Consider the following 71,405-nt stretch of genomic DNA (forward strand, 5'->3'; position numbering starts at 1 on the left):
AATTTTTTTACAGTGACCCTGGCCTGGAACTTTTTGGCAGCCATCTGTTTATCCCCCAAGCGCTGTCCCCCCTTTTGTTTACACCTTAACTGATGTGTACCCTTGAGGGTGCCCCTTTTACCCAGGCCCCTTTCCACAAATAGTCATGCCTGCTCAGAGCCACCCTTTGGAAAAATAGAAGTATTTTTCTAAAAGACACCCACAAGAGTTTTTGCATTTTTGATGTAGTTTCCAGCTCTCCTTTCTTTTAGAACCCCTGAGGATACAGCGTCCACCAGTATTCTGAATGAAGCATCATATTTTCCCCAAATCTTTTTAGAATACCGTTCTTTTAGAACCCCCAAGGATACAGCGTCATCAGTTTTCTGAATGAAGCATCATACTTTTCCCAAACACTAGAATATGGGGGACCTGTGACGAGCTTATGGTGTTGGGAGAATGCTTTGTCGGTCCTTGGATTTTTATTCACAATCCTTAGAGCGCGTGCTCCAGGTTTGTGAATGGATGTGTTTTCACTCACATTCACAACTACTAGAGCGCGTGCTCCGGGTTTGTGAATGTGGGCGTTTTCACTCACAGTTTTCTCAGGGCTTGGTGTGGTGGTTGCCACTGAAGAACTGGAGTTATGTTTGCATAGTTGGTTTTTACCAGAGTCTTTTGTTTTGTCCTTGGGTTTGACGTATATGAGGTTTGGATTGTCCTGATGCTTCATCTGTGCTCTTGTGCTGTTTTGCTTTGGCATTGTTAAAGGTCTCAAAGCAGATTCCTGGGTCTTTGGCGGTTCTGGTGGAGATGTCCCTGTAGCCCTGACTACAGCATTGTCAGGAGAGCTGCCCATGCCTGATTAGGGGGGAAAAATCATTTTACAAAACTTAACTTTACCATCTTTCTCACCCACACCTATGTATTTCCTTAAAATACAAAACCTCAGAAAATAACCAAACCAATAAGCAAAATATATTTACTGGGCTTCATCCATCCATCAGCTATTGATGCGAGTGAATTTTCCTTCTCAGCTGTCTCTTTCCTTTTTCTTTTGAGCTTGTTTACCCTCTGGTCTAAGGATCTCTCATGTTTGGACCATACCGTGGAGCAGACAACATTATTATTATAAAACACATGAAACTGTCTTGTAAACTTAAAAAATAAAATATTCATTAGGGTGTGTCAAGGTTCCTTCCCCACTCTGAACTCTAGGGTATAGATGTGGGGACCTGCACGAAAACCTCCTAAGCTTACTTTTACCTGCTTAGGTTAAAACTTCCCCAAGGTACAAACTATTTTACCTTTTGCCCTTGGACTTTATCGCTGCCACCACCAAACATCTAACCGTAATTGGGAAAGAGTTCGTTTGGAAAAGTCTTTCCCCGCAAAATCCTCACCAAAACCTTACACCCCGCTTCCTGGGGAAGGTTTGATAAAAATCCTCACCAATTTGCATAGGTGAACACAGACCCAAATCCTTGGATCTTAAGAACAATGAAAAAACAATCAGGTTCTTAAAAGAAGAATTTTAATAGAAGAAAAAGTAAAAAGAATCACCTCTGTACAATCAGGATGATAAATACCTTACAGGGTAATTAGATTCAAAACACAGAGAATCCCTCAAGGCAAAACCTCAAGTTACAAAAGGACACAAAGACAGGAATATCCATTCCATTCAGCACAGCTTATTTTCTCAGCCATTTAAACAAACAGAATCTAACGCATATCTAGCTAGATTACTTACTAAGTTCTAAGACTCCATTCCTATTCTATCCCCAGCAAAAGCATCACATAGACAGACCCAGACCCTTTGTTTCTCCCCCCACTCCAGCTTTGAAAGTATCTTGTCTCCTCATTGGTCATTGTGGTCAGGTGCCAGCGAGATTATCCTAGCTTCTTAACCCTTTACAGTTGAAAGTGTTTTTCCTCTGGCCAGGAGGGATTTTAAAGGTGTTTACCCTTCCCTTTATATTCATGACACACGCCCCGCCCCCCACCCCACAAATCACAGATAGGGTGAAACACTGGCTGGGATTTCTTCCTGGAGCTCTAGGAAAAAACAGAGTTAAATAGACACATGCACCTCTAAATATACTACCAAGTATATAAAGACTAACAATATTTTCCATATCTCAAGGATGATTTTAACCAGTTGATTCTGGGAAACTTTCATGGGAGAGTGCATCAGCCACTTTGTTAGAAGCTCCTGAGATGTGTTGGATGTCGAAATCAAAATCTTGGAGAGCTAAACTCCACCGAATACGTTTTTTGTTATTTCCCGTGGTGGTATGAAGCCACTGTAGCGCAGCATGGTCAGTTTGCAGGTGGAAACACCATCCCCAAACATATGGGAGTGGCTTTTCCAGAGCGTAGACAATGGCGTAACATTCTTTTTCACTGACTGACCAGTTGCTTTCCTTCTCAGACAGCTTCTTGCTGAGAAACACTACAGGGTGGAATTCTTGATCCGGTCCTTCCTGCATTCAAACTGCTCCCACACCATGCTCAGACGCATCGGTGGTTACTAGGAACGGTTTGTCAAAGTCTAGGGCCCTTAGTACAGGGTCAGACATGAGTGTCGCTTTAAGCTGGTTAAAGGCCTTCTGACACTCTTCGATCCACTGAACAGCATTTGGCTGTTTCTTTTTGGTTAGGTCTGTCAGTGGGGCGGCGATTTGGCTGTATTGCGGTACAAATTGCCTGTAATAACTGGCCAGGCCTAAGAAGGATTGAACCTGTTTCTTTGACTTTGGGACAGGCCACTTTTGGATAGCATCCACTTTGGCCTGTAGGGGGTTGATAGTTCCTTGACCCACCTGGTGTCCAAGGTAAGTCACTCTGTTTAGGCCTATTTGATACTTCTTAGCCTTAACAGTTAGTCCTGCCTCCCTTATGCGCTCGAAGACTTTTTGTAGATGTTCCAGGTATTCTGCCCAGGAATCCAAAAATATGGCCACATCATCAAGGTAGGCGACTGCATATTCTCCTAATCCCGCTAGGAGACCATCTACAAGTCTTTGGAAGGTGGCAGGTGCATTCCGCAGCCCGAAAGGGATTACATTAAATTCATACAGCCCGGCATGTATGGCTGAGCTTTCCTTGGCGGATTCATCTAGCGGTACCTGCCAGTACCCCTTGGTTAAGTCCAAGGTAGAGATGAACTGGGCCCGTCCCAGTTTCTCTAATAGTTCATCTGTGCGTGGCATTGGATAGCTGTCTGGGTGAGTTACAGCATTTAGCTTACGGTAGTCCACGCAAAAACGTATCTCCCCATCTGGTTTCGGAGCTAGAACCACTGGAGATGCCCATGCACTGCCAGAGGGGGCGGATTACACCCATCTGTAACATATCCTGGATCTCCCGGTCTATAGCAGTTTTAGCTTGAGGAGACACCCGGTAAGGTTGGACTTTAATTGGATGAGCATTACCTGTGTCAATGGAGTGGTATGCCCATTCAGTCAGTCCTGGGGTGGCTGAGAATGTCGGCTCGTAGCTAGTGCACAGCTCCTTGATCTGCTGTCGCTGCATACGCCCAAGGGTCATGGAGAGGTTCACCTCTTCCACGCCACCAGCACTTTTCCCTTCGTAGTAGATACCTTCAGGCCACTCAGCGTCATCTCCTCCCTGGGCTGTAAACTGACAAACCTTTAATTCTCTGCAATAAAAGGGCTTTAGAGAATTAATATGGTATACCTTAGGCTTTCGGTTTGAGGTGGGGAATGCTATGAGATAATTAACAGCTCCCAGGCGCTCCTGGACCGTGAATGGCCCTTCCCACGATGCTTCCATTTTATGGGCCTGGAGCGCATTTAAGACCATGACCTGGTCCCCTACTTTGAAGGAATGCTGTCTGGCATGTTTATCATACCAGGCTTTTTGCTCTTTTTGAGCATCCTGTAGGTTTTCTTTAGCAAGCGCTAGAGAGTTTCGGAGGGTGTTTTGTAGGTTGGTTACAAAGTTCAGAATGTTAATTCCTGGAGAAGGTGTAAATCCCTCCCATTGCTGCTTCACCAACTGTAATGGCCCCTTAACCTCGCGGCCATATACAAGTTCAAATGGTGAAAACCCTAAACTGGGATGTGGTACAGCTCTGTAGGCAAAGAGCAACTGCTGCAACACCAGGTCCCAATCATTGGAATGCTCATTTACGAATTTATGTATCATGGCCCCCAAAGTCCCATTAAATTTCTCCACCAAGCCATTTGTTTGAAGATGGTAAGGGGTGGCAACCAAGTGATTCACCCCATGAGCTTCCCAAAGGCTTTCCACAGTTCCTGCCAGGAAATTAGTTCCTGCATCTGGGAGGATGTTGGAGGGCCAACCTACCCTGGCAAAAATGTCTGCTAGTGCCTGGCACACACTTTTAGCCCTGGTGTTGCTTAGAGCTACTGCTTCCAGCCATCGGGTGGCAAAATCCACGAAAGTCAGTATGTACTGCTTTCCTCTGGGTGTCTTTTTCGGAAAAGGACCCAGAATATCCACAGCTACTCGCTGGAATGGAGCTTCACTGATAGGGAGTGGCTGGAGAGGAGCTTTGACCTGGTCTTGGGGTTTTCCCACTCTTTGGCATACCTCACAAGACCGGACATAGGTAGAAACATCCTTGCCCATTCCCTCCCAGTGGAATGACCTCACCAACCAGTCTTTGGTCCTGTTCACCCCAGCATGGCCACTAGGATGATCATGGGCTAAGCTCAAGAGCTTGACCCGGTAGTTAGTTGGAACTACCAACTGTCTCTGAGGATGCCAGTCTTCCTGGTGTCCACCAGAAAGAGTTTCCTTGCATAAAAGTCCTCTTTGTACAACAAACCTGGATCGATTAGAAGAGCTGAGAGGTGGTGGGTTGCTCCGGGCCGCTGTCCAAGCTCTCTGGAGGCTTTCATCTGCTTCCTGTTCGGTCTGGAACTGTTCCCTTGATGCTGGAGACATCAGTTCCTCATTGGATTGTGGACCTAGGCTTGGTACCTCTGGAAGTGATGTTGGGGATGGGGCTGTTTCCGTGCACTGTGAACCGGTCTCCGCTGGTGCACTATGTTGGGGTTCAGGCTCTGGCTGAGCCTATTGTGTAGTGTTATCGGCTGCTGCCAGTTCCGGTTCTGGGACTGGCTCTGTCTGGGTCTCTGGGACTGGATCTACTACTGCTGTTGCAGACATTGGCCTGGGGTCAGGGCCGATCACCTCTGACCGGGTCCTGCTAGAAGTTTCCGGAACAGAGCTAGGCGTGACAGCTTGCTTAGCCTGGCTGCGGTTGACCATTCCCACCCTCTTGGCTAGCTTCACATTGATTGGCCAAGTCTTCCCCCAACAGCATGGGGATTTGATAATCATCATAGACTGCAAAAGTCCACGTTCCTGACTGGCCCTTGTACTGAACAGGCAACTTGGCTGTAGGCAAATTGAAAGAGTTTGACTTGAAGGGTTGAATGGTCACTTGGATCTCCGGGTCGATTAAACTGGGGTCCACTAAGGAAGCATGGATAGCCTACACTTGTGCTCTAGTGTCCCTCCACGTGGTGACCTTCTTCCCGCCCACTCTCACAGTTTCCCTCCGCTCCAAGGGTATCTGGGAGGTATCTGGGCCTGAGGACCTCTGGTGTGATTCCGGTGTAATGAACTGTAATCTGTTGAGGTTCTTGGGGCAGCTGGCCTTTACATGCCCTAGCTCGTTATATTTAAAACATCGTCCAGCTGACGGGTCACTGGGGCGAGGTGGGTTGCTGGAGAACAGTGTGGCAGGACGATAAGGTGTCTGGAGGGTTCCTTGGGGGGTAGTTGGGGCCTTGGGCTGCCCCCGGTAGTAGGGTGTGGTCTGAGGTTGTCCCTTCTGGTATCCACTCCAACTGCGACCAGTTTTTTTCTTCTCTGCCACCTCCACCCATTTGGCTCCAATTTCCCCTGCCTCGATTACAGTTTTGGGCTTCCCATCTAGGATGTATCTTTCTATTTCCTCAGGAACACCCTCTAGGAACTGCTCCATTTGCATTAGGAAGGGCAAATCTTCTGGAGATTTAACACTTGCTCCCGATATCCAGGCATCCCAATGTTTCACAATGTGGTAGGCATGTCAGGTAAATGACACATCTGGTTTCCATCTTAGGGCTCCGAACCGCCGATGGGAATGCTCGGGTGTTAGCCCCATTCTGACTCTCGCCTTGGTTTTAAACAGTTCATACTGGTTCATGTGTTCCTTAGGCATTTCAGCCGCCACCTCAGCTAAGGGTCCACTGAGCTGCGGCCTCAGCTCTACCATGTATTGGTCTGTAGAGATGCTGTATCCAAGGCAGGCCCTTTCAAAGTTTTCTAAGAAGGCCTCGGTATCATCACCTGCCTTGTAGGTGGGGAACTTTCTGGGATGGGAAGTGGTCCCTGGAGAAGGATTGCTAGGGTTTGTTGGTATATTCTGCTGAGCCTTTGCCTTCTCCATCTCCAGTGCATGCTTCCTCTCTTTTTCCTTCTCCTCCAGTTCTTAGTCCCTTGCCTCCATAGCTCTCCTGTGGGCAGCTTCTAGAGCTTTTTCTGCCTCTTTCGCTGCCTCCAGTCTGATTAACTCCAATTTGTGTTGTGTCTTGGTTTCTGTCATCTTTGCCTCTCTGTTTTTAACTAACTTTACACCCGAGAGGTAGAAATAAAACAAACAAAAAACTGGCTTGTAAAATTTTTCTGTGCTGTAATATGATACCTATAGTCTCTGATAGTGATTGTCAGCCTACAGAAAAATGCTTAAAAAACAACACCAACAACAACAACAAAAAAGCCTAACACCTTTGTCTCCAGGCAAATAGAGAGAAAACCCCTCCAGTTGCTCTTAGGTAAAAAAAACTTCTTCAGGTCTGTGAAAACTTGTGAATTTCCCTGTTCTGGCCCCCAAGCAGAGACAAAAAAAAAAAAAAAAAAACCTTCTAACTGCTTTCAGCTTAAAACCTGCTTTCCAGCAGCCCAAACTAAAAAAAAATATTTCCCTATAAAATCTGTGCTTCTGGTTCAAAAAATCTCAAATTGATCTCAAAATGATTTCAAATTAATCCCACCGCTCTGCCACCATGTCAAGGTTCCTTCCCCACTGTGAACTCTAGAGTACAGATGTGGGGACCTGCATGAAAACCCCCTTAGGTTATTTTTACCAGCTTAGGTTAAAACTTCCCCAAGGTACAGGGTACAAACTATTTTACCTTTTGTTCTTGGAATCTATTGCTGCCACCACCAAGCATCTAACAGATATATAACCGGGAAAGAGCCCGCTTGGAAACGTCTTTCCCCCCCAAATCCTCCCCAAACCCTACACCTCTTTTTCTGGGAAGGCTTGATAAAAATCCTCACCAATTTGCATAGGTGAACACAGACCCAAACCCTTGGATCTTAAGAATAATGAAAAAGCAATCAGGTACTTAAAAGAAGAATTTTAACTGAAGAAAAATAAAAGAATCACCTCTGTAAAATCAGGATGGTAAATACCATACAGGGTAACCAGATTCAAAACATAGAGAATCCCTCTAGGCAAAACCTTAAGTTACAAAAAGACAGAAAAACAGGAATATACATTCCATTCAGCACAGCTTATTTTCTCAGCCATTTAAACAAAACACACTCTAACGCATATCTAGCTAGATTACTTACTAAGTTCTAAGACTCCATTCCTTTTCTGTTCCTGGCAAAAGCATCACACAGACAGAGAGAGCCTTTGTTTCTCCCCCCCGCCAGCTTTGAAAGTATCTTGTCTCCTCGTTGGTCATTTTGGTCAGCTGCCAGGGAGGTTATCCTAGCTTCTTAACCCTTTACAGGTGAAAGTGTTTTTCCTCTGGCCAGGAGGGATTTTAAAGGTGTTTACTCTTCCCTTTATATTTATGACAAGGGTGGTCATCTTATTTGTGCACATATACTCCAGAACAGCCTTTGGAGTTGATCCTGCTGAAATGTATCTTGAAAGGGCTTTCAGTTCATCACCTAAATCACTGGCATCAATATCGTGCATGTCATCATGTGTCAACACTGTCTCTAGTGCCCTGCATTGCTGGTGTAGGTCTTCTTCAGGTATAGTGAGGAGTTTTGGAATATCATACAACATCCCAAATATACTGCTGTGTTCCTTGAGCTGCATGAAACTTTCTTCAACTGACTGTATTGCACAATCGAGCACATGGTTAAAGAATTCAACTTTGAATTGTTGTTTGGGGTCTCTTATGGGATTATCCCGTGCCTCCTAATCAAAATGTCTTCTTCTTTGGTGACTCTTGCATTCTTGAATGGGTGGGAAAAGAGCTTCAGTGTGAAGTTCCTCTGCCAACTTCTGTGCACTTTTCAGAACGTTTTGAAATCCCTCATCTGTCTGGTAAGACTGCAGGTATGACTTTGCTTTGTCCAGTTGTTCCATTGCTCCAGATATATCAAGGTCAACACCTTGGAGTCTCTTGCTTACAACATTTATTTCAAACAGTATTTATTTCAAATAGTAGGTCATGCCGCAACATTAAGCCAGACAGAAATTTGAACTTATGTACATTTCTGGTGATTCCATTTCCCTCTGCCACTGTTCTCACATGAACAGTTCCTGTCATAGCATCATCCTTCATAATAGCAACTATAGCATCATCTATCTTCCCAGTTTGGTGTTTGATAGGCTTTATCGCCTCCACTTGACCTTCCCATCATGTGGCACTCAGTGGTTTCAGTGTCAGAGAGGATGTTCCCAGATGTTGCTTCAAAATTTGCCATCGATGAGTTGATGCAGAGAAAACTACATAGATGCTTTGAATTACATTAAAAAATTCAGCAGCCTCACTAGAAGCTGATGCTGCATCACTGACCACCAAGTTCAAAGAATGAGAACTGCATGGGATAAAAAAAGCTCGAGGGTTTAACTCTCAGATCCGTGTCTGCACTCCTCTGTTCTTTCCTCTCATGTTGGCACCATTATCATAGTAGCCCTGACCTCTCATGTCAGCTATCGCAATTCCTATATCTTCCAGCTTTTTAAGAAGCACATTTGTCATACCAGCTCCTATAGTATCATCAATGTCAATACATTCTAGAAAATGCTCTCTGACTGTCACCATTGCAGGGACACTTTCACTAGGTTCTGTTGTTGTTACAAAACGCACCATTAAAGTCATTTGTTCCATATGGCTGATGTCAGGTGTGCAGTCCAGAATAACAGAGTAATATCTTGCGGACTTCAGATCTGCCACAATCTTCTGTTTGACTTTTGTTGCCAGTAACTGTATGATCTCATTTTGAATTGTTTTTCCAAGGTTGTGGTATGTGTACATTTCTTGGGTGGTGACTCTTTTTAGATGCTCCTGGAGTACAGCATCAAACTCAGCCATCAGCTCCACAAGTTTAAGGAAGTTTCCATTGTTTGGCACATACAGCTGATCTGAAGTGCCACGCAGTGCTAGGTTTTGGGTAGCAAGCATTCTCACAATGGCAATGAGCCTTTTCAGAACATTTTGCCAGTAAAGAGACTCTGATGCAATCTTCTCTTGATGCTGATCATCTATGGTGGCCTTTAACCTTAGTCTTATCTCAAGCTCTTTCCACCTATGGAATGTTCTCTGGTGATTTTCTGCCTTTTCATGGCATGCCAGATTTCTAGCCAGATTTTTTCAGTCCTTTGTTCCTGTAGAACTCAATGTGGCTGGAACATTAGACTGGAAGAGTTTGCAACAAAAACAGTATGCAGCATTCTGAGTTTTTGAGTACATAAGCCATGGCCTCTCCACTTTTGTCACATTGGGGATTTCATGCCAGTAATGTGTTGGATGGAAACTTCTATTTTCATTGTCTTTGGGGAACATGAAGTTTTTCACTTGCTGTGGCCCATGCAGTACAAGGAAGTCCCTCGGGCTACTGCTCAAGTGAGTCCACAGTCCTGGATCATCTAGACTTAAGGAACTAAACTCAGAAGCAGCTGTTTCTTGTGCCTCCACCACACTCTTCTTTGATCTACACTTTTCTTCAGCAATGTGCATGGTTACATCTATTTGAGATGTAGATATGGATGCTGCAATAGCTTCCAGGTCACCTGCACTCTAACTGGAAGATCAGGCATCTCCTCACCATTCACATCCTCACTGGGGCCAGGAAGGCTCACCGTGAACATTTGTGTCTATGTATCTCAGGAGAGCTCCTTCCTGCTTAGATAGAAAAGCTTCCTTTGCTTTCTTTCCTTTTCTGAATGCTGCCCCAGAGGGGCGTTTTCTTCTTTCACTCATGACTGCTGTTCTGTGCCAGCTATAGTGGCTCTCAACACTCAGTTGAAGGGGACAAATAAGCAGGCTGGTAGGAGTGCCTGAGTGAGGGAAGATATCAGCGTCTTAAGGGCCTGACTGGCTCCTGCTACTTCAGTTGACTGCCTGTTCTCCTCAAGTGGGTTCAGGGTAGCAGCAGGAAACAGGAAGCTCCCTGAGAAGCTGGTGTTAATCAGTCCAGGCTCCTGGGGATGCCAGAGACATACATAAGAGGCTCCTCCTCCTCTCTCTCCCTGCAGCCCCTGCTGCTTTCTGTTATTCCTTCTCACCTTTTCTCCTGCCTGCCTGTTATGTCTCTTGTGCCCTCCTTCCCCCAGCACAGCACTCCACCATCTCTGTGCAGCTAGAGCAGAGAGAATACATATGCACCAGCAACAGACACAATTTCCTACACTCTAGGTCCTCGTGGCGCCCCCCCATAGTCTGGCACCTGAGGCAGCCACCTCAGTTCGCCTCATGGTAAGGCCAGCCCTGCAGAGGAACTACACTTTCCTTCATCTTTCTCTTGCTCCTAATGTATTTAATGAACCTCTTCCTATTGCCTTTTTTGTCCTTTGCTAGGTGTAACTCATTTTGTGCCTTAGCCTCTCTGATTTTGTCCCTATGTGCTTGTGCAATGCTTTTGTACTAATCCTTAGCAATTTGTCCATGTTTCCAATTTTTGAAGGATTCCTTTTAGATTTTTAAGGCAATAAAGAGCTCCTGATGGGATGTGTGGTGGGGCTAGTGCCCAACCCCCCTGTGAGAGTGGGCAAAGACAGGCCAGAGAGGCTGCACAAAGCAGCAGCCAATCAGGGAGGGCCTGTTAGAGAGCCAATCAGGGTTGGGCAAGAGGTGGCCAATCAGGGCTGGGCTCAGCCCTATATGAAGGCTGCCCAGGAAGGAGCAGTTAGTCTCTCCCAGACTTTCAGCAGGGAAGGTTGGTCTCCTGAGCAAGGAGACCAGCACCTGGACTGTGTAGGAGAGCTCCAGCCTGTTACCTGCCAAGCTGTGGGCCCTGTGCAGAAGGGCCTAGAGGGTGCAAAGGGGTCAGAGGGGAAGTGACCCAGGGAGAGCAGACAGACAAGGGGAGAGAAGGAGGGCAGGGAGGCTGTCTCTAGAGGGTCCCTGGGTTGGGACCCAGAGTAGTGGGTGGGCCTTGGTCCCTCCCCTTATCTTGCACCTGGCTGTGGGAAGTGGCTGTAATGGACTGCACCAGACCCTTGAGGGAAGGGGTTAGACTTTGGGGTGTGGTTGCCCACTGCAGCAGGGGCAAACTAGGAGACTGCTGTTAAACACCCCCCTGCCCCCCTGGAAGGGGGTGAGTGTGGACTAAGGGACACTGCTAGAGGGCAGTGTACTGAAGAGGATGCTGCCGAGCGGAGCAATGTGGGTCCAGATACCAATGGAGGGTGAGAGACAGATGGGACACCACCGGTGGAGGGCGCTCCACATGGATTGAGCTAATTCCTAGAGTCACCAGCGGGAAGCACCGCAGTGGTGAGTCCCAATCCCGTCATAGGGTGATATTGGCCTTTTGATATTCTTCCCATTGCATCATATACAGTTGTTCCTTTAATATTGTCTCCTTGAGAAACTGCCAGCAATCCTGAACTCCTTTTTCCCTTAGATTTTCTTCTCGTGGGACCTTTCCTACCAGTTCTGAGTTTGTCTGCATTTTTGAAGTCCATTGTCTTTATTCTGCTGCTCTGACTCCTTCCTTTCCTTAGAATCATGAAATCTATCACTTAAAAAAACCCAATGTGGGTTACACCTGGAGTGTACAAAATGTTCAAGATAGGTCAAAGGCATGATGATCAACAGCGGCTGTGGGAAGGACTCTGGCAATTTTCGACAGTTGTTCTTACTGCTGTTGTCAAAACTAAGGTCACTTCTGAACGAGAGCATCCACTCAGAGGTTAAAGGTGCTGTAACTTATGTACATTAACTTCACACTTTTATTGTCATACCATGTAGACAAGCACTTAATAAGTAGAGATGGACATAAGGAAAATTGAAGGAAGGGGGAAGCCTCTGTATATTCCTTTAATTTAAAATGTTTGAATGGTTTCCCATGACACCCGCTCCAAAGCGGGCTGCGGACATTTAGAGGCAAATCTTTCTGATGATAAAAGAACAGTGTGAGCCCAACAATCCATTTCAGAGTCATCAGACCATGAACAATAAATGTTCATTTAACATCAGAGTCAGCCTTATAGACTGTGTCCTCAGTGCTAAGAAAACGTGTATGTTTTTAATGCAGGGTAACTAACATGCATTAATGATCTCACTGTAAAAGCAGAGTGGCAAGAAGGCACATTAGTTTAATCAAAAGGCAAACTAGGTGAAGTTAGCACTATGCCCTCCCACCTGACCCGTGCAAAGAATAATTCACTGTAAAAAAAAATCTTTGATTTGGGCAGTACAGAACAAGAAACCTGTCAGAATGAAGAACATCCTTCAAATGTATCAAACAAAATATGTAGCATACATAAAAGGCTATGAACCTAAAATATGCTATTAGAAGTATAAACTATGCAGCAGAAAAATCAACTCCTATGCATGCCACAGGTGATGTAACAGAATCATAAAGTGTGTAGTTCAGAGATTGCAGGATGGGGGTTTTCTTGCAGAATCAAGGATTTTTAATACATTTTCAATTACAAATGAGAGAAGGAGAACCACTTTACTGGAAGTCCAAAATGGTATTGAATGTTGTAGGAATGTAAAACCATTTTAGGAATATGGATTCTTTGGGAGAGGTAACACAAAAGTACAAAGCTAATTCACCTTAAAGACTCAGAAACAAAAATGCAAATAAAAAATAACCCATAATGCATTTTGTTTCAGTGTTATGACTTTTGGGTACATAGCTCCATGATTTTTTTTAATTCTTGGGGTTGTCAATCTGTTTTGGGGTTGCATATATAAATGTTCAGAAAAATAACAGGACGAATTTTGGCTTTGAGAAAAATTTCACAGAAAACAGTATAGTGCCTTTAGGGCCAGGTTTTTAAAAGTATTGAGGCAACTAATGAGATTTTCAAAAGCACCTAGGGACTTTCAACCTTTAAAAATGTGACCTAAAGTGAATATTGGGAACCAAGCTCTCTTAGTATATAGGCCTGTTTGTTAGCCTGAGAGAGAATTTTGGGTTTGACTCTTGATACTCTTACATCCTTACTAATATGTGTGAACAAAGACACTGCATGTTGTTTCCCACAAACAGATGGGGCTTACAGCACAATGAGAGAAGATAAGGAATAGAGTTAAAAGTGTTACTGGGTTTGGTGGGAGTGTAATATATGAGCATACACTGGAAGGCTGCCTGGCTCCTATCTCAAGCCAAGGTCAAGCAACCAGTTAGGAGGGGCAAGTTGGGATGTTTGGGGCAGCGGCTGGAGGGGAGGAAGGGGAGGGAAGGCATAAGACACACTAAAAGCGAAAGAAAGGCCTGGCCTTGGGCAGAGCACAACTTCACTCCTTACCCCTCCCATGGGATACAAAAGAGGTGGTACCAAGCCCCCAGACTCATGACCCTCCAAAACAAATATGACCATAAATGGTAAGGGGTGGGACGAGGGGTGTGCACTACTAAGAAGGAATAGGTGGGAATAGGGACATGGGTAAAGGCTCTGTGGCATCAGAGCTATGGATATGTTTGCTTGAAACTAACCCCAATAAACATCACATTGCCTGCACTTCAGACTTCCGGTCTTCTGCTTTCTGCCTGTGTGACCAGAACAAGGGGAGGGGTGAAGGGAAATCCCCTAACAAGCTCCAACACAAGTGGTGATGCTTTTTGAAAAAGTAGGGTGCTAGCTAAAGAGGAAGTCTATGGACTGGAGTGAATGGGACACATCCTCAGCTGGTGTAAATTGTCCATAGTTGAATTGGAATCAGTAGAGCCAGCCTGATTTACACCAGGTGAATGTCTCTCCATTGGCCTTTTTAAACAGTCCCTGCACCAGAAAGAAAAGGAGTACTTGTGGCACCTTAGAGACTAACCAATTTATTTGAGCATGAGCTTTCGTGAGCTACAGCTCACTTCATCGGATGCCGATGGAGAGTTGCGCACTTCTTTGCATTGAAGTGGAGCCCCATCCAGTCAGCAGCTCGACTGGTGGCATCTAGCATACCGTGGAGGCTCTCTGGGTTGTCTGCGGTCAGGACTGGGTCATCCGTGTAAGCCAGGATGCTCACCCTCTCACGGTGGAGGTTGAAGCCACCTGTACCATTGGAGATCGCTCACAGCAACGGCTCCATGTGAGGTTAAAGATGATGGGGCTGAGGGGACAGCCGTGCTTAACTCCGCTCCGGATCAGGATCTCGGTGATCTCCCCTTCGACTGAGCAAATGGTGGTGCTGCATCCCTCGTACAGCTCTCGGATCACACGAAGGACGTTCTCTGGCATCCCAAACTCCTGGAGTGTGGCAAAGATGTGATGGTGGGGCATGGACCCAAAGGCGTTAGCCAGGTCAAGCCACTCTACCGCGCACTGCCTCCGCGCCCTTCTGGCCGTTTGGATGGTAGTTTGGAGGATGAAGTTGTGTTCATAGCAGCCCTCGCAGGACGTGAAGGCTTTCTGGATGGAGCTGATGGGTCCCCTGCCCACCGACCACTCCATGATCCTCGATGCCAGGCAACTGGCATACAGCTTGTACATTGTGGAGCAGAGGGAGATGGGCCCCCAGTTGCTGGGGTCATCCGGCTCGCCCTTCTTGTACACCAGCACCATCATGGCCTTCTTCCAGGTGCTGGGAGTCCGGCAGAATTGCTTGCACTGATTGAAGAGCGTGGCGAGGACCAGGCAGCCAGAATCTTGCTTTTTTTGTAGGGGATGCCGTCTTTCCCAGGAGTTGTGTATTTTGTTTTTGAGTCTGGCCATCACTTCCTTGGGTGTATAGTCAGTTTGCAGGACACCTGCTTCGTCGACACGGGGCAGGGGGCGGAAGCACTCTGGGTGCTGCGTATCATTCCGGGCTATGCAGTCGAATACATCATTGAAGTAGCTGTAGAGACGCTCAGATGAGATCGTGCAGTAGGGCGAGGGTCCATCTAGGATCTCCCTCATGGCCTTGGAGTGGTTCGCCTGGTACAGCTTTTGGATCCTGGAAGCCGCTTCTGGATCGTAGCGGCAGCTGGTGTCTCTACTTCTGGCTCCCCTGGTGGTGGTGTTGTGGTTCACAGCTGGCATTCTGTGGGCAGGCGAGGCGTTCTCCTGGTTCATACTCCTCCTGGGACCAATTTCCAAAGACAGTTCTCAGGTGAGCCTGTCTACAAGGAGGTCAAAGCAGCTGCTTCCTTTGACAGCTTGTAGCTCCTCGGTCCAGGTGGTCTGCCACAGCGTGGCAGCCCTCACCATTGACCGCTGGTCCTCAGGGTCCTCGACCTCGTCTGGTGCAGGCTTTGAGCCTGCTGCATGGTTGGCCTGCGGTCTCTCTTGTGGGTCAGGATTCCCATCGGTTGGGTGCTGGGGCAGGATCCCTGGCGGGATGCTGGTGTTGCTAGTGGTCAGAGACGCGGTCCGGCTTGGGGGTTGCTGGGACATCGCCGGTCCTTCTATGAGTGGCTGCTGCCTGGGAGGTTGCTGCTGGAGCATGAGATCTCTTGTAGGCCGTGTCCTGCAGAATAGACTTGGGGCCGTGCTGGTCCGTCTGGCAATGAAGACCTGGTAATTGGTGTGGCGGTGGGGCTGGTTCCTCCAGTGATGTCTGGAGTTTGTAGGGCAATCTGGGGCATGGCACTGGCTCCTCCAGTGGCTGGAGTTCAAAGGGTGGTCTTAGGCATGGCGCTGGCTCCTCTGATGGCTAGAGTTGGCAGGGCGGTCTGGGGGGGGTGCTGGCTCCTCTGCCTGCTGGAGCTCAGGGCAGTCTGAGGCGTGGCTCTGGCTCCTCCGGTGGTTGGAATTCACAGCGTGGTCCGAGGGGTGGCACTGGCTCTTCCAGCGACAAGATCTCAAGCAGCTATGCGTGGTGGGGCGCTGATCCTTCTGGGGACAGACATACTGGACAGGTGGCGAGGCAGCACTGAGTCGTCTTAGCATAGAGATCTGCTTGGAAATATGCGAAGGTGAGACAGGCCTCCTGCTGGTGAGGACCTGGGTGATGTTCCCCGAGGCAGCAGGTACTTTCTCAATCACAGCATCCTGTTCTGTGGGCCTGGCGATGGGGCTTCTTGATGGCAGCTTATGAGGTTGGCTTTCTTTGAGGCTCAGGAGTAGCGGGTCAGCAGGCAACAGGAGGGCTGGGAGCCGGGGCAGGAGACTGTGTTCCCTTGAGGTGTTTCCTGCAGGTGACTTGGTGCGTCTTGCATTGCTTCTGCGTCTCTCAAAGGGCAGGCTGCAGAGGGTACAGCTGAAGGCTACCCGCTTGCTGTGGCATCTCTTCAGGTACCTGGTGACGCCACCAAGGACGTGGAAGCTTCAGAGCAGAGAGCAGATGGGGCAGATGAGCATGTCCGCAGCGAGGGGGTACAACAGGTAGATGGTGTGCTCAAAGTAGCAGCAGCGGAATACATCTTCACAGCAGCATCAATTTTTTCAAAAATGGCAGCAGCAGAATCCATCTTCAGAGCACGTGTTGTAGACATCCATCAAATAAAAAATTAAACTGATGAGAGCAGGTACTACACTTGATCTGAGCTCCGAGGAGGCAGGCGGCCTGCCAGTGTATGCTCATATATTACACTCCCACCATACCCTGTAAAACTTTAGTTTTTATCTCTTGTCTCTTTCCATTATACTGACAAACCCATCTGGCCAGGCAGAAGCAACACACACAAGTGTCTTCTCCTTTGGTCAAACATATTAGTATAATATATAAGAATATCTAGATAAGAGTATCTAAAATCAAATGGGCAAACAAGATGCAAAATTCTATCTCAGGCAGGGCTGGCCTTACCATGAGGCGAACTGAGGTGGCCACCTCAGGTGCCAGACTATGGGGGGGGGGGGGGCGCGCCACAAGGACCCAGAGTGTAGAAAATTGTCTGCTGTTGGTGCATCTGTATTCTCTCTGCTCTAGCTGCACAGAGATGGTGGAGTGCTGTGCTGGGGGAAGGAGGGCACAAGAGACATAACAGGCAGGCAGGAGAAAAGGTGAGAAGGATAACAGAAGCAGCAGGGGCTGCAGGGAGAGAGAGGAGGAGGAGCCTCCTATGTATGTCTCTAGCATCCCCAGGAGCCTGGACTGATTAACACCAGCTTCTCAGGAAGCTTCCTGTTTCCTGCTGCTTCCGTGAACCCACTTGAGGAGAACAGGCAGTCAACTGAAGAAGTAGGAGCCAGTTAGGCCCTTAAGATGCTGATATCTTCTCTCACTCAGGCCCTGCTACCAGCCTGCTTATTTGTCCCCTTCAATTGAGTGTTGAGAGCCACTATAGTGGCACAGAACAGCAGTCATGAGTGAAAGAAGAAAACGCCCCTCTGGGGCAGCATTCAGAAAAGGAAGGAAAGCAAAGGAAGCTTTTCTATCTAAGCAGGAAGGAGCTCTCCTGAGATACATAGACACAAATGTTCACGGTGAGCCTTCCTGGTCCCAGTGAGGATGAGAGTGGTGAGGAGATGCCTTACCTCTGCAGAGTGGGGCGGCCCGTTGCCTGCACCGGCCCAGCGCCTGGAGCAACAGCTTGGATGTACTTCCGTCACTACCTAATCCTGCACCGCAACCAGCACTATGGGGAAACTTTGGTTCCTGAGTTCCTACTAGCGCTATATTGCCTTCAAAATCAACTACACACGGGTTACAATTTAGCTGCATTTCAACTTTTTTATTTAACTGCATCAGTTTAATTAAGCATCACTCAATCTAATCTGAATCCCGAATAATCTAGAGCAATTCATTTGTGTATCTAGCCGGTGGTCTTATCACTCTGTCTTCAGAGGCAGTCCCGTGGCCCCATGCTATTGTTTTCCTGTATTCAGACTAAAAGAAAAGGAGTACTTGTGGCACCTTAGAGACTAACCAATTTATTTGAGCGTGAGCTTTCGTGAGCTACAGCTCACTTCATCGGATGCATACTGTGGAAACTGCAGAAGACATTAGATACACAGAGACCATGAAACAATACCTCCTCCCACCCCACTCTCCTGCTGGTAATAGCTTATCTAAAGTGATCATCAAGTTGGGCCATTTCCAGCACAAATCCAGGTTTTCTCACCCTCTGCCCCCCCCCCCCCCACACACACAAGAACTCACTCTCCTGCTGGCAATAGCTCATCCAAATTGACCACTCTCCTTACAATGTGTATGATAATCAAGGTGGGCCATTTCCAGCATAAATCCAAGTTTATCCAGAACGTCTGGGGCGGGGGGGGGGAGGAAAAAACAAGGGGAAATAGGCTACCTTGCATAATGACTTAGCCACTCCCAGTCTCTATTAAAGCCTAAATTAATAGTATCCAATTTGCAAATGAATTCCAATTCAGCAGTTTCTCGCTGGAGTCTGGATTTGAAGTTTTTTTGTTGTAAGATAGCGACCTTCATGTCTGTGATTGCGTGACCAGAGAGATTGAAGTGTTCTCCGACTGGTTTATGAGTGTTATAATTCTTGACATCTGATTTGTGTCCATTTATTCTTTTACGTAGAGACTGTCCGGTTTGGCCAATGTACATGGCAGAGGGGCATTGCTGGCGCATGATGGCATATATCACATTGGTGGATGTGCAGGTGAACGAGCCTCTGATAGTGTGGCTGATGTTATTAGGCCCTGTGATGGTGTCCCCTGAATAGATATGTGGGCACAGTTGGCAACGGGCTTTGTTGCAAGGATAGGTTCCTGGGTTAGTGGTTCTGTTGTGTGGTATGTGGTTGCTGGTGAGTATTTGCTTCAGGTTGGGGGGCTGTCTGTAGGCAAGGACTGGCCTGTCTCCCAAGATTTGTGAGAGTGTTGGGTCATCCTTCAGGATAGGTTGTAGATCCTTAATAATGCGTTGGAGGGGTTTTAGTTGGGGGCTGAAGGTGACGGCTAGTGGCGTTCTGTTATTTTCTTTGTTAGGCCTGTCCTGTAGTAGGTGACTTCTGGGAACTCTTCTGGCTCTATCAATCTGTTTCTTCACTTCCACAGGTGGGTATTGTAGTTGTAAGAATGCTTGATCGAGATCTTGTAGGTGTTTGTCTCTGTCTGAGGGGTTGGAGCAAATGCGGTTGTATCGCAGAGCTTGGCTGTAGACGATGGATCGTGTGGTGTGGTCAGGGTGAAAGCTGGAGGCATGTAGGTAGGAATAGTGGTCAGTAGGTTTCCGGTATAGGGTGGTGTTTATGTGACCATCGTTTATTAGCACTGTAGTGTCCAGGAAGTGGATCTCTTGTGTGGACTGGACCAGGCTGAGGTTGAAGGTGGGATGGAAATTGTTGAAATCATGGTGGAATTCCTCAAGGGCTTCTTTTCCATGGGTCCAGATGATGATGTCATCAATATAGCGCAAGTAGAGTAGGGGCGTTAGGGGACGAGAGCTGAAGAAGCGTTGCTCTAAATCAGCCATAAAAATGTTGGCATACTGTGGGGCCATGCGGGTACCCATAGCAGCGCCGCTGATCTGAAGGTATACATTGTCCCCAAATGTGAAATAGTTATGGGTAAGGACAAAGTCACAAAGTTCAGCCACCAGGTTAGCCGTGACATTATCGGGGTTAGTGTTCTTGACGGCTTGTAGTTCATCTTTGTGTGGAATGTTGGTATAGAGGGCTTCTACATCCATAGTGGCCAGGATGGTGTTATCAGGAAGATCACCGATGGATTGTAGTTTCCTCAGGAAGTCAGTGGTGTCTCGAAGATAGCTGGGAGTGCTGGTAGCATAGGGCCTGAGGAGGGAGTCTACATAGCCAGACAATCCTGCTGTCAGGGTGCCAATGTCTGAGATGATGGAGCGCCCAGGATTTCCAGGTTTATGGATGTTGGGTAGTAGATAGAATATCCCAGGTTGGGGTTCCAGGGGTGTGTCTGTGCGGATTTGATCTTGTGCCTTTTCAGGAAGTTTCTTGAGCAAATGCTGTAGTTGCTTTTGGTAACTCTCAGTGGGATCATAGGGTAATGGCTTGTAGAAAGTGGTTTTGGAGAGCTGCCGAGCAGCCTCTTGTTCATATTCCGACCTATTCATGATGACGACAGCACCTCCTTTGTCAGCCTTTTTGATTATGATGTCAGAGTTGTTTCTGAGGCTGTGGATGATGGTGTTCCGCACGGCTGAGGTTATGGGGCAAGTGATGCTGCTTTTCCACAATTTCAGCCCGTGCACGTCGGCGGAAGCACTCTATGTAGAAGTCCAGTCTGCTGTTTCGACCTTCAGGAGGAGTCCACCTAGAATCCTTCTTTTTGTAATGTTGGTAGGGAGGCCTCTGTGGATTAGTATGTTGTTCAGAGGTATTTTGGAAATATTCCTTGAGTGGGAGACGTCGAAAATAGGATTCTAGGTCACCACAGAACTGTATCATGTTCGTGGGGGTGGAGGGGCAGAAGGAGAGGCCCCGAGATAGGACAGCTGCTTCTGCTGGGCTGAGAGTATAGTTGGATAGGTTAACAATATTGCTGGGTGGGTTGAGGGAACCATTGCTGTGGCCCCTTGTAGCCTGTAGTAGTTTAGAAAGTTTAGTGTCCTTTTTCTTTTGTAGAGAAGCCAAGTGTGCGTTGTAAATGGCTTGTCTAGTTTTAGTAAAATCCAGCCACGAGGAAGTTTGTGTGGAAGGTTGGTTTTTTATGAGTATCCATTTTTGAGAGCTCATTCTTAATCTTTCCCTGTTTGCTGTAGAGGATGTTGATCAGGTGATTCCGCAGTTTCTTTGAGAGCGTATGGCACAAGCTGTCAGCACAGTCTGTGTGGTATGTAGGTTGTAATGGATTTTTTACCTTCAGTCCTTTTGGTACGATGTCCATTTGTTTGCATTTGGAAAGGAAGATGTCTGTCTGTATCTGTACAAGTTTTTTCATGCAGTTGATAGATTTCCACTCCATACGGCTAAATGCAGTGCCTTGCATAATGACAGGTTTCAGAGTAACAGCCGTGTTAGTCTGTATTCGCAAAAAGAAAAGGAGTACTTGTGGCACCTTAGAGACTGACCAATTTATTTGAGCATGAGCTTTCATGAGCTACAGCTCACTTCATCGGATGCATACTGTGGAAGCTGCAGAAGACATTATATACACACAGAGACCATGAAACAATACCTCCTCCCACCCCACTCTCCTGCTGGTAATAGCTTATCTAAAGTGATCATCAAGTTGGGCCATTTCCAGCACAAATCCAGGTTCTCACCCTCCTCACCCCACACACAGACTCACTCTCCTGCTGGTAATAGCCCATCCAAAGTGATCACTCTCTTCACAATGTGTATGATGATCAAGGTGGGCCATTTCCTGCACAAATCCAGGTTCTCTCACCCCCTCCAAAAAACCCCACACACAAACTCTCTCCTCTGCTGGTAATAGCTTATCCAAAGTGACCACTCTCCCTACAATGTGCATGATAATCAAGGTGGGCCATTTCCAGCACAAATCCAGGTTTTCTCACCACCACCATCCCCCCGCAAACACACACAGAAACCCATTTCCAGCATAAATCCAAGTTTAACCAGAACGTCTGGGGGGGGTTAGGAAAAAACAAGGGGAAATAGGCTACCTTGCATAATGACTTAGCCACTCCCAGTCTCTATTTAAGCCTAAATTAATAGTATCCAATTTGCAAATGAATTCCAATTCAGCAGTTTCTCGCTGGAGTCTGGATTTGAAGTATTTTTGTTGTAAGATAGTGACCTTCATGTCTCTGATTGCGTGACCAGAGAGATTGAAGTGTTCTCCGACTGGTTTATGAGTGTTATAATTCTTGACATCTGATTTGTGTCCATTTATTCTTTTACATAGAGACTGTCCGGTTTGGCCAATGTACATGGCAGAGGGGCATTGCTGGCACATGATGGCATATATCACATTGGTGGATGTGCAGGTGAACGAGCCTCTGATAGTGTGGCTGATGTTATTAGGCCCTGTGATGGTGTCCCCTGAATAGATATGTGGACACAGTTGGCAACGGGCTTTGTTGCAAGGATAGGTTCCTGGGTTAGTGGTGGTGAGAACCTGGATTTGTGCAGGAAATGGCCCACCTTGATTATCATACACATTGTGAAGAGAGTGGTCACTTTGGATGGGCTATTACCAGCAGGAGAGTGAGTCTGTGTGTGGGGGTGAGGAGGGTGAGAACCTGGATTTGTGCTGGAAATGGCCCAACTTGATGATCACTTTAGATAAGCTATTACCAGCAGGAGAGTGGGGTGGGAGGAGGTATTGTTTCATGGTCTCTGTGTGTATATAATGTCTTCTGCAGCTTCCACAGTATGCATCCGATGAAGTGAGCTGTAGCTCACAAAAGCTCATGCTCAAATAAATTGGTTAGTCTCTAAGGTGCCACAAGTACTCCTTTTCTTTTTGCGAATACAGACTAACACGGCTGTTACTCTGAAACCTGTCACTTTTTCAAATGGTGTGACCAGGACTGCAGATGCTACTCTAGGTCGGTGGTTTTCAAACTTTTTTTCTGGCGAAAATTGTTGATGCCCATGACCCGACAGAGCTAGGAATGAGCGGTTTGGGATGTAGGAGGGGCTCAGGGCTGGGGGAGGGTTGAGGTGCGGGGGTGAGGGCTGTGGGTTGGGGCCGGGAATGCGGGGTTCAGGATGTAGGAGGGGGCTCTGAGCTGGGGCAGTGGGTTGGGGTGCAGGGGGGGTCAGGGCTCTGGGCTGGGGGTTCAGGCTCTGGGATGGGGCCAGGGATGAAGGGTTTGGGGTGCAGGAGGGGGCTCCAGATTTGGGGGGGCTTAGGGCTGGGGCAGAGGATTGGGGCACAGGGTTGGGGCGTGCCTCAGGCTTACCTCCGGTGGCTCCCGGTCAGCGGCATAGTCGGAGTGGGGAGGCAGGCTTCCCGCCTGTCCTGGCACCTCAGACCATGCTGTGCCCCAGAAGCGGCCCGCAGCAGGTTCAGCTCCAAGGCGGAGGTACGCACGCGGCTCCGCACGGTTCTTGCCCACAGGCATTGCCCTCCCCAGCTCCCATTGGCCGGGAACCAGCCAATGGGAGTGTGGAGCCGGTGCTCAGGGCAGGGCGGTGCATGGAGCCCCCTGGCGCCGCCCCCCCGCCCAACGGAGGAGCCGGACCTACTGCTGGTCTCTTCCAGGGCGGTCTCGGAACAGGGAGGGACGAGCCTGCCTTCGCCGGGCAGCACCGCCGACGGGACTTTTAACAGCCTGGTTGGCGGTGCTGACCAGAGCCACCGTGACCCAGTCCTTTCCATTCCGTGACTCAGTTCTGGGTCACGACCCACGGTTTGATAACCACTGCTCTACATGTGAGCTAGGTGCTAACTCTGTGGGTGCTCCCTCTGGGGCTGGATCAGCTCCTCCCCCTACCTCCCAGCGCCTGCCACGATCAGCTGTTCCACAGTGCACAGGGAGGGAGAGGGCAGAGCGAGGGTGGCAAGTGCTCAGGGGAGGAGGCAGAATGGGGCAAGGGCGAGCCCCCTGCTGGAAATGACAGCGTTGGCGCTGTGCATGTGAGCTCACGAGTGTAGCGCCTATCAAGTCGTTGCTCAAGTACCTATGTCAAACAACCTCGCTATCACACGTGCTGGGATTTCAGAGGTTAGGGTCTGTACATTGAACCTTGAGAAATCCTGTTTTCACCTATGTTTGCACTGAACAGTCCTACGACCACCAGCCTTATTGGAACTTACTGTGTGACGTGGGAGATTACCTAATCAGCCATCATTTGGGCAGGCTGCCTTCATGGAACCGACGGCTCTAATGGCGATATTCACTTCAATCAGGGTGCGATCTGACCCTCCCTCTATCAGCTCTTGGGCTGGAACCAAAACACGTCACTTAGTATTTAAGGTTAAGGATGCCCTATTACGGCGGTATTGCTGGCTACACAGTTCCACCACCTTCCTGGAGTGTTATGTAGCACTGAGAAGGTGCTGTTAATTTATCTGGAGTGGTTTAAATCACCAGTTACTGTACTCAGCCAGGTTATTAACGTTCTTTCATTTTTCCGTGTTTCGGTTATTGAGCTGGTTAAATACGTACCGTGGGCAGTTCGGCTGTTTGTTACCCCAGACGTCAGGGGGCTGGAGGAGACTCCAAGCCCCACCGAAGGCTGGTCTCTAGAACTGCCCCAGAGTCCTCCAGGGACGGGCACCAGACCTGGAACCTGCTGGCTTTCGAGGGAAAGATGACCTATGCGTTGACCATTTATTTCCATCAGTGTTGGGGGGGCCTGGGATGGTCAAGCCAAAGCCAACTAGTCCCCCCTTAATAAATCTGTACTCCTCACACCTCCGACCCCCTCAGTTAGTCACTGGCTCATGCCCTGATGCTAGGGGATTTAAATCTGTTATATCTTTGAATCCCTGTGTATAGCTACTTGTCCCAAGTATCCCTGTAGAGTGAAAGGGTGGGTCCGGGGGGTAGCGTGCTAGCCCAGGAGACCTGGATCTGCCGCACACTTCCTGGGTAATCCTAGGTTCCTCTGGTTATTTGTAGGGCTGAATTAACCCACCTAGGCAACTCCCCCTCATATCCACCATCCCCCTTGTCATGAGGGCTGCCTGCTGCCCCACTCCTGGCCAATGTAACATTACAAACTGCTGCTTGCACAATGTGCTACCTGTCCCCTTTCCCCATCTCCTGGCCCAGGAGTAGCAAATTGTGATGACAGGTTCACCTAGCCCAGTTGTTGTCCTACCTCTCTACCTTTCCTCATGCTCTGGTCCAGGGGCAGCACATTATGACAGATGGGGGCATTCCTGTCGCCATTTGCTAGGAGTGTAACATTTCTCTTTTAAATTTGGACACAAATAAAGAACGTACCTTTGTGATCGGGGAAAGCGTCTTTAAACCTCAGGGGTAGGGTATGTAAACCCCAGAATGAAGGCAGCGTTATTTCTTTCTTCGTCTCGTTCCATTGTAGATTAGGCCACAGAGTTTAATCTGATCAGGGTTTAAATTCCTGTTGATTATTTCCTGGAGCCTCCCACGGCCCCCTCCAACATGCTATAAAACCTCCAGGGCAGTTGAAAATTTTGACTAGAGCTCCGCTCCAGACAGCTCCAGCTGAATTTAAACCCTGAATCCAACAATGGATCCCCGCTCGCTTGTCTCCCATTCTCATCTGCCTCTTCCTCGGCCCATGACTCAGACCCCTCTGATGTCTCCATGGGGTGGGAGGGAGGCGTGCTGCAGAGGATAGCGTGCAGCTCCTCGTAAAAGTGGCACGTCCGTGGCACAGTGTCAGAGTGACTGCTTGCCTCCCTGGCCTCCTGGTACGCCTGTCGCAGCTCCGGGGCATTTGCGAACAAAGTGAGCATCATAGCCCTGGGGGTTGGGGTCAAGTAAAGATGCTTCTCTCCGGCTGGTCTGTTTCAGTTTAATAACCCACATCCTGTCCATGGGGCCAGTGGCTGAAGTTCCATTGGGCGACTGTTCTGGGGCCTGTGTGGAATGTGCTGGGATCTCACCCTGGTTCCTGGGGCGTAGGCATCTCCATCACACACCGAGGTAACCAGCAAAGTCTGCACTGGTCGTCCCCCTCCACGTGAGGCTCAGCAGAGAGGCCAGGAGTTCAATGGAGCGTGCAGATGGAGCTTCTCTCTCCCCTTTAGAGAGATTCATCCCAGGTCAGGGCAGAGGGCCAGTGGCCCAGGACAGCGTGAGGGGAGCTGGCACTGGGGTCCCCTGCCCTGTTCAGGGTAAAGGGTAGGGTGACCAGATAGCAAGTGAAAAATCAGGACAGGGGGTGGAGGGTAATAGGTGCCTATATAAGAAAAAGGCCCAAATATCAGGACTGTCCTTATAAAATCAGGACATCTGGTCACCGTAGTAAAGGGTTACAGAGTCTCCAAGGCCCTTGTCTATCCTGGCTGCAGGAGGGTGATCTGGGCACAGACTGAGGGAGAAGCGGCCACCTGGGTCCAGAACAGGGAACTTAACCATGGTGGGAAAAGCACAGAGACTGGAACTCTGCTGGGGATGTGGCTGGTTACGAGGCCGGCTTTGCAGCAGGATACAATGTTCCAACACAACTTCATTTCCCTTCCTCGCCTCCATGGAATCAAGGCCCCATGAAGATCAGCCAAAATTCATCTCGCCAAGCACAACCCTCCAGTGTCCTCCTTTCTGATGCACCTCACAGCGTCTGCCCCTCGCGGGGGGCAGTTGTGGAACCCCTGCCAGAGCCCTGTACAGGACGAACTTATTTATTGACCTCCAAGCAAGCCAAAGGTAGGTTGGCTCTACCCTAGAAGAGCCCACATAGTTTAGATGGGGAAACCAAGGCACAATCTGTGTCATGCACTGAGCCTGCCAATTCTCATCAGACGCCCCAATCTCACCTGATTCTCCTTTTGCCAGCGCTGTGTGTCTGTGCCATGCGCAGTGTGCCAGCTCCCATCCCAGTCCCCACACTGCTGTATACTAGACATGTTTGCATCTCCTCAGCCCCAGTCAGTGCTACCTCCGTGTCATGCCCCAGCTGTGTGCACGCTCAGCTGGCCTGCTGTCAGCTTTCCCTGCCTGCTCGCAGTGCTGTGTGCCTGTGACACACACAGAGCCGACCTATTCTCAGCTACTTCCCCTGCCACCAGTCTCAGGGCTGTGCTTGTTCCATGCACTGAACTCACCTGCTCTCAGCGGTCAAGCCAGTCTCAGGGCTGGGTGTCTATGCCATGCTCCAAGCTTGAATCAACTCACCCTTATAACAGTGTTGTGCGGCTCGGCCATGCACCAAGCCTAAAATTCTAGCAGGTGTAGCTAACTGATCGGGTAGGTTCGTTTCAAAAGGCCATGGGGTTCAGTGATTGAGAAATACAGACATATTAACAGGGGTCAGCCGCAACAGAACAGATTAATTTGTGGTTTCAGAGTAGCAGCCGTGTTAGTCTGTATTCGCAAAAGAAAAGGAGTACTTGTGGCACCTTAGACTAACAAATTTATTTGAGCATAAGCTTTCGTGAGCTACAGCTCACTACTGTAGCTCACGAAAGCTTATGCTCAAATAAATTTGTTAGATTAACTTGTGTTTTTCTGCCTCCCAGCCCAGGGCAGTCTCCAGGGTGTGTTGGACGAGTCTCATAGACTTTAGGGTCAGAAGGGACCATTATGATCATCTAGTCTGACCTCCTGCACAACGCAGGCCACAGAATCTCACCCACTCACTCCTGCAATAAACCTCTAACCTGTGACTGAGCTATCGAAGTCCTCAAACCCTCAACCGGCCAGGGACAAGATTTTGCTGGTATTCCACACCTAGTTCACAGTGTTTTAGAAACAGCTCGTGTTGAGAGGGGCTGTATGTCACACACCCGCAGAGGGTAGGGTCAGGGGCACAAATCTGGAGTCATTTGGTCAAGGGGTGTAACAGATTTCTAGCCATTCAGACTGTGAATGTGAACTTAAAGAAAAAGGGATAATTTGGTTTGGGAAAGAAACGCTGCTGCAGCACCATGGTGCGGCCAGGTGCCAGCCCATAATATTACTGCAGTTGATGATGTGAGCTGGCTACCTTCGGGCACATTTCTCTCTCTTCCCTGGCAGCTGGAGGTTGCTAACAGATTTCTTTCGGAAGGAGAATAGTGTGGCCAGGGGAAAGCATCGCTTGATGCTTTGATTTTATTTACTCATTCCTCAAGCTTTGCCTTTAGAGATTTCGCTTAGAGTTACCCAGCTGCTTTTCTTCAAGCCCCCTCAAGGCATTTGCTGGTGGGTCTGTCTAGCCTTTCAGGGCAGAGCTATACAGATCTAGTACCCTTGTGACAAAGTCCAAGACCAGAAGATAGAAATAAACTTTATTCTGTGAATTTACTCATCTGACTCTACAGCATCCAAATAACTAAACAGAGCAAAATAGGAGCATTGAGCTGGGGACAGAAGTGCTATGGGGGTTGGGGGGCAGAATTAACAGCTAGGCTGGGGACAGGCAGATGTGGGGTGGCAGGGACACAATTAATTAATTAGTGTTTGGGGAGAAGCTGGAGGCTCTGCACCAGCAGGGAGCCTGGGGGACGGAGACCCAGGGACTGGGGAGTTGGGGGTGGGGAGATGTCAGCTGGATGAAGAAGAGGTGGCTGTGTGGAGGGGAGAGTCAGGTACTGGGCAGGTTTCACCAGAAGGGAGAGAAGAAACGAAGTGGGAAAAGGTGAAGATAAAGTAAAATGGGAGTAAGGAGAGAAGCCCGGGGAAAGAGTGGGGAGACTGAAATGAGAAGAGTGAAGGTGAAACAATCCTGAGAAGGGAAAATCTCATGAGGCACCGAGAGGGGAGGGGATACATTCAGCAGAGAGAACTGGGCACCTGCGTTGGAATGATCTGTGACACGGATTAGACAAGAGTTAGGGAGACTCAGGCCTGGTCTACACTTGAGGGGGGATCGATCTAAGATACACAACTTCAGCTACGAGAATAACGTAGCTGAAGTCGACGTACTTAGATCCACTTACTGCGGCATCTTCACGGTGGTGAGTTGATTGCTGCCACTCCCCCGTCGACTCCGCCCGCGACTCTCGCGGGATTGGAGTACAGGAGTCGACGGGAGAGCGCTGGGGGTCGATTTATCGCTTCTACACTAAATGCGATAAATCGACCCTTGCTGGATTGATCGCTGCCCACCGATCCGGCGGGTAGTGTAGACATACCCTCAGAGAACTAAACCGATGGAGAATGAGTGCTAGAGAAAACGCTGTGGAAAACTGGATGAAATGAAAGAAAAGTGAACAGGAAAGGGAAAGTGAGAGGGAGATGGAGATAGAGATGTATAAAATGTTTCTGAAAGTGAGACTGTAATTCCACCCCTTAATTCATGGACAGTGTCTCCACTTTAGTCCGTTTCAGAACAACACTTCAAATTTGTGGATGTTTTTGCCGTGTGGTCTGGTTATGAAAGTTCCCTCTCTGCTCCTTGTAAGCTTGCATTTACTTAAGGTCAATGAAACATATAAAACATGCTTCTTGTCTATATCCCTTTAATTTCCCACCTGTGACTTTTGAGGGCAGACATGGGATTCCCCCCCCCCACACATCCCGCCCCAAATTGGTTGTGTCAATGCAGCACTGTAAGCTGCCTTGTGTTGACCTAACTCTGTGGTGTAGACCAGACCTTCATTTCAAATGATATCTCACAAGGCAGACTTTGTACAACCTTTATCATAATCCTGCAAAAGGGGAGAACATAGAGGTACAGCCCATCACACAGACATGGCGGGAACCAAGGAACACAATGAGACAGCCCTGGGCAGCATGATCAGCCGTGCTCTCAGCACACCAGCTGCCTCACCACTGCAAAGGTTTTTTGTAGGCATCCTGGCAGAGGAGTGTTTCAAGCAAGGATCTGAAGGAGGTGTCAGAATGCCCACGCATTGTGGGCGAGCAGCAGAATCCAGCAATCTGTGTATCAACGGGGGATGGAGACAAGATCTTGTCTCTGAGGGCAGGTTTACATCACAAGGAAAAGTCAACCTAAGCTACGCAAGTTGTTAAGTTGAAGTAGCTTCGATCTACTTGCCGTGGGGTCCACACCGCACTGGGTTGACAGGAGAAACTCTCCGGTCGACTCCCCTGACTCATCTCATTCTGGTAGAGTGACCGGGGGTTGATTTCGTGGGTCCCCCGGTGGATCAATCACTGCAGCATCAATCCTGAAAAGCTCCATGCAGAGTTGTGGTTCTATGTAGCTATTTCAATATATTGATTGATGTTGCGGTGAAATTTTAGTGACAAGTCCCACAGCTGGGCTCCAGTTTTGTGGACATGTAAAAATCCACCTGATTAAAGAAGCTAAATAAAGAGTAACATTTCACCTAGACTTTGTATTAATCTTTAGCCTGCATTTGTGGAGTGACATAAGATCTGACAGCCATCAACAGAGCCACCATTTACTCAGAAAGGTGCAAAGGGGCCATCCCCAACTGCCTATCTCAGGGCAGCTCTACGCTACAAATTTACAAAATTACACCACGCTGCTGTGGCACTTCTCTAACCAGCTGGGTACTCTGCATCCTACAGTCAGAGGAGTTATATATTGTATCCTGCCATTTGTGATTTTTTTTATTACTATTATAACTCTGCTCTGCTTTTAAATATGGAGAGAAAGACCCAGGTACCTGACTCAGCAGCAGGGTGAACGTGTTTGATGGCTCATTACACCGCTGAAGAAATACATTCAGCAGCAACAGAGCAGCAGTGATTTCCTTCCCCTTAAAGAAAATCCTTCAGCCAACAGCAGCCAGAGAACAGCTGGGCTGGGGTAGTCACAGGTGTGGCTCTGCTTTATTCACCTCAGTTGCTACACGATCTCTGTGAGCCACGTTGTTCAGTTCCTGCCACATCGTTTCCAGGGAACTGGCTACATCCCTAGAAGCTTCAGTAGCTATCACGGCTTCTCCACCACACTTGAATTTCCTCTTCTCAGGTGGCTTCTTCCAGGCTCCCAGACGCACCCCGCCCTCCCCTGCAGCTGCAGTGGACAAGTGGCCTGAGCCCCTTGGTGTCTGCAGTTCTCTGTTTACCTGGGCAACGCAGGAGACCCAATGCCAGCTGCCCTCACATATGCTGCCCTCAGCCAAAAGGCCCCAGCCTGGCCTTGGGGCGGGGGGGCGAGTTATTGGGGCCCGTGGTGCCCGGGCTCCAGCAAATTCAAAGCCGGGGCGGGGTGGCTTCACCCTCATTCGGGGCCAGGTCTCTCCCCTGGCCCTGCCTGCCATCCCTGCGCACTTCCCCCGAGCGTCACTGCCTGCCCCGGGCAGCGGGTGCTTGCCCCCTGCAGCTCCAGGCTGCGCTCCCTGGCCGGCCACTGCTGCTGCTGGCTACAAGGGAGCAGCGCCAGGGCCAGGCTGAGATGGCTGCTACACCTGCGGAGGGAGAAGGCACATGGCAGCTCCACCCGCCCGGCAGGTGATTCCAAGTTGACTCTGGGTGGGGGGCTTATCCTGGCTGGACCTCCTGAGCAGCAGTCTGGGGGCCTTGGGTGAGTGTTGTGCCAGGATGGGAGAGGAGGGGGACCGCTCCCCAGAGCTTGCTGCTGCTGGTGGGAAGAGAGCTGTGGGGAGTCCTCTCTGGCCCCCAGCCCTGGGGCAGCCTGCCTGCTGCACCCCAAACTCCTCATCCATGGCCCAGCCCCACGCCCCCTCCCACACCCCAACTCTTTATCCCAGCCCCATGCCCACACCGAGTACCCAAACTCCCTCCCAGAGCCTTAGGCGGGTGGGGGCGGGGAAGGAAACTGGACCCGTTCTGGGCCTCACCAAAAATTATACAACCCTGCCACCCCTGGCTGGGGGCGAGAGGAGCTCCTCACTCCATTGAGCCCTTGGCTTCTCCCCTGACACTGCTGACAAAGGGGCCAATCAGCGCAGAAGTTGCTGGTTACGTTTATGTGTGACAGGGAGACCTGCCCTGCTAGGGACCAGGCCGAGATCCCGGCACATTCCCCACAGGGCTCTGAACAGCCACACATGGACTTTCAGCCACTGTCCACATAGGTGGGGTTTCGGTTATTAAACTTGAGCCAACCAGCTGGGGGAGCTGCTGGGGAGGAAGCAATGTCACCAGCTTAGAATCCAAACAGACTCTTTTTTACTGTATTTCCCCACCAGATGAGGAGCAGGGACTGGCAGAGATTGTGGGCGAGGGAGAGATGTTTGTTTCTCTGTTTCTCATCTCGTCCTCCCAAGGGATCTGATTAGAAGCAGTGGTCACAGGTGGAGAAGTTTCTCTTGGGAACACAAACAGACCAGGAGAGGGGAAGGGCTGTGGTCAGCTGGGCCCTGAACACAGACTGTGACTGCATTCAGAGGCAGCCTGAGCATTGTAGAGCAGGCCTGAGAAAATCATCTATTTTCAATCTCACCATGTACTCGATTCCTGTCCACTGTGATCCCCTGACTCTGCACAGGGCTGGCCCAGTGATTGTGGGAGGGTCAGTGAGAGGTTTATTAGACAAACTTTGTTGATGTATTTTCCCTGCGTGTATCTTTGTCTTTATCCTCCTGTGATGGGGTGTGCATACCCCACACTAGCCAAGAAAGAGTTAACCCAACAGTATGGATGGTGGAAGTCTCACCCCTCAGACCATGCTGGGCATGTGCCAAGTGCTGCCTCAGTATAAAAGGGAGCAGCCCAGCTCATCCAAGGCTGACCACCGAGGAGGGAGGACATGTGGCTGAGGATCCTGCCCAGGAGTGGACTCGGAAGCCTAGGGAGCTATCCTCACTGAAGAGCTCAGAGACCCTGATGACATACGGACGCCGGCTTCAGGGGACACGGTAGGAAGTGGCCCAGGGAGGTGGTGCGAGTGGTATCTCCCACCCGAGGAAGGTCAGCATGTTGCGGTGGGACCCCTGCTGACTGGGGGGTGACCGCACTCACTGCTGACTGGGCCCTGGGCCAGGACCCAGGGGAGCAGGGAGGGCTCAGGGCCCCCCATCCCGGCAGTCACCTCCCCCGGCCACTGGGTCATGCAGCTCTCAGCCTAGGGATAGTTGGGTAGATTGTAACAGTGGTAGCATCACAACCACACCCTGCCCCAAAAGGGGGTTTCCATACACGACACCTCCTTTCCCAGGCTCCTAATGCAGACAGAAAGTCTGGTCCGGTGGTTTAACTCTTCACTTGGAAGACCCAGGTTCAATTCCCTGCTCTGTAACAGTCTTCCTGCACGGCTTCAGGCAGTCACTTCTCTGCTCTGTGCCGGGTGTTCCTCTCTTTGAAATGGGGTCACAGCACTTCCCCACCTCACAGCAGTCTTGTGAGGCTAAACATATGGTACAGGGATGGGAGGCAGAGAAGGACCTTCAATAGTCAGAAATAGAGCCATTTCTTTTCCACATCAAATCACCCTGGGGTTGTCACAAATTCTCATGATTTCAACTCGAGTCTTTCAGTACCCGGTGCGATTCCTAAATCCCCAGCTCCTAGAATCCTATGATACCATGAGAATCTCAGCTCCCGTTTGAATAAAATGGGAAGCTTCTTGGTCACATGGCAGAGTAGAAAAGGTCAAGAATGTGACCAGAGTGAAACCTCGTCACTCAGAAACAAAAGGAACAGTTTGTTTTCTGGCCTGAGTTCTCCAGCTAAGGTCTAAGAACCTAAATATGAAAACAAACATTCTCCTTTATCTTTTTTGATAAAGAGTAAGATCTTTTCCCCTGCTTCTGCAGGCTCAACATCACGGATGCCCCTGTCAAGTCCCACACAAGCTAAAGGACTGATTGCAGGACCAAAGCCCTAGTGGCACATTTTTCACTAAAGCCTCCAGGGCTGAAATTCACAATGGGCTCATTCCTGCTTAGCCAACAGCACGAGTCAGTTCCAGGAAGGGAAACACGCAGTTGTTGCTGCAGGTGAGGCATAGTGTGAACTCAGGAAATTGAAACATAAGTTACCGTTACGCTGCCCAGAGGGAGCCATGGCTGCAGAGAACCCCGTGGAAAGTCTCCAGGAGGAAGCAACATGTCCCGTCTGTCTGGAGTATTTCAGAGAACCTGTCACTCTGGAGTGTGGGCACAATTTCTGCCGAGCCTGCATCGCCCAGTGCTGGGTGGGATCCGATACAGCCGCCTCCTGCCCTCAGTGCAGAGAAACTGTGCAACAGAGAAACCTCAGGCCCAACAGGCAGCTGGCAAATGTCGTAGAAATCGCCAAACGGCTGAGTTTACAGGCAGCGAAAGGAGCAAGAGGGGACGGGGTGTGTGGGGAACACCAGGAGGCTCTGAAACTGTTCTGTGAAGAGGATCAAACCCCCATCTGTGTGATCTGCAGAGAGTCCCGGGCTCACTGCGCTCACACAGTGGTTCCCATACAGGAAGCTGCCCAGGAGTACAAGGTACCGAGTTGCTGTCCAGTCTAATGGGTAATAACTTAGGCTTTTAATTACAGATTACTGGCATCACAAGTTGCCCGAAACAGGTGTAACTGTGTTATTCAGCTGTGTGTAGCCTTCACTGCATGAAAGAGGCTGTACAAATTAATGAGACTCCAGCCTGATGAGAAAGGCAACAGAGGAGGATTTTAAATTTGTCTGATGTGGGAAAGTTTTCTTTAAGCAGCTGAATCTTTTCAAACCCGGCTCCCACCAGTGAACTAAGGGAACTTTCTGTAGCCTGGAAGCTGTTAAATGATCAGTGAGGTTTGACTCACAAGAGCTGCCGGTCGGTCTATGTGACAGTGCTGCATTCAGGCTGGAGAAGCGGGAGTTACAAGCTGTGGCTGTTATTACTGATTTATCACAGAGTTTATTATTGTTATTTGCATCCCATCAGCCCCTACAGACCCCAGATGAGCGCTGACCTCGATTGTGCGAGTCCCTGCACAAACCCCAGTGCGGGACAATCCCTGCCCTGAGCCATTTACAGTCTAGCTGGACAAGAGAAACAAAGGGTGGGAGGGGAAACCGAGGCAGAGAGAGAGGAAGTGCCTTGTCCAAGATCACTCAGTGGGTCAGTGGCAGAGCTGGGTATAAATCCCGCTTTTCCAAGGCCCAGTCCAGCGCCCTAACCACTAGGCTACAGTGCCCCCCTCAGCAGCACTGAGCAGTGATGAAGTGTGCCCATTAGCAGGGAAAGACTCCTTGATAAAGGCCCCAGGCCCAGCAGCGAGAGGAGGTTTCTCACTGGGATTCTGAACTTCCATGTTGCTCCATGAGGGGTTAAACTCAGATGCTGCCAGCCTGCACTAAAGCAGATCACTGGGCTAAACACCGTGTGGACCCTGAGCACTTTCAGTCCACACACAAAAGGGCTCCAAACAGCTCAGGTCCATGCCAGGTACCATTGGGATTACACTGGGTTGCAGCAAAACTAACCGCAGGCTGGAGCTGACCGGTGTCAGTCTGACCTGTTCTGTTGTGTATGTGGGCAAGGACTAGCCAGAGTGGTTCTGTTAGTCCCATGCTGCAGCTTATGCAAATCTCTCAGAATCCACCGCTTCCGGGACCTTTGCTGGGGACGGTGGGGTCGCTACCCAGAGGCCATTGTCAGGGAAAGGGGCTAGGACAGCACTAGAGCAAACCCCAGCTGTTCCTAACACAAATCAACACATCTAATGGGGTTTGCCCTAGGCCTTAGATGAGTGCTGTCCAACCAGTCCAATCCCCAGGCTTCAGGGCTGAAAGCCAATGGAGTTGGGTTCCTTTGAGCATCCCAGCTTATATGGCTGCCCCGAAGGCTTCTGGGATTGATATCACTGTTTCTTAAATCTGCTCAAAAACAGCTTTATAGATTTACCACCATGTGACACCAGTTTCCTGCCGGTCTAAATCGATGGCAAAAGTGGACATAACTCAACTCTGAATATAAAACACTCCCACTTTCCACAAATAAAGTTTCATTTCCTTGGTGTTGCTGATGTTCTACATCTAGAAGAACCCACTGTTGTACACAGTGTTGTTGTAACCATGTTGGTCCCGGGATATTAGAAAGACAAGGTAGGTGAAGTAATATCCGCTCATGGCCAGCTTCTGTGGGTGAATGACAAGCCTTCGAGCTTGCACAGAGCTCAGGTCTAGGAAAGAGTATGTTCCCCAGAGCTGAGCTCTGTGTAAGCTTGAAGGCTTGCCTCTCTCACCAACAGGAGTGGGGCCAATAGAAGATGTTACCTTCCCCACCTAGTCTAGCTAGGAAGACTGACATATCTTGCGTTTTAGGTGGAAAAACGGCCCCTACAAATGGACAGTCAGCCTCAAAATGAACCCACCAAATCATTTCTGTTTGTCAGGACAAAATCCAGGCCCATTTGCAGACTCTGAGGGAAGAGAGAGAAAAGCTGCTGGGATTTAAAGAGGCTGGAGAGAAGAGAGGCCAGGAGTATCTGGTAGGTGCCAGTTATTCTTCACCTGCCGGGACACGGAGATGGGAGGGTTGTTTGTTGGTCGATTTCTCTGTGGCCTTGGTGAATGTGGTCTTGTGTGTGTTTCTCCATGATCATGGGATACTCTAAGTGTGTGTGTGTTTGTGTGTGTGTGTGTACACAAGTGTGTGTATCACAAATGTTCTCTCCCCGGAGAAAGACAATAGCATCTTCTGCAGCATCTAAGATGTGTTTTAATTAATGAGGTAATTACTGTTCCTTGTGACGTTTACAAAACTTCTCCCACGCTGCACTCCAGCCGGAGGCCCAATGTCTACACAGCTGTTGTTGGTGCGGTAGCGTGAGCTGCAAGAGCCTGAGTGTTGCCCTGGGCTTGGAGGCTGGCTGCTGTGTAGATGTACCCTCTGAGGCCATCGGACACAGTGTCCAAACCACATCAGATATGGAGACATCCCTTTAAGAGACATTGGGGCCAAATGGGAAGCTGTAAGAAAATCCTCTTCCGTGTGATGAGAATGTAGAGTCCAGTGCCACGATGTGAAAGATTTTGAACACCCGATTTTGAACCCCAGTCCACAGGTCCCAGATGGTCACCACAACCCGACCGCTCTCCAGAGCCATCAGGGGAGGGGCTAGTGGAACTCTGGCCCACCAGAAGATCTGCCTACGAAGCTCCTGATTGGAGCAGACGTTTGGATGCATGAATTACGTCAGCAGGAGTCATGGAAAGTTGTCCAAACAACTGACTGAACTCCTGATCTGCTGCTGGACTGGCCCCTGACTCTGGCTTGGCCCTGGCATTGTTCCTGACTCAGGTCTGACCTGCAGTACTGCTATCTGACTCCAGCTTGACCCTTCGCGAGAGTGCCTGACTGTGACTCCAGACACTGATTCTGGCTCAGACTTTGGCATGACTCCGGTCTTGACTCCATCCTCAGCCCTTGGTGAGATCCTGACTTTGACTCAGGTCTGACTTTGGCTGTAGTTCCTGACTTCCAACTGCAGCTCTGAGCAATAGGCCTGATGGCTCATGTCCTGGTCCCTACACCGATGTCTTAGTGATTGTAAAGAAACTCTCTCTTGTAAGACTGTATGAAAGGCCCTCAGGCTTCATCCATGTTCCTGACCAGCCCTTTCCTTATTTATTCTAGAAACAGACAGAAACAAAGAGGCAGAAGATTGTGTCTGAATTTCAGAAACTGCGGTGGTTCCTGGAGGAATAAGAACGACTCCTGCTGGCCCAGCTGGACAGGCTGGATGAGGAGATTGTGAAGATACAGAATGAAAATGTCAGTAAGCTTTCCAAGCAGATTTCCCATCTCAGTGATCTGATCAGTGAGATGGAGGGGAAGGGTCAGAAGCCAGCGAGTGAATTCCTGCAGGTGAGACTGAATGAGAAACATCCCAGATCCCCACACAGGGGAGGGAGGGCTCCTGAATCATAAGCGATGGGGTCCAGCAGTCAGAGATCTCGGTGTAACTTGGTGTGTGCATTCCTGATGTGTGAATGACTATTGTTCTTTACAGAGTTACAGACACAGAGATATTAGAGATGGAAAAGCCCGATTAGCTCAGCTAATTCATGGCTCTGGGTCAGGGCAGGGGCTCTTTTCCCCGTACTTGCTAAATCCCTTCCCTAGGATCCCCTGTGTGTGTCAGATGGGACTGAGATTCTTTTCTCTCTCTCCTCTAGGATGTCAGAAGCATCTTGAGCAGGCACGTGGCTCTCCCTCACTCCCCCTCACACTTCACAATACTGAGAATAACCAGCTCTAAGCTCTGAGCCACATCTCCACAGGGCTCTGCAGCCAAATGTGTGAGGAAAGGTCATATTTTGAATACAAATCTCTCTGACCAACTTCATCCTCAGGTTCTCACCCTTTTATAGAAGACTCGGGAGTTCTCCATTCAGTGGGAAAGTCTGACCTCAAGTATTTCTTAGCGATGTCACATCCCTGGGGGACTGGCCGCCTCAGGATTGTGGGGATGGAATATGGGCCTGTCACTGCTGGGGCACTGGTCACCATTCAGCCCAGGGCAGTAGTGGTCATGAGACTTTCCCTCCTGATATCTGTATGGAATGAGCTGGGAAAGGGGGACTTGGTGTCTCAGTGTAGTTCCTAGTGGACAGATTTCTACAGCGCTTTGCATGGCAACCTCCTGTCCCTCAGAGCATGGAGGCCAAGGAGTGAATTGGCCATAGAGACTCAATTCCCTTCTTATCTCCAGAGCTGGTCTCTCCAGGCGAGAGCTGAAGAATATTAATGGCACCTTAAGTGGGAATGTTTCATGGCCATGGGCTGTGTTGCACCTGCTCCAAGGCTGGGAGATGTAGATGAATTGTAACTCCAGGCCCATTAGAGCAGCAACTCAATAGTCAGAACTTATGAGTCACTACATGAAATAAAACCATGTGACAATGTTTCTGTCTAGATGTGAGAAGGGGAAGTTCCAGCAGGCAGTGGAGATTTCTACTGAACTGGAAGTGAGACTCAGTGGTTTCTCCCAGAAAACTATTGCTGTAATGGAGACTTTGAGGAAGTTCAAAGGTACCGAGAAGGGATCTAGGAGGGGAAATTGGGATGAGCCTCTGAGACTGGGGGAGGAGAATGGCTCTGGCCAATTGGTTCATAATTAGATGATGGATCTATTTAATTGTTGGGTGAGAATGCCACACACTTTGGGTGCAAGACACTCAGGTTGATTAATTCATACCTTTATTTCTACGAAAAGCCTGCCTTGCAATGATAATTACTGTTAAAGTAAGAAATTACTCATAGACTTTAAGGCCAGAAGGGACCATCATGATCATCTAATCTGACCTCCTGCTCATTGCAGGCCACAGAACTTCGCCCACCCACTCCTACACTTGACCCCTAACCTTTGGCTGAGTTACTGAAGTCCTCAAATCATGGTTTAACAACTTCAAGATACAGAGAATGCACCATTTATTCTAGTTTAATATCTGCTAACGATCCATGCCCCACACCGCAGAGGAAGGTGAAAAACCCCCATGCTCTCTGCCAATCTGACATCAGGGAAAATTCCTTCCCGACCCCAAATATGGTGGTCAGTTGGACACTGAGCATTTTGGCAAGACCCAACAGCCAGACACACCCGGCAAAGAATTCTCTATAACTCAGAGCCCTCCCAATCTACTGCCCCATCACCAGCCCTTGGGATATTTGCTACTTGCCATCGCATATAGAAAGAAGTGTTGTCCAGTTCCCTTCTCCTGGGGCATAGGCGGGTCACAGGGGATTTCTCCTATGAAGCTCTGACTATCCCTTACAATATCTGACATATTATACACATCCAAATTACATATTTATTAGTTCTTTTCCAATCACCTTTGAGTGTTATTTAATATTCATATTTTATATAACTCACACAATTCTCATGAGCTTTTTTATTGGCAGGACTTTGCGCTCCAAGATATATTCATGTTAGTCTCTTTTCTCATTGGTTTATTACCGCTAATTATGCATAGCTCACTTTGACCCTTTCCTCCACATAGGGATTTTTGGACTTTGCTTACCGCTCCGGGCAGTACATTTTGGGTGTATGTTCTCCTTAAGCATATTGTGTGGTCCAAATTCCTCTTTGTCCCACATAGTAACTTAGGAACACATCACTTGATAAGAAGGTCACTTAAGGCAACAATTCCCTTATGTCAAGCAAACTGCTAATCAGGCCAAAGCCAAGTCAGTCAGTATAAATGCTGAGTAAACAGACCCAACAGCTCACAATTAGAACCAGGATTTTGCAAACTCTCAACATCCTGTTAGTGTCAAAGGGACCAAAGTGGATAAAGTTACTTTTATGCCAAAGTCTTTGCATGATCTGGGTCTAGGTTACGACAAAAGGCAGCAAGCAAACCAGCTGGAATCTGAAGGGTGGGAGGGGTTGATGAGGAGAAAGTAAATCTATTTTATGGATTATGTGTCTTGGGATGTTGTGAGGCTGCAAGGATGTTGGTTCCATTGCTGAGAGATACCTGAATGAGAGAGGAAAGAGAAGGTTTCAGATTAGTTTATATTAAATATGTGAGTGTGTCTCTGGGCCTCTCTGTCTGTTTCTCTGTCATGATGAAAACTGTCTAGGAGTTCAGAGTGGGGATGCTGTTATTAATATGAAAGCCTGAAATCTCGTCTCTTTTCTCCTTTCCACCACCAGACACTCTGCTGTCTGCACTGGAGACACCAAGAGGGGAACCCCTCGGAACACACGGACAGGGTGAGTTTGCAGGTAGAGATTGTCTTTAAATTATGAGAAAATTCCAGTGAAAACATCTTCATGGGATTGTAGCTAAAGTTACCAATCAAACCGACACCGCCCACGACACACACAGCCCCATAAATAAACACATTAAACAGGGAGGAGATCCCATGCTGAAGTCACACAAACACTTGTGACACTGACTTTGATGCTGCGTTCATGCCCAAACAGATGAATAGAAACAGTGGCACGGAGCAGCACCTGAAAAGAGCTCTTTGCCCTGAGGGCTGACACATCCCTCTGCTCTACCCTGGTGCAAGAGGTCTCCCCATCGCTCTTCTCCAACATCCTGCCTTTCCTCTGGGCAGGGCAGGGCTCTCCCATTGGAGCTGCTCACTGCTTCCTGGATTGGGGAGATGCTCTCCCTCCGAGGCTGTCAGCTCCTCCCTTCTCTCTGGGCTGGGGATGGGGCTCCCCCACCCAATGCCACCTCCTACTCACTGGTGTTAAGTGGCTCTTCCCCAATGCTGCACCTTCCTCTCTGTTCCCTGGCCTGGGAGTGGAGGCTGCATTAGGGGTTTATAGTTTCCCTCTGCTGTGGGGTTTATAGCTGGCCTGGTACCTGCCTCCTCTGCTCCTTTCTCGCTAAAACCTTCTTGACACCTTCCTGGCTGTGTCTCTGATGCTGGGAGTGGAGCAGCCCCAGCAGGGGACCCCTGCAAGGAAATGAGAAACCAATAAAGTGGCTCCTATTAAACAGGCTGAAGAACTGCAGTGACATCTCTGCTCAGTCTCAGGTGCACAGGACAGAGGCAGCTCTCTGGGATCCAGGCCTGTCCCAACCAGAACGGGGCTGCTGGGGAGTGTGAGAAATGGCTCCAGCCTCCCCCAGGGCTCAGCTCTGCCCCTAACACTCTGATTCTCTTTCCCCAGTGAATGTGACTCTGGATCCGGACACGGCTCACCCCATCCTCATCCTGTCTGAGGATGGGAAAAGTGTGAGATGGGGAGACACATGCCAGCATCTGCCCAAAAACCCTGGAAGATTTGACTCTGATCCCTGTGTCCTGGGCTGTGAGGGATTCACCTCAGGGAGACATTGCTGGGAGGTGGAAGTGGGGGATGGGTGATTCTGGGCTGTGGGGGTGGCCAGAGAATCTGTGAGGAGGAAGGGAGGGATCAGCTGTAGCCCTGAGGAGGGTATCTGGGCTATGAAGCGGTGGTGGGGTCAGTTCCGGGCTCTCACCTCCCCTGTGACCCCCCTGCCCCTGAGCCGGGTCCCCAGCAGGATCCGGGTTTGTCTGGACTGTGACCGAGGGCAGGCGATATTTATCGATGCTGGTGATGGGGCCCCAATCTTCACTTTCCCCCCAGCCTCATTCAATAGGGAGAGAATCCGACCCTGGCTACAGGTCTGGGACCCAGACACCCGGCTCAGACTGTTCCTGAGATGGGGTGGGCAGGGCCGGCTTGACTTTTTGTGCCGGCACCAAACCTATTTGTGGGGCCCCCTGGGGAATGAAGGGGCCAGGGGCAAGAGCACAAGCGTGCAGGGTGGATTTGATTTAAATCACTACTCAGGAAGACTCAATTTAATCATGGTTTCTACATAAAAGTACATTCTTGTTGGTTGTTACAACCTTAATACATATTCTTCACAACTCAGAGATAGATGCAGGTTTCATTTTTAGAAGGCACGCACTATACATTTGTAAACAGCGATTTATTTTGAAAACTTTTCAGGTGAGTTTTACAGCTATCTCAGACAATGAATGATTGTTTGGTTATTTCATTTTCCAAAGGTAATTGAAGCAGATATTTGTGAAGTCCCTGGGAGGTGAACTATCTCCCATTCAACAGGTTAATCATTAATATTTGGAGGATTTTCTTGCACGGCTGTATTAGGAGGAGGACATCACCAGACAGACATTTAAATTATTTTATTTAACTAAAAGAACAACATTAAGTATTCTGGATTTTTTTCTTCAACAGAAAACATATAATATTTTAACAAAAAAGCATATATCCCTCATTTCTCACATTTATCTCCAGCCTTCTTGTCCTGGTCCAGACCTATTCCGCCCCCAACAATCGTCTATTCATTGAACTTTTTTAAACTTTTCACTTTTAGAGAGTGGTAAGGGATTGACTCTGTGTACACAAATTTGCAGAGGGACAATAGAGTTGAGGTCTGTTATTTCTCACCTCTCTATACTATTTATTTATTTTAAAACATTTTTGCTGTTAACAAGCATGTTACCTCTGGAGACACAAATCCACACTTTGAGAACTGCAAAACTAAGCATCTCTGATGATATCTTCTAGACTGAGCACTGAGTCCCATTGGTAGATAGAAAGATTAACCTAAATAATCTATAGAGAAGCCTGTGGAACCCCATACGTTTGGGTCCCTAATCCTTGAACTATTAGAACTCATTTACAAAACTTTTCTTAAACATTACATGAATAATGTACTCATACGATAGAATTAGAATTTATAATCCCTATTCCATGATGAGATACATTATGGCTCAAAGATATCTTAATTAAAACTATCTTTAGATAGGTTTTTTTTTTTCCTCAAAAAGCATTTTATCAAAAAAATCCGATTTAAATAAAAAAATCAATCATTGATTTTTATCCACCCTGAGAGCAGGGCATGGGGGGCGGGGAGGATTGGTCCCCAGCTGGAGCGAGGCAGGGGCCAGGGGCAAGATGAGCACAGTGGGTCATGGGGGGAGGATTAGTCCCTGCTGACTGGAGCAAGGCAGAGGCTGGAGGCAAAAGCACAGCGGGGTGGGAGCTAGGGTTGGTCCCTGGAGCAAGGGAGGGGCTGGGAGTAAACTGCAAGCACAGCAGGGCTGGGGAGGAGGTAAACAGGATCCCACCCCACCACCCCTGCCCACATAGAGCGGGTACCTACCTTCTCCCTGATTCTAGCCCATTCTCTTTGTCTCTCTCTGCACTGAGCTGCCCCTCCTCCAGTGTGACAAAGTGGGAAAGTTCTTAATGTTTTCTCTGAATACTGTGTGGGTGCCTCAGTTTCCCCTATGCATTTCTTAAGTATCTAGGTGGTGGGATAAGGGTGTGTGATTGTTGCAGAGCCCTAGGCAGGTGTGATGCTGTCTGCACAGAGAATGGCTGACACCCTGTCTCTTGGCAACTGATGGCCTGGGCCCCTCCCCTGCAAGGTGCCAACTGAAGGTGTTAGAGAACTAAGAGATCAGGTGGCTAATGTGGTTACTCCTATAACCGGACTCCTAGTTTCCAGTCAGCACTGCTAACCGGACACTCAGTCAACCGGGGGTGGGGGTGGGGAAGCAAGTGGTGGGTGGGCTAGGGAGTGGAGAGGCGCTAGTGGGCAGGGCCATGTCTGCTGTAGTGCCCAGGTAGGTTGAAGACTGTGGGGATCAGCTGACACAGTATCCCCAGCCCAGGTGGCGTGACAGCCAGTGGTGGATTTAGAGTTAGTGGGGCCCCCCGGCCTTGTGCTCAGCTTCATTTTGGGGGCTCCTCCTTGGGACCCTGCCAAGAAAAAGAACATTCTCTCTTATCTCCCCCCTGCCCCTGTTTTACATTCTTTCTTCATCCTCCTACTAAAAGTAATAGCAAGTCAATGAAAATAAAGTGGGGTACCTTGATTGTTTTTGTAGGCTAACTTATTTTTCCACAGACCACTTGAAAATCGCTGCGGGCCTCGGCGGACCACTTATGATCTTTACAAATATTGTTTGTACCGTTAGCTAACTAGTGTAAAGCGCTTTGGATAAGAGCCCTTTATAAAAAAAAAATGTAAAAAAAATTGGGGTGTGGGGTCTGGCCAGGACTTAGGGTGCAGAAGGGGGATCAGAGCGCAGGGTGCAGGATCTGGGATGGAATTAGGGTGCAGGAGCAGGCTGGGGATTGGGGTGCAGGGTCCGGCCAGGAACTAGAATGAGGGAGGTGGCTCAGGCTTGGGGTGTGGAGCGCTTACCTGGGGCAGCTCCCATTAGGTGTGAGGGGTGCAGGTGGGAATGTCGGGGAGCGGGGGAGTGCAGGAGCTCCTGTTTGGTGCGAGGTGTGGGGATGGGGATGTGTGTGCAGGAGTCAGGGCATGGGGTGTGGGAGGGCTGGGTATGTGGGGGGGGTGCAGGAGTCAGGGCTGAGGTGCAGGGTCTGGGAGGGGGTTAGGGTGCAGGAGCGGGCTGGGGTTGGGGTGCAGGGTCTGGCCAGGAGTTAGGGTGAGGGAGGGGGCTCAGGTTGGGGCAGGAGGTTGGGGTGTGGAGCGCTTACCTGGGGCAGCTCTTGTTTGGTGTGAGGGGTGCAGATGGGAATGTCGGGGGAGCGTGCAGGAGCTCCTGTTTGGTGCTCAGGGTGGGGGTGGGGATGTGGGGGGGTGCAGGAGTCAGGGATGGGGTCGTGGGGGGGGTGCAGGAGTCAGGGCAGGGGGCTGGGGGTGTGGGCTGGGGTCATTGGGGTGCTCCCAGCCCCCTGCCCTGAGCGGCTCACAGCAGGGGGCTGGAGGGGGTACTCCCTGATTCCACCCCCTTTGCTATGGCCCCGCCCACACCTCATCTCTGGCTCCTCCCCCAAGGGGGGAGCTTGGCTGCCAGCGGCACGTGGCCTGCAGCAGAAGCCCCAGAGGCGGGCGGAGGCGGAGAAGAGCGGGTCGGGCCAGGGCCCCTTTGGAGCGTGGGCCTGGAGCCATGGTAAACCTGGTACTGGGGGAGGGGGTGAAGATACCACTGCGAACCCTGAGATCAGCCTCTCTACTCTCAGACAGCGCCGTCTCTGTGACCCTGGAGATGGCTTTGGGTCTCAGCCTGTGCACTGTCAATCCACAGAGAGCATTCATTGAGCAAGGTAGAGAAGCTGATCTCATTGTCCCCCCCCAGGCATTGTGCAGCCTGTTCGCCACTGTCCTCTATGATCCAGGAGGACTCCGGGGATCCTGGGTCAGACGGTGTCACTGAGACATGGGGAGAACAGCCCACTGGGAGTGGAAAAATAGGGTTCTCTAGCCACAGTCCTCCTAGCCCCTCTGACCTGGAGCACTCCCATCTACCCAGCCTTCTGGCTTATCTCTATGACCCGGGAAGACTCCTGTCTACCCAACCTTTGAGCTCTATGACCTCTGCAAGCCCCGCTCCCTCCCTTCTTGCAGCCCCAGAGATGGGAGGGGGAGGTGTGAAGAACCCCTGGAGCTGCAGGAGGAGCAGATTTCAGAGTGGTATCCATGTTAGTCTGTATCAGCAAAAAAACCGAGGAGTCCTTGTGGCACCTTAGTGACTAACAAATTTATCTGGGCATAAGCTTCCATTGGGTTATGACCCACTTCATCAGATGCATGGATTCAAAAATACAGTAGGCAGGTATAAATAGACAGCACATGAAAGGATGGGAGTTTCCTTACCAAGTGGGGGGGGGGGTCAGTGCTAACGAGGCCAATTCAATCAGGGAGGAGCGGAGGGGACCTGAGGGGCAGGTGTGGGGGACTCCACCTTCTCCCCAAACTACATCGAAATAATTGTTGTATTCTGTGTTCCTGCCACCCCACATCCGTCTGTCCCCTAGTGCAGCTGTTCATTCGTAACCAGAACATATGGTAAAAACATCCAAACATTAGTGTTTCTATAACAAAGGCTGGTATTTCCTACCAGGATTGTCATAGGATAACGCTGGCTAACTCTGAATTCAATCTTTGCTCTTTCACACTTACCGCACTAGCTGCAGTACAAAGGGGGCATTCACTCACTGTAAAATCCTGAGCACAGATGGACCCGGACACTCAGTTGAGACAATTTACAGCTCAGGATAAAAGTGAAAGACTGCACTAACAAGAAAAGGAGTACTTGTGTGGCACCTTAGAGACGAACAAATTTATTTGAGCATAAGCTTTCGTGAGCTACAGCTCATTGTGAGCTACAGCTGATCTGTAGCTCACGAAAGCTTATGCTCAAATAAATTTGTTCGTCTCTAAGGAGCCACAGGTACTCCTTTTCTTTTTGCAGATACAGACTAACACGGCTGCTACTGTAACTTCTGGACTGACTTGATCTTCTAGGGAGCCTGTAACTACTGTGGAGTTTCTAGCACTTTCAGGCAGTACAGTACCTAACGAGTTCTCCATCTCCCCATCCCTTGGGCTTGTAAGCTGAGTCTGTGCTCTGTTCAGGAGGAATTGTGCTGTATCGACCTGAGCATAGGACGAAGGATCCCCTGGGTGCTGGTTCCTGCTCTGCCCTCCTGGGTGAAACCCACCCACACCCTGGAGAGCCAGTGCAACCCCCATCCTGACTTAACCCCAAACCTGGGGGGAAGCGGCCTCAGTGCACCATGGATGCGGGAACCCAGCACTGCCAACAAGTGCAAATGGGCTGCATTCAGCCTTCTAATGCTGCAGTCCTATGGGAGTGTGTTTCACCTTCCTAATCCCAGTTGCTGGAGTGAAGTAAATTTCACTCTGGGTGACTGACCAAGTCACTTAGGGATTGATCCAAAACCCTTTGAAGTGACTAGGAATCTTTCCATTTATTTCACAGGGGAACCAAATCAATTCATTAAGAACTATGCTTAGCTTCTGGCAAACAGAGGCTAGGGACACCATCCGAGCCCATCCTGGCTAATTGCCATTGATGGATCTATTCTCCCCATACTTATCTAGTTCTTTTCTGAACCCTATTATAGCCTTGACCTTTACAGCATCCTCTGGCAAAGAGTTCCACAGATTGACTGTGCGTTGTGTGAAGAAATACTTCCTTTTGATTGTTTTAAACCTGCTTTCATTGGGTGACTCCGAGTTCTTGTGTTACCAGAAGGAATAAATAACACTTCCTTATATACTTTCTCCATGCCAGTCATGATTTTACAGACCTTTATCATATCCCCCCTTAGCTGTCTCTTTTCCAAGCTGAAAAGTCCCAGTCTTATTAATCGCTCCGCATATGGAAGCCATTCCATACCCCTAATCACTTTTTTTGCCCAATTTTTGTTGCTTTTTTCTGTACGTTTTCCAATTCAAATAAATATTTTTTGCTAAGGGGTGACCAGATCTGCACGCAGTGTAGTTACTGGAAAGGATTCCATGGCTGTCTCACTGAAGGAGGTGCAAAGGAGTAGCTAGAGATGTGGGCTCGGAACTTCAGTCACAGGTCTTTAGATGTTGCTCTCTATGTGGCTCGTGTGCTGGATGTGTCTAGTAACATGGAGAAGGAATTGGTGCTTTGCACTGGAGCGGGTCAGGAACGAGAATGTCCTTTTTGTGAGAAATTCCATTTTTATTTTTTGTACTGAAGCAGAATGAAAAAAACCCATCCTGCAATGGTAAACAAAAATTAATAATTTGGGGTGAATTGAAATGTTTCATTTCAATAAAATTGTAGAGTTCTATTTTGATTTTGACTTTTTCATTGTATATTAGAATTGCTAATGGAAAATGCACTTTGAGACAAAGTTGTTTCAAACTGAAAAACCAAAGGGAACTGTCACGGAGTCCCCGGGCGATGCTCTGGAACCGCTCCCTACGAAGCCAGTCAGGACTCTGGGGGAGCCTTCTCTCTATGAGCAGACTGTCTCCAGGGCAAGCGGCTCACACAGCTTCCACCTTCCTGGGTCTGACCGCGGAGCATTCAGCATCCTCTGCCCCTCCGTGCACTTCCCACAGCAAGTCCACACAGGCAGGGCTCCTGGGGAAGCCAGAGGGTCCTGCACCCCAATTCCACAGTCAGACGTGACTCTCAGCCAGCCAGTAAAACAGGAGGTTTATTAGACAACCGGAACATGGTCTAAAACAGAGCTTGTAGTTACAGAGACGAGGACCCCTCAGTCAGGTCTCTCTTTGGGGGGCAGGGAGGCCAGAGCCCCATCTGGCCCTCCCTCCATTTCCCCATGGGGGCAGGGAGGCCAGAGCCCCAACTGGCCCTCCCTCCATTTCCCCAGCCAGCTCTAAACTGAAACTCTCTCCAGCAGTCTCCCCCAGCCTCTCCCCCCCACCCACCCCGCCCCCATGGCTCCTCCTCCAGCCTTTGTCTCTTTCCCAGGCCAGGAGGACACCTGATCTGTTTGTTCTCCAATACCTTCAGTTGGCACCTTTGCAGAGGAGGGTCCCAGGCCATCAGTTGCCAGGAGACAGGGTGTCAGCCATCTTCTGTGCAGACCCCTGCACACACCTGCCCTCTAGGGCTCTGCAACAATCATACACCTTTTCCCCACCATCTAGATACTTAAGAACGTCATAGGGGAAACTGAAGTACCCACACAGTATTCAGAGAAAACATTAAGAATATTCCCACTTTGTCACAGGAACATTTTAACTTTGTGACCCAAGGCGCCTGGGGCAGCCCACGGTGAAAATGCCACGGTCAGGGCAGGTTGCAAAAGGAGAGCAGATTCTTCCATAACTGGTGGTTAACACTGAAGTTAGACTCACCAACCAGTCACAAACTGTGCTCCTGATCCCCCATACTGGTTAGCAAGAAGCTGAAAAAAAAAGAAATCACACAGCCCCCTTTGTTGCATTCCAGTTCTCTATCTCCCAATCAGCACCTAGGTCCAGTGAAGTGTGAAGTTATTTGAAACTCTGCTCACGTATACAAAATGTTCTTCTGATCCCCACCAGTCACATTAACAAGTCAATATTAATTTGGATCTTCCCCATAAGACCACACTGCCAGACAATCCTTTAGTGTCTAAAACTAAAGGTTTATTATAAAAGAAAAGGCAAGCACAAGGAGAGACTTGTTAAATGGTAAAGCAATCACCAATCAGATACACACACAAGACTTCAAAGTCCATATAGCAGGTTCTTAGCAGAATTGAGTTTGGTGGCTTGAGAGTCCCTCTGGAACACGTCCAAAGCTTGGATGGGTCATTCAGTCCTTTGTTCAATGCTTCAGTTTGTAAAGAAGTTGCTCCAGAGGTAGGAAGCAGGATTATTGAAGACAAAATTGAGATGATGCAGCTGTTTTTAATATTCTTTTTGTCATGTGTCTTGTACTTCCTTTGTCCCAAACACAAGCTTCACAGCACATGGCATGAAAAAGCCTTAGGCCTTGTCTACACTTGCACGTTAGAGTGCATTAAATCAGCCCTAGGCACCCTAACTCCTTAGGGGTCCACACTGGCAAGGCACGTAGAGCGCCCGGACTCCGTGGCTGGAGCGCTTCTGGTAATCCACCTCCACGAGAAGCATAGAGCTTGCTGCGCCGGGGCTGGAGCGCCGTGGGAGCAGGGGCAGAGACTGGTGGGACGGGGGGAGAAGGGGCAAAGAAGGGCCTCTCTGCCCCGGGCACAGATTGGGGGAGGGTTGGAACTGTGACAGAGTGGGAATTTTCTGTACTATTTTGTATGAATACTATGTGCCTCAGTTTCCCCTATGTGCTGCATGGTTAAGTAGGTGGTGGGAAAAGGTTGTTTATCCTTTGTAGAGACCCAGAGATACAGACGTGGCTGACGCCTAGATGCCTGGGCCCTGGGGCCCCATGCCCATGGAGACCCCCAGAAGACAATGGCCACTCCAATTGCCCAGACATTTGGCTCCCAGCAACTAACGACCATGGATGGCCCACCCTCTGCAGGAAGCCAGTGGGATGGGACCAGCTGGAGAACAAAGGGCTGAGGAGGAAGGCCAGGGGACAAGGTTTGCCCAGGAACAAAAACAAAGGGCTGAAGAGGAGCCACGTTGGGGGTTGTTCAGTGTGGGGCCGCTGGAATTGGGGACGCTCTCCTGAACTGGGACAACAAAGGGGTCAAAGGACTCTTGGTTCACGCGGATGGACCATGCCGGAACTCTGTGTTCTAACCAAGGACTCTCTATGCTGTGTTCCAGACAGCTAATAAACCCTCCTGCTTTTACAACAGTGGCTGAGAGCCACATCAGTTTAAGGAAGTTGGGGGTACATTGCTCCCTTTGGGGGTACAAGTCTCCCTGATGTAAGGCGACTGTTGTCCACTTCCTAAAACTCAGTGGGGGTGTTTGGGTTAGCTAGCTCCCAGTACCAAAAGGAAGGGGAAGGGTCAATGGGAAATCAGGACCCTGAGACTGCCAGTCCCCAGGAACAATGGGGAGAGGCCAATGCGCCAGGTCAGCCTGATGGACAGGGCGGGCAGGTTAATCAGGGAGTCAGGAGGCCAGGGGCGTCCCATCCTCTGTGTGAGCCAGAATTGCCTGGGTCAGAGAGAGAGGGGCCGAGCTAAGCTGGGGAACAGGGTCATGCCAGCCAGGGGGGCCAGAAAAGCAGCCCAGGGAGCACGTCAGTGCTGGGAACAGAGCCAAGAAGCAGCCAGCCACAAACCCAAGGGAACAAAGTTTCCCTGGAAAATTGTGGAATGTAACTATCACTTGCCATTCATTCTCAACTCTGCCACACGCTTCTCTCCGGAATGGGGCCAAGGAGAGACAGCCCCATAGACATCTGGGGGCTGGGAGAGACCCAGGGGTGCAGGGAAAATGGGGGTAGGATGGAGGGAGCTGGAGAAAAGTAGAGATACATGGGGGGGGGTGTTATGTGTTGGGACAGGGACTGACCAACTCTCAGTACATGCTGGGGGGGATGCTGGGGTGCCATTTCAGATGGGGGGGGCAACTTTAACAGGTACGACTTAGGCATCTGAAAAATCTAGGGTTTTTTTTACAGATAACTTGGAAATTAGCTGACAGGAGCACTGTATCGAATTCCTATGTAACTGTAACCCTTCTGCACGTCAGAGTTAGCAGCAACAAGGGCCAGGTTGAGTATCTAGGGGTTTCAATAACGCAATACAAAACCAGCTTGAGCCCCCACCCAGAGACCTGGGACAATTACAAACCACCCCCGGGTGCCTCCAAGAGGCAATACTTCCCCTCTAGCAAGCACAGAGTCTGAGTGTAGCAAAAGCCTTTTAATAAAGGAGGGAAACAATGCGGCATTATGCTGGGGAAACACCACCCACGGGATTCATAACACAACCCATGAACAAAAGACCCACCCCCAAGTAAATCTGGCAGGGTCCTTTTCCCCTCAGGGTCTTGAGCCGGTGAGAAACATGCAACCCACGCCGGGCTCGCTAGGGGAGCTCCGGGACGCTGGGGGGCAGGGGCTGGAACCCCCCCCCTCCAGAGCCCCCCCCGCCGGAACCCCGACTAATGGGCTGGGCATCGCCGTTTGGCGACTGCTCCCCCTAAGGGGCCCCCTCCCCCTCTTCGAGCTGGGGGGGCCTCTGTCCCCCCTCTCCCCTCCCCTTCCCCCTCTCCGGGCTGGGGGGGTCCCCCATCCCTTCCCCCTCTCCAGGCTGGGGGGCGGGGGGGCTCTCTGTCCCTCGCCTCTAATTCCCAGGTTTCTGATGCTTGAGTTTTGCTGATGCCCACATTCTGGAAGGGAAGGAGCTGTCCCTGCCCGGCAAGCCGGACCTCTGCCTGCATGAAGTCTCTGCTGTTTAACTGATTTCAGATTCCTGCCCCTGGTTGGAGCTGAATTCACACTGCTGCGGGGTGGCCGGGGGGGACAGTCTCTCAGAGCCCCACAAGTCTTGTCCATCCCAGCGGCCTTTCAACCCTCTGGCTCTCTTTCTGGGCATGCTCAGTGTAGTCCAGGGGTCCTCAAACTGGGGGTCGTGAGGTTATTATGTGGGGGTCATGAGCTGTCAGCCTCCACCCCCAAACCCTGCTTCATCCCCAGCCATTATAACAGTGTTAAATATATTAAAGTGGTTTAATAATTTATAACGGGGGGTTGCACTCAGAGGCTTGCTGTGTGGAAGGGGTCACCAGGACAAAAGTTTGAGAACCACTGAAATCATTCAATTAATTTTTTTTTTCCGGAAAAATTGGGTGTTTGATTCAAGGCAACCTTTTGTGGAAAGTGTCGTCTTTAATAAAAAACATTCACTGTCTTCTTGGAAAATTCAAAAACCAAAAATTGTTCTGTTTTCAATCATTCTGGACTAATTTTTTCTGATTCTGGTAGAAGATTTTGGCGGGGTTGGCCATTTTTGTCAGAAGTTTTTCTTGTTCTAGCCCTCCTGGATGGGGAGAAAAGCTTGAAAAGGTGACCCCTAAAGGCTCCACCACCAGGAGATCAAGAACAGAATCCACAGTTGTTTTCAAAATCTCATCTTGTTTAAGCCAATCTGATGGTTTTGGGGGGCTCTGACTTGTGATTTTTGGTCACTGGGGGTTGGCCACATGGGCTAGAACCAGCTTGGCCAGGATCCAGATGTTAACCCCGGTGTAGAGGGCCCTGGCAGTGGCCCAAACCCAGCAGCTGTGGGGGACAGGAGAGAGCTTTGATGTGTTCCCTGAGGTTCAAATTAGCAAGAGAAGCGGCCGGGGAGACGCATTCTAAACTGGGGGATCAGTGACATTCAGGGTGAGGCAACATTGAAAATACTCAGCAGTGTTACAGTTACTTTGCTCTGACACTCTCAGCCCTGGTGGAGCAGAGCCCCTGGCCCTTCCCTGAACACACCCACAGATACCCCTGCAATGGGGGTCCAGAGCTAGGAGCGGGGCAGGGGGACCCCTGAGCACCAACTCCTCACCGCACTCTCCTCTCCCTGTTCTCTCTCTCTCTTTCCAGATCCAGCCAGCCGGAGCGGGGTGGAAGCTCCTCCCGCCCCACAGGGACCCCTTGCTGCAGCTGTCGTGAGTATGTGTTGGGGAGCGAACCCCTCTGCCAGGCCGGGATCTCGGTGTCTGGGGTGGGGGGATTTGCTGGGGGGTGTCTCTGTTCTGCGCTCTCACAGCCCCGCTTTCCTCTCTCTGTTAAATGTCCTGGGGTGGGATCCACCTTCCACCCCTCCGCTGACCTGCCTGTGCCCCTCTGCTCTCTCTGCCAGGCCCCTGCCTTCGCTTGGAGCTCTCGCCGGGGAGGGGCTGCTGCTGCTGACTCTGCTATGAGCTCTGCCTGAGGATGGGAGAGATGCACTCGGCCCCTGGAGGGGTCAGGAACTGAAGGTAGAGAGCATCTTGCAGGGGTTCCTGTTTCAAACCGATCGCTGCACCCAGGGCCTGCTGCACTGGGAGAGCCATCGAGGGCCTGATTCTGGGAGCTGCCTCCTCTGAGAATCGGCCCAGAGACGCCTGGGAACTAGTTCATGGTTTGAGATTGTCTAGCTTGGCATTTGCCCAACTGGGAGTCCTGACCCAAAAGGGGGTTGCAAAGCTATGGTGGGGGGAGGGGGGGTCAAGAGATCACAAAAATATTCTCAGGAGAGGGGGGCAGGAGGGGAAGAGGGCTACAACAGCTGCCCCTCTCCAGCTGCCCAGCTCTGAGGGCAGTGCCCCGCCCGTAGGAGCCCAGAAGTAAGGGTGGCAATACCATGCGTATGTTTCTATGAGTCCGTACAGTAACTTGCTATGACTGTTTGGGGGTCGGGGGTTGTCATAGCCTGAAATACTTTCAAAGTGGGGCCAGCAAAAACAAAAGTTTGAGAAGCCCGGGTCTAGCTTATTCTGATATCTGTTGTTCCCAGCCTTCCCCCAGCTGGTTTTATAGAGCTGGTGAGGCTCTTCCTCCCCATCTTGTGTCCGATGATAGTAAAGCAAGAGGGAAAAAAGTGATCCAGGCAACTCCAGACCCATTCATCTAAGCAAAAAGAAAAGGAGGACTTGTGGCACCTTAGAGACTAACCAATTTAGTTGAGCATAAGCTTTCGTGAGCTACAGCTCACTTCATCGGATGCATTCAGTGGAAAATACAGTGAGGAGATTTATATACACACAGAACGTGAAAAAATGGGTGTTATCATACACACTCACTTCAGATGAGCTATTACCAGCAGGAGAGTGGAGGGGGGGAAAGAAAACCTTTTGTAGTGATAATCAAGGTGGGCCATTTCACTCTCACAAATCTTGGGAGACAGGCCAGTCCTTGACTACAGACAGCCCCCCAACCTGAAGCAAATACTCACCAGCAACCACACACCACACAACAGAACCACTAACCCAGGAACCTATCCTTGCAGCAAAGCCCGTTGCCAACTGTGTCCACATATCTATTCAGGGGACACCATCATAGGGCCTAATCACATCAGCCACACTATCAGAGGCTCGTTCACCTGCACATCTACCAATGTGATCTATGCCATCATGTGCCAGCAATGCCCCCTGCCATGTACATTGGCCAAACCGGACAGTCTCTACGTAAAAGAATAAATGGACACAAATCAGATGTCAAGAATTATAACGTTCATAAACCAGTCGGAGAACACTTCAATCTCTCTGGTCACTCGATCTCTGACCTAAAAGTTGCTATATTACAACAAAAAGACTTCAAAAACAGACTCCAAGGAGAGACTGCTGAATTGGAGTTAATTTGCAAACTGGATACAATTAATTTAGGCTTGAATAAAGACTGGGAATGGATGAGTCATTACACAAAGTAAAACTATTTCCCCATGTTTATTCCCCCACCCCCACCTCCCACTGTTCCTCAGACGTTCTTGTTAACTGCTGGAAATGGCCCACCTTGATTATCACTACAAAAGGTTTTCTCCCCCCCCCCCGCCCCGCTGGTAATAGCTCATCTGAAGTGAGTGTGTATGATAACACCCATTTTTTCACGTTCTGTGTGTATATAAATCTCCTCACTGTATTTTCCACTGAATGCATCCGATGAAGTGAAGTGAAGTGCATCCAACTATACTCTTAGCCCAGCAGAAGAATCTGTCCTATCTCGGGGCCTCTCCTTCTGCCCCTGCACTTATTCCCTTCACCTGGGGATAGGTTCAGTTGAGCTACTACCCCTTTCATGGCCATCTCACCCTGGGACAGCCTGAAACTGGAAACCTGTGCTCGAACAGTAACTGTTTGCTAGGAAAGGTGCTGAAGACACAATGGAAGAGGAAATCCTTTGGACTGGATTGAAATTATTCCAAAGGAAAGTGAATGAGAGAAAATGTCCAGCGTTACCCTCCTAGCGAAAGAAAAGAATTAAGGTCAGAAAGGACCATTCTGTCCATCTTCTGTGTAACACAGGCCCTAGAACGGCACCGAGCGCTTCCTCCAGAAAACCTACGACATGGGACTGAGCCAGAGCACGTCTTCTGGAAAGACATCTCCATGCATTAGAGCCAGCTGGTCAGAAACAATCTTTCTTCTGCAGTGACGTGAAGTTAAAGGACACGGAGACAAAGAAAACCTCGCCTCGGGTTGTTGCTGGAGCTGAAGCAGAGAGGCCAGGACAAACACGGCTAGGGCCCAGGACTGACTATCAGCAGATCTGCCGTTTTCTATTCCTGGCTTTTTGACCATGAGCGAATCTCTTTGCTTCTCTGTGCCTCAGTTTCCACGACTATAAAATAAAGCTAATCAAGGTTCTGTTTTTTTCTCTCCTCTTTTTCAAGGCGGGACACTTAGATACATTTGGGGCCTGTCTATGCTACCGGTCTAGAATGTATTTGTAAGCTGATGACCCCCACATGTTGTTCAGAAGCTATGGATGACACAACCTCCTAAGGTTGTTCTGTGCTAAGCCCCTATGGAACAGCTGGGCTGGGCGGCCTTTTCTCACTGTGCTGTGTGGAGCAGGTTCTAGGCACTAGGGATATGAAGATGCTCTCAAGAACTAATTCTTGAAAATAAATATCAATGAACTGCAACCCAAATAAAAAATCACTGCTGCTAACATTGGTGGGTGATAAAATAGTAGCAGAGTGGTAACTAATGATGAGGACAGGGCAGTGACACAGAGAAATCGGATCCCTTGAGAAGCTGGACCCATTCAAAGAAAACAAGTTTGAAAATAACCAAAGGAAGGGTCCTATAGCTAGCAACAAAGCATGCAGGCCACACCTACAGAGTGGGGAAGTGTATCCAGGAAAGCACTGACTGTGAAGAGGATTTCGGGGCCATGCTGGGCAAGCCATTCAACATGAGCACCCAGGGTGATGCTGTGGTGAACAGGGCTAAAGCCATCATTAGATGTATGAAAAGAGCAGTGAGGCGCAGAGGGAGGTGACACACCATGAGAAAGACTGATCATGGAATCCTGCATCCAGTTTTGGCATCCACCTTTGAAAAAAGATTTGGAAATATTGGAGATGGGGCAGCAAAAAGCAACGAAACGTTTTGAGGGCTGGAGAAAAATGCCTGCGAATGAGCTATTGAAAGAGCTCAGCCTATTTAGGTGATAAAAAGGATCGGGAGGTGACGTCATTGAAGTGTTGAAGTGACTTCATGGAGAGAAAATATCTGGTATTAAAGGGCTCATTAATCTAGCAGAGAAAAGCATAACAAGACCCAGTGGCTGGAAACTCAAAAGAGACCAATTCGTATTCGAAAGAGGGCACACATATTCAACAGTGAGGATGAATCACCAAAGGAACAAACTAGAAAGGGAAGTGCTGGGAATTCCCCACTTCTTGATGTCTTCTAATGAAGACTAGATGCCTTTCTGGAACATGTGTAGTCAAAAACTAGCTCCTATGCTCTACAGAAAGCATGTGATATGCGGGGGGTTGGATGACATGCTCTAATTGTCTCTTCTGTCCATAAAGTCTGCTAATTGATGAAAAACTGAGCGTAGCATGGGGAGAAGCCTCTGATGTTTTACTGTGTTCGGCTTGAGCCCACAATGAACGCTCATTGAGAGGGGTGATCCAGGGGAAGCGGCTGAAACATCCAATGTGGCTGGACAGGGGCAGGACATAAGCACTGCAGGGGAGGGGTGGGTGTGGCTGTGACATCACAAGGGCCTTTGGCAGGACCTCAGCCTATTGGACAAAGGTGGCGGGGAGGCGATGACCTCACAGAGAGATCTTGACATCAGCCAGGCAGGACAGGGGTGCAGGACAGGGGCAAGCTCGGAGATCCCTGTGGCTTTGCTTCAGCACGTCTCCTTCTCGAGGTCTCTCCTGGAGGACTGAGAGAGCATTCACTTTCACATTCGTGAGCGCAAGGAGGACCCTCTTTGGAGTTTTCTCCTTTTCTTGTAGTGGTTTTGCTTGAAAACAGACATCCCTGTATAGAAGGTAAGAGCCTCGGAGAGGTTTGGAACCTGTTCAGTCTGATCCATCAGGTGCCGGCTGATTTTTAGGAATGCAAAACACTAGATTGTGGGGGCAGCATTTTATTTCCGACCTAGGACTTTGTCCCTTAGAATTACTGGGGACATTGGGGTTTCTCCTTTTTGTTTTCCCTTTTCCTGTCTCTCCCTCCTTTCTCGTCTTCTCTTGCATCTTTGTCCTTTTCCCCTGCTTTCCTTTCACCACCAGGACCTGTCTGTGGGTGTGGAGTTGGGGACGGAGGGGGGGCAGGAGGGGTTGCACTCCAACTCTCATTGCGGGAGGCCCTCCCAAAGACATGTGGCTGGAATGGTGCTCTAAGAGTGACTCCCTCCGGTGGTGACCCGGGACATCTGGTGAGAACTCTCAGCTTTCTGCTTCTCAGAGTCTCAATGCTGATTGGGGGAGCTTGGGGCTATTGTGAGGGAGGAGGCTCAGGTCCTTGTTACCATCTTTTAAGACCAAGGAAATAGGCCGTAACCAAATATGTATTTGATTGCTCTTGCCGCTTTTCTCCATTCATTGTCTTTGAGTAATTCACGATTCTCTCTCTAATGGGCTAGTTCTTCTCAAATACTTACTAAATAATTAGGTTTTAATCAAGCCAAATGCAACCCCATACCTCCAGTAACAAAGGAGTCAGGCGGCACCCTAGAGAATTGGGGACAATCCGCTGGAAAGCAGTGACCCTGAAAAGGATTTTGGGGCCACAGTGGACGAGCTGCTCAACATGAGCTGTCAATGTGAAACTGTGTTAAAAAAGGTTAAAGCCATTCTTGGCTGGATAGAGTAGTGAGGATGGAAATGGAAGTGAAAGAGCATTGGTGAGACTGATGTTGGAATGTTGAATCCAGTTCTTGTGTGCACATTTTGAATATTATGTTAAAACAATTGGAGAGGGTGCAGAAAAGATTCATAACTGAGTGATGGGGATGATGCCCTATAATGAGACATTGAAAAACCTCAATCTGTTTAGTATCTACAAGGGAAGAATGAGAAGTGAGTTGCTTGACTTCCTGGAGAGAAAATGTTGAGTATAAAAGGGCTCTTTTATGTCGCAGAGAAAGGCATGACAAGACCCCATGGATGGAAGCAGAAATCAGAAAAACTATAATGACAATAAGACCCAGATTTGTAAGAGGGTGGTTCATGATTGGCACAAAGAACCAAGAGAAATGATGGCTTCTCCATCTCTTGATCTCTTCGAATAAAGACTAGATGCCTTTCTGGAAAATGTCTGAGTAAAAGAAAAGCCCAGCTCTTCTGACATACAGGAGGCCTTAGGATACGCAGGGGATGAGATTAAATGCTCGAACGGTTCCTTCTGGCCATAAAGTCGACTAACTTGTGAAACCTAATTGTGGCCTGGGGAAGAACCTCTGTGTTCTACTGTGTAGTCGGTGTCACCCCACAAGGAAGTGTCATTGAGTGGGGTGATCCAGGGGAAGCAGCTCAAACATCCAATGTAGCTGGACAGGGGCAGGACATCAGCACTGCAGGGGAGGGGTGGGTGTGGCAGTGACATCACAAGGGCCTTTGGCAGGACTTCAGCCTATTGGACAAAGGTGGTGGGGAGGCGATGACCTCACAGAGAGATCTTGACATCAGCCTGGCAGGACAGGGGTGCAGGACAGGGGCAAGCTCGGAGATCCCTGTGGCTTTGCTTCAGCACGTCTCCTTCTCGAGGTCTCTCCTGGAGGACTGAGAGAGCATTCACTTGCACGTACGTGAGCGCAAGGAGGACCCTCTTCGGAGTTTTCTCCTTTTCTTGTAGTGTTTTTGCTTGAAAACAGACGTCCCTGTATAGAAGGTAAGAGCCTCGGAGAAGTTTGGAACCTGTTCAGTCTGATCCATCAGGTGATGGCTGATTTTTAGGAAAGGAAAACATTAGATTGTGGGGGCAGTATTTTATTTCCGACCTAGGACTTTGTCCCTTAGAATTACTGGGGACATTGGGGTTTCTTCTTTTTGTTTTCCCTTTTCCTCTGTCCCTCCTACCTTTCTCTTCTTGCTTCCTTTGTCCTTTTCCTCTGCTCTCCTCCCACCACCAGGAGCTCTGTGGGTGGAGCGGGGGCCGGGGTCGGGGGGGGTTGTGGGGGGCCCTCACAGAGAGGTGAGACTGGACTAGTGCTCCGAGAGTGATCCCCTCGGTGGTGACCAGGGCCATCCTTTGGACTATTTGATGAGAACCCTTAGCCTCCCACCCCTCAAAGTCCCAACCTTGATTGGCTGAGGAGGGGGCTATTGACAGGGAGGAAACTCTGGTCTTTGTTGTTCTCTTTTATGACCAAGCAAATAAGTCACAACCAGTTAGATGTTTGACCAATGTTGACGCTGCTCTCCATTCATTGTCTCGGAGCAGTTCATGATCCTCTCGAACATTCCAATTCTTCGGAAATAATTGCTGAATAATTACTAGGAACAATTGTTGGTCTGTAGCTCATTTGAGAGCAACTCTGCTACTGACTGGCTGCATCAGCTAAGACAAGTCACTGCTCCTTTCTCAGCCTTCGTTTCTCCTTCTGTCAAGTACGAATAACAATCCTCTCCCACCTACCTCGCCATGGGTTGGATGCTGGGGATCCACTGAAGGGTGTCACTCGGAGCAGTGCAGACTAGGGGGTGTCCTATCACACTGAGCCATAGCAGATTATGACCTAATATTCGATTTCATTTGTATTTTATTGTTTTGAAATTGTGAAAAGCAGCAACTTCTTAGCTCAGACTGAAGAAGCTCATCTAATTTTCTAGAGCATAGTGTCTCCCCTTTGTGTACGATGAGCCAGTTTAATGCGCTGTGACGGACAGGAGATGCTCTTGTTCTGCAAACAAATATTTTTGCAAAGAATTTTCCTCCTACTTGTTACGATTTCAAGAAACAAAGTGGTTTCGTCTGAATGGATTTTCTGACAGAAAACGGTTTCCATGAAAATGTTCACACCTTATTTCCTGGACTTTATCCCTGCCTCCGGGGGGGTTGTTGTCTGTTAGTTAGAACAGGAGTCAGGACTGTTGTCTTCTCTTTCTGGCTCTGTCACCACTTTGCTGTGTGACACCTTGGGTAGGTCCAATGGGAACAGGGTCAATTCTCTAACTCCAGGCAGCAGTGAGCCTGGGTGAGATAAGGGATGTTAAGGCCGTCTGCGAAGGAGAAAGGGATGTTTCCAGGTGCTGAATGTCAAGAACTCTAAACTTTGCTAAAATGGCTAGTCTCGAGAAACAAGGACTAGTTGGGGCCAAACTTTAACCATTGTCTTTTTTAAAGGCCATTCAGGGATGTGAGTCCCAGAGAGCCATAGAGAGGGGGAGCAACTTGCCCAAAGTCCCACAGATCAAGAAGCAGCAATGGAAGCAGGAGTGACCCTCCCTCTCAAAGGCAGCGGGACCAGACATTAGGGCCTGGTTGCAATTGCCAGCTGTGGGAGGGAGTGTGCGGCAGTGGTTAGTGAAGGGGTCCATCCATGGCTCTGACACTCAGTGTGACCCTGAGCTGGTAGCTGAGGCCTGTTTGCTATCAGTAGGGTTGGGGTCCCATCGCTACAGCCCAGCGTGGTTGGGAGGCTCCAGGAAGATGTGTAAAGTGCTGGGATGTCAGGATCCTGGAGGCGCTGTCACCTCCGCCCTGGGGCAGTGTTCTGCACCCCCCTGCTGCTGGCTGAGTTTCTCCGTCCCTTGGCAATAAGACAGACTCTTGTTTTCGCAGCCAGTCGATCGCCCTCGTGTCATCACCCTGCCTGCTGGCTGGGCAGGGTAACTCCTGAGGTCACCACCCTCTCCAGCCTGCCTTGGGCTTGGAGAGTGAGGAGGAGGGCGAGGGACGTCTGCTGACCCTGAACATCCGCCATCCATCATACCATCACTGAGAGCAAGTGAGTGGCATTCGGGTTCCTCGGTGGCTTCCCCTGTCTGTCTGGGGAGAGGAGAAACAAGGGGAGAGACTATCTCCAAAGGGGGATTTCATTTGCAAACAGCCCCCAAGAGCCCCTCACTCTTAGACCGGGCAGGGGCTTCTCCAGAGCCGTCTCCGGTGTGTTTGGAAAGGTTCCAGCAATGGGGCTCCCAGCCCTTCCCTTGTGGGACACTGTTCCCCAGGCTGAGAGTCTCTGAGCTGGGCCAGACCCTGTGAGCTGCTGAGTCTGGAAATCCATGGGGAACGAGGAGGGCCCTGGTCTTCCTGTGCCTGGGGTCTTTGTGACTTTGGCGTGGGGAATGGTTTCGCAGGAGAAGTCTGGGCTCCTGGGTTCTGTTCCTTCTCTAGCCTGGGCGGGAGAGTGGCCTGGGACGACAGGAGGGGGCTGCTTGTCCAGAGTAACCAATGGTCTTTGGGACTGACCCCCTTGCTGGAAAAGGATGAGACTTCCTGGCTATTGCAGCAGCAGGGATTAAGAGGGGGAACGTTGGGAGCAGATCATGCAATGAACTCCTGCCCGTGTGTGTAGATGGCACTCCCTGCACTCCTGTGGGGGCAGAGGGGGCTGGTGTGGTTGGAGCAGGGAGGAGGAGGGACGGAAAAGGCCCAGGAGTGAAAGGCTGCCTTGAGCCCAGACTCACCCCTGCTCCCCGCTCGGTTCCAGGATGGCCAGGCTCCTGCGGATGTTCCGGAGGAAGGCTCTGCAGGTGGCCCCAGAGCCTGAGGGAAGCAGCTGCCACCTTCCCAAGGGGCAGAGCAAGCCCTGCGTCCCCGCTGGCGGGGAAGCAGCTCCTGTCCAGGCCAGACGGCGGAAGTGCCCGGCCTTCTGGAAAAGGAACCCGGCTCCCGGCGCAGGCGCTGAGCTGGGAGAGGCCCCGACCAGGCCCCAGTGGAGCTGGCCCAGGCTGCGGTTTCGCAGACAGGACCCAGCCCAGGAGGGGCGCCGGGCAGGGTGGCTCTGGGGCTTGTTGTGTGGGCAGCAGCGGCCCCAGGAGCCCAGCCCTCCTTCCCATCAGGAGGCATCGCCCTGCCCGGTCTCTGAGGCCTTTCCAGCCCCCGCCGGCCAGGAGGTGGAAGGTCCCTGTCCCAGCACCGGCAGCTCAGCCTGGGACAGCGGCAGCACCTGGGCCTCTGGCAGCAGCCAGGCCGATGGAGGCCACTGCTTTGTTCCAGGTGAGGAGCCAGGCTGGGCTGAGGGAGGGCTGAGGACGGGATGTGAACACCCTGGGCCCAGACGCTCTCCCAGGGATATGGCGGGGGGGGTCCCCAGCCCAGGTGTCTGACCTGAGCCCCGCGAACCCCACGGACAGCAGCAGCCATCACACAGCTGCCCCTTCCACAAGGGGATCTGGGGGGTGGGGGCGTGAAGAGCTGCTGCCACGTTGGTCCTTGCTGCTCCGGGTGGGGGGAACAGGCACCTCCCTTGGAGTCCTGGGCAGGGGAGGGGGCTCTCCTCTGGGCTTCTGCAGCTGTTGGGGGCTGAAGGCATCCCTGAGAGGGAGGTTTGGGGCCTGATCTGCCCTGGGTGCCTGAGGTGGGAAGGGGGGTCTTGAATCCTGCTCTGCTCACCACGCCCCTGTCCTTCCCTCCCTGGTGCAGGGACCCCCCTGGATTCGGAGCAGGAGGAAGGGGTGGACATGGCCAAAGATGAAGCTGCTCTCAAGGTCATCCGAGAGCAGCTCCAGTGCAGAGATAAGGTACAAATGTTCCCCACCTGGGCTGGAAGCAAGATTGCCCTGTCCCTTCCCAGCATCCCCACCCCTGCCGAGGGTCTTGTCCCTCCTGATCCACCACCCCTAATGGGGCCCTTTTACATCCATGATGTGGGACCCCCAAGATGGGGGTGTTTGTCCCACAACAGCCGAGGTCGTCTCCCCCCACAGGCACTGTCCCAGTTCCTGATCCTGCTTGTGTAGGAGTGGTGGGGAATTTGGACAATAGGCGGGTCCCCACAATCCCCCATTGAGGCCTGAGCCCTGGAGCTGGTGTGGGTGGGGAAGGAAGGTCCCTAGCTAACAGGTTCTCTCTCGCTATACGCCACTCCTGGTGGGTCCAGGATGAGGGGCAGCAGCTCCTGTTCCTTCAGGCCATCTACCCCGCATGTCTGGCTGCACGGGAGAGAGGGGAGGACACGCTGGAGCCGCGCTGTTGCAAGGCGGCTGTGGTGAAGAGGATCGTGGTGAGTGAGACACGCCATACGGCAGCTGGAGGGAGGAGAGAGACACGGGATTGGCAGGGGTATGGCTGGGCTAATGGGTGGGGGCTGGGTGGTGTTGGAGGGTGCAGCAGAGGACAAGGATTGCTGGGGCTCAAGACTTGGGATAAGAGAAGGGAGAAATTGTGAGATTGGTCAGTAGTGGGCAGGGGGGGAATTGTGGGGCTGGAGGGCAGCTGAGAGTGGGGGCCAAGGAATCACATGGTCCCAGCTCGGTCGTCGGGATGGGGCTGAATGGGGGCAGTTTTGAGAGGGAGGAGGAGAGAAGGGGATTGGGAGTGAGCTGGGCAGGAATCCGGGAAGGGGGACAAGTCTGATGGGCAGGAAGGAATGGGAGGAGCGGGAGGTGGTGGGGGATCCTGCTGGCCATGTGGGGCACTGGCTGTGTCATCTCCTCACTGGGAGGTGTGAGTCGGGCCTGAATCTCACATGCTCCTTTGTCTCCTTCGCATCTCACAGGAGCTCATCGAGGAGCTTCCCGATGACTCGTCACCCAGCGCCATCCTCGCCCACTCCCTGGCTGCAGTGGGCAACCTCTGGTACCGAGACAGCCCCATCCCCCAACCCTGCCTGCTCCCCTCACCCCAGTGCTGCTCAGGCCCAAGGCTGGGAGTTACCGTCACTGTCCCGCCCAGGTCACCTCCCAAGAGTGGCGCCTCTGGCAGAGATGGTGGGGTGGGAAGGTTCACTCTCTCCTGGCAGGGCTGTTCTTTTCACTCCCATAACATGACAGGGGCCTTGGGGAGGGGCTCACTCCCGGGCTCAGATACAGGAGGGGCAGCAGGCTCCAGGGAACAGGAGCTATTCCTGTCCTGCCACTGTCTGTCTGGGACGCCTTGGCCTTGTCATTCCCTAGCTAAGTGCCTCAGTTTCCATCCTCGCCAGCCTGTGCCTCTATCCCTGTGGCTTGGTGTCCGTGTTGGTGACAGTCCCACCCCCATACTGCACAGTCTAATAGCAGCTCCTCTCTCTTGCCAGCACCATGAAACCTGCCCTGGAGCCAGCCCTAGAGACCCACCTCTTGCGAGCTGCCCTTCACTCCGTGTTCACCCTGGGCACGGAGAAGGACACCAGCGGCATCCAGGTACATCCTCCTCCTCCATCCTCCTCCTCTTCCTGAGTGGTCCTTGGTCCCTGCTCCCTTGATTTGCTGGAGCTCCAGATTTAGGGGTGTGGTAGCAGAGATGGAACAAGCTGCAGGGTTGGATCCTTCCCTCCAGCAGGGAAGAGATTACCCCTCCCTGGGGGATTTCTTTCTTTCTTTCTTTCTTTCTTTCTTTCTTTCTTTCTTTCTTTCTTTCTTTCTTTCTTTCTTTCTTTCTTTCTTTCTTCCATAAGCCGTGTTTTGCCCAGAAGCCCAGCTTCCATGCATGGCAACTTGGCTGTTTCATACTCTTCTGCCTACAAGGTCCTCTGCAGAGACCTGCTAAGCTCATGGATCAAAGGTCCAGGGGTCATCAATTCTTGTGAATTGCCTGCAGTGGGATGTGAAGGAGAGAGGCCAGGAGATGTGTTTGGGAGTCTCCCCAGTGCTTCCCAGAGACCCCTCTTCCCATCCTGTGGCAGGTGTAGGCCCAGGTTCCCTAACTCTGACCCATGCTTTGCAGGCTCTGCACAAAGTCATCCCAGAGGTCCTGGATGCCATGCTGGGGAACCTGCTGGCAGAGTCCCCAGACACAGACAGGCTCCACTTCATCTTGGAGGTGAGCCCCATTTGACCGTAACTCTTTGGGGGACTGGTAAGGAGAGACTGGAAGATCCATTTTCTACTCTGTCCTCCTAGCTGGGTCCCCAGTGGGCCGTCCTTGGTTGGGGAGGTCAGTGCAATGCAGTGTGAGGTCCTTCCTTCTTGAGGGACAGAGGAAGGAGCTGGGACTTCAAGCCAGAGCTCTGCCTAGTTCTGCTGAGCACTAAGCACAGGGCTCCTGGCTGTCTTGGGGAGTGAGAGTCTGAAAACCCACCCTTCCCCCATCCCTCCAACACACACACCCCATGAGATTTGGGAGACGGTTCTCAGAGAAGAGGCACAGGCTCCTTCCTAGAGAAACAGGAGGATCCCAGGGAATCAGCCCTTCCCTCTTATCTGCTCTGAAATTCCTGGGGGGATTGTGTTCTCAGTCACTCCCTACATCCCTGCAAGGATTTTTGTAGCAGGGAAGGGCCGAGGGTTCAGTCTCCTTTCTGGTGAACTGTTCAGGAATCAGGAGTTCTGGGAGGATGGGACCAGCCCCGACCCCGAACATTGTCCCAATCTAGAGAGACACTGAGAAGTTGTGACCTGCAGGGTACAAGCTGCGTCCTGGGGGAAAGAATCCTCTTCTAAAGCTCTGCCATCAAGGACTCAGATATTCCCCCCTGCGCAGAAAGTTTCAGGCCCCTAGGGCTGGGTTCGTGGGGGGCTCATTTGCAAAGCAGGTACACCTGGCCACTGAGCCTGACCTGCCTCCTTTCCCCACAGCATGCCAACTTGTGGGTCGTGTCCAGGGTGTCGCAGGAGCGAGCCAGGGCTATTAGGAGCAGCACAGCCCTGCTGAGATACACAGTCACCCTCCCTGAGTTTGACGTAAGTGAGCTCCGAGCCCAGCTTGCTGGCTCCAGGCGGAGGCGGGCTGGCTCCAGCGGGCTGCAGGATCTGCTGCTGCCGGGGCTGTGGCTTAGGAGGGTTCTTCATGGGGAGGCAGATTGAGAGCAGGGACTGAGCTAGGCTTGAGTCAAGTTCTTCTTGTCCTGGTTCAGTGTTGTCGCTGGGCCTTTAAGGGGACCATGCTCCAGCCCCTGCTTGGCATCCCAAAGCAGCTGCGGGCTCCCTTGGCAGCAGAGCAAATGAAGGGTCGATCTCAAGCGCCTCTCCCCCAGCATCTCCTGCAGAGGGGCTAAGGGGAAGGAGCCCTCTGGCCCAGGGGGGACAGGGAGCTGAGAGGAAAATGCTGATGGAGTCCCCTCTCCTCTCCCTTCCATTAGATCTCAGCTGAGTTCCCTAGGATGGGTCACCATGTGGCCCAGCTGGCTCTATTTGTGAGCGATCCAGACAAGGACATCAGCCGGCAGGCCAGGGAGGGGACTTACCGGCTCTACCAACTGCTGCTCCAACAGAGGGGTAAGGAATCCAGCTGGGACACGGAACCGAATAGGGGACTATGAGTGACCACAGGTGGATAATGGGACCCCAGACCATTTCTCTCAGACTGACCCCAGCTGGAGGACAAGTCTCTCTCTGCCTCTGTTCTTCTCCACTCCACTGTGCAACCACCAATGGGATTGGAAGGACACAGAAACTGCAACCAGAATGAGAAAAGTATCTCTCTCTCTCTCTTCCAGGCCTGACCATACATGACGCGGAAGATCTCTGGTGCTATGACTGGCACCAGGACAGAAGGCTCTTGGGCTACAAGAATACAGCCAGAGTGGGGGAGGTAAGGACACTGTGCCAGGGCATGAGACAGCTCAGGGAGTGTGGCTGGCTGGGTTCCCTGCAGCGGATGCCTCCTGGAGACAGGAAAAGAGCCCACTCCTTATTTCCAGCTCAGAGTTCCTCATCCAGCAACCAGTGGGACAGGCTGGTGCTAAAGGTCCCACATTGGAACCTCGCTAGTTGGCGTGATTTGAGTGTCTTACATGGCTGCATTGCTACGTGGCATAAGGAGGATCCCCGGGTGGGTGAGTTAATATAGGATTATGGCTCTGGGTGTCTCTGTACTCCTTGACCTCCTGGCTGATCGCCAAGTGTCTGAGAGGAGAGCCCTGAGTCAGTCAGTCACGATTGCTTGATCAGACCCTTGTTTAATTCCCTGCACCCTGTAGAAGCAGAGAAAGGAGGTGGGCTTTGCCCAATTCCATTGCCGGTCAGGAAGCAGAATGCCCCAACCAGGGAACTGGGTAGGGGACATAGTGAGCTTCAGAGCCAATATGGACCACATGCGCCCCCCTCATGTCTCCAGACCCGGCCAGGGAATGGCAGAGTATCTGGACCTCAGCCACTGTTCCAAAGAAGCACATTGTCACTGAGCCAAGTTGCGGCTCCTTGCTGCACAAGTAGAAAATCAAAGACACCCCCCCCGCCCCCGTCTCACAACTGTGGTGAGAATATCCAAACCTTCGAACACACCGTAACACAGTGCCCCCAGCCTGGAGTCAAAGGTGAGATGGGTGATTTCCACAACATCACAGAGGAGGCCTTGGAGTGGCTCCTGGATCGAGAAGGGCATCGACAGAACGCTGCTCCACAGACGCCCCGTGAGAGAGACACTGTGAGCATGTCTCGCCTCCCAAAAGCTGAATTACTGCAGCGGAAGAAAAGTCTCCGAGGAGTGTCTGGGATGGGGACTGGGCCATGAGTCTCCATGTCCTTGTCAGGCTGCAGGTTGGATTCCCTGTGAAGAAACCAAGGAGCTGCAGAGGCCATTCCCAGTGACGAGAGAAATCACTAAGCTGCGGGGAAGAGACCTTTGGTCTGTCAGCTCCAACCCCCTTGCCCCCCACAACACACACACACTCCTCTAGCCGCTGAGGTGCAGGAGATCTCTCTGCTGGAATCAACACAGGGTCCCCTGTGGTCTCTGTGCCCTGCACAGCAGAGTGGGCCTGCTCACACACATTAGAGACCATTTCCAGCCCATCCTGGCCCCTGCCATAAATTGCCCTCCTGAAAGAGCCACTGGAGGCTTTGGTCCCTCAGCATCTGCGACCTTTCAATAAAGGGGCTTCCCTGAGCCCTGGGAGCCTGAAAGCCTCCTGGGGAATGAAGTGCCTTGTCCACAGCAGCTCTCTTCCCCGCCCTTTGGGGCACTAGAGGCCATTGTACAGCCAGGACTTGAAGACTGGCTGTGGGCAATCTGCTCGAGCCTCATGTCCTCTTGGTTTTAGGTCTTTGGAAAATACTTCTACATCGGGCAGAAAAGATCCTTCCTGCAGACAGCAGTGCTGGCCATCCACGACCCCCAGTTGCGTGTCAGCCAGGCTGGGCTGGTGCTCGTCTACTCCCTCCTGGGGGAAGCCCAGCAACTGATGGGGGTCACGGTAAGCAGCTGCAATCGACTCAGGAGCTTGAGGTGGGGGCCAGGGCCTCATTCCCATCCTATCGCCATTCGCTGGCCTGGTGGCAAGGAGCCTAGTGGGGACTTCTGGACTTCATGGACTTCTCTTCTTAGGATGTGGTGCTCTGCTATCACTCCTGGGAAGGACAGGAGAGTCCCCTAAGTGCCCTCTGGGAACCTTTCCTGCCCCACAGAGCTGCACCCATTTCCCCATAGCCTAGTGTCCATGTCACCCGAGCCACCATCGAGAGTTGCTCCCTTCCCTGGCAGCCTGGGAGGCCAAGGACTGACTGGTGCTGGCGACTGAGCAGGAAGGGCTGAGGCACATGGGCGTGGGAAGCTGGCCTTGCTGCTGGTAGGGCTGGACCCGCTCTCGAGAGATTGGGAGGATTCAGTCAGCAGGGGCTGCTGACCTGCCCCGTTCCCCAGGCCTGCCATCCTGTGGCTTCAGCTTTTGTCACTGGGGTGACATGGGAAAGGTCTCAAGCTCTCCCCATCCCACTTCACTGCTGCCAGAATCCCTGCTGCCCCCTGCCACCCTGCTAGAGCCCCCTCCCTGCCCTACCTGGGTGGGGATGGAGGTAGGGGTGGAGGAGAGAGTTCTACGAACTTGAGCGGTGTCCCCAGGTGGGTTGGAGGTGGAACAGCTGTCAGGGGCACGGATGGGGAGGTGGCAGGAGTTCAGCCGACAAGGAGGGGGGTTGGCACTGGAGGTCACTAGAGAGGACAGCAAGCCTCCATCCTGGGGGTCAGGAGGGTGAATCCACCACTCAGACATGAGCAGCTGCTGGGTGGAAATGATGGTGCTGATTCCAGGTGCCCTTCATCCTCCCTGATTCCTGGGGAGTGTCTCCGTCTCCGACATGTTCTCGTTCCCCTGCAGCACGAGGATGTCACAGCCAAGGTCATGTGCCAGCTTCACATCATCAGGCACTTGCACCAGATGCCCGAGGCGCTGCAAGGGCTGTGGCTCGTCTGATGCTCTGAAAAGTTCCCCTCCCTGTTCAGCAAGTCCCGCTCCCTGCTGCAGGTACTGCTCTGTCTCACTGTAAATGGGGGGCTAGTGGACGAGGAAATGGAGGCCCCTGGCACTCACAGAAATTCTCTCCCCTCTCTGTGGAGCCGGGTCCTTCCCTCGGCCCCCCAAATTCCTTCATCTGGGGCAGGAGCTCTTTCCCTCACACCCATACCCCTCCCCTCTTTTCTTGATCTCACCCCCATCCCATTCCCCGTGCTCCCAGGTAGAGATCTTCCTGCCCCATATGGCGCAGAAGAACCTTTGTGTCAGAGCTACAGACTGTCTGCCCAACTGAAGCTCAGGAAGCTCCACATTTGAGGAGGTGAGGATGGGACAGAGGCTCAGAGCTAGCTTCATCTCCTGCCCTTTATTCTTCCTTTGGCCCTTCTCTGGGCTCTCAGAGTCTGACATGAAGAGGAGCCTCCTCCCCCCGTGTCTTCTAGGCCCTGGGGTGTGTGACAGCCTCCCAGATGGGTGCAGTCAGAAGCTGAACCACCTCAGGGAGCAGTGGGGGCAGGTCCCTGGTCCGAGGAAACCAAGCAGTGGTAGTTCTCAAAGAGGCTGAGAGGGAAGACCCCGCTCCCTCATGGAGGTAAGAGCCATTGACTTCTTTGGGCATATGGGTTTCTTGGGGGAGAAATGGGATCCCTGCTGCATAGCCTGGCTGGGAGCTTCCCCCATCCCTGGGACAGAGACATCTCCATCAATGTGCCACCCTTGTTTTTTTCCTAGCAAGAGGCTCCCCAGAGAACTCCTCAAACCTGTTCTCCTGGGAGCGTTTGTGGGAGGAGGCTCCCATCCCTCAGTCTCCAACTCCATCATGCAGTCTCTTTCACCTAACATCTCCGCTCTCCAGCTCCACTCCCGCAGCAGGACAAACGGACCTTCAGCAACTAGAGAACGGACTCTGACCTCCTTCTGATCAGCAATGGGGTTTCACCATCCCCGCAGCAAACCTGTCAGCCGGGCTGGACTGGATTTGAAGGAGGAGGGTATCTAACAGGGTGGCTTGGCCTATGGCTGCCTAGCCTGGGGCTAGGCCAAATTGATGACCAAGTGAGCCCCACCTGAGAGGAAACAAGGGAAAACAGCAGCAAAAGTAAAGAAGCAGAGAGAGCTGTTCAGTAGACGGCCTTGGGCCAAACCCTGGAGTCCAGGGTAGGACCGGCTTTTCTCACCGTCCCTAAGGAAGGGGACATAGAAGACCCTAGAAACCCAAGAAGGGCAGGCCGAGCCGAAATCAGGCTGAGAGAGAACTCCCCATGAGGGTGGAAGGCCTTGTTTCTGTTCAAGACATTTTTGGACTTTGTTTGGAAGGAGCACGACCCAGGAAGGAGTGGAGTAAAGGCCAGTCACCTGGTTGGAGGGCTGAGTTCCCAGCCAACAAACTGCAAGAGTGAGTATCAGCGGGGTTGCTAGCCCAGCTAGAAAGCGGTGACACGAGGCCTGGCCAGCATCTAGCGGTGAGTGAACTCTGGTACGCACCTGCTTCCATTCTGGAAACAGCCTGGTATTGGAGAGTGGGTGGGGAGAGCAGGGAGGTGGGAGGGGTTCCTGAGGCTGGGGTGGAGAGGAAGCTGTGGGGCTGGGAGGGGAAGGACATGGCCCAGCTTGTGGGAGGGATCCTGCTGGCTGTGTCTGGAGCCCTGTGTAGCCTCTTCTGTGGGAAGTTCCCATGGGTCAGTGGGGCCTGAATCTCTCCTGCTCCTTTGGTCTCTTTGAGCTTCACAGGAGACGTCTGGTGAACTGCCCTTGGACTCTGGGCCCAGCACCGCTCAGAAATTATTCGCTACCTTCAGAGAGACAGGGCACAGCTCAGCCTGTTGGGTAGGCTGGAGACTCACACTTCACTCGAACACAAAACGCTGAGGTGCTTTGGGAAGCACAGTAACAAAGAAGAGATTTAAGTGAAACTAAGCAGAGAAAGAGACAAATTTCAAACAGACAAACAAAACACAACACACTTTGTAGTGACTTAAACTGAACCTTAACAAGTCACAATCTT

General features: G+C 50.7%; 1 pseudogene; it reads left to right on the forward strand.

The window, feature by feature from the left end:
• The first annotated feature begins 32,948 nt into the window (after positions 1-32,948).
• On the forward strand, positions 32,949-44,957 carry LOC141998839 (zinc finger protein RFP-like; annotated as a pseudogene).
• The last annotated feature ends 26,448 nt before the right edge of the window (positions 44,958-71,405 follow it).

Source organism: Natator depressus, chromosome 14, assembly GCF_965152275.1.
Source record: "Natator depressus isolate rNatDep1 chromosome 14, rNatDep2.hap1, whole genome shotgun sequence".
NCBI lineage: Eukaryota > Metazoa > Chordata > Testudines > Cheloniidae > Natator > Natator depressus.